The 72,089-nt window shown below is 36.7% G+C and overlaps 1 protein-coding gene and 2 non-coding genes across 3 annotated transcripts; 1 reads left to right on the top strand and 2 right to left on the bottom strand.

Moving 5' to 3' along the window:
• Positions 1–39,524: 39,524 nt before the first annotated feature.
• Positions 39,525–39,631, bottom strand: LOC145044468 (small nucleolar RNA R71). The gene has a single exon (XR_013681418.1). It is a non-coding gene; the product is annotated as a small nucleolar RNA R71 (small nucleolar RNA).
• Positions 39,632–48,620: 8,989 nt separating this feature from the next.
• LOC145040048 (uncharacterized) lies at positions 48,621–49,133 on the top strand. Its single transcript, XM_078988041.1, has one exon. It carries the CDS (start codon positions 48,621–48,623, stop codon positions 49,131–49,133), a length of 513 nt encoding a protein of 170 aa, XP_078844167.1.
• A 14,158-nt stretch (positions 49,134–63,291) lies between these two features.
• Positions 63,292–63,394, bottom strand: LOC145044378 (U6 spliceosomal RNA). The gene has a single exon (XR_013681333.1). It is a non-coding gene; the product is annotated as a U6 spliceosomal RNA (small nuclear RNA).
• Between the last annotated feature and the right edge of the window lie 8,695 nt (positions 63,395–72,089).

Raw genomic sequence — 72,089 nt, 5'->3', positions numbered from 1 at the left:
AACTCGCCGAGTTGGGTCGAACAGAGGTGAAGAAAAACGATTTCCAGCAAGCAAAACAGTTAAGCATCACATTCAATTGAAACCAATGATGGCTCTGATACCACTAATGGGTTTTGGACATAAGAACTTTCTCTATGTGTACATACAAGCCTATAGCTTAGATCTAGGTTTCTCTAATTGAATATGTAGTATATCCAAGACTTTCATGGCTAGATCTAATGTAGACTAACAATCTAAATCATATGAACACAGATCTAGAATAATACCTTGAGTTACTTGCTTGAAACCTTCTTCTTCTTGGAGCTTAGAGTCACAAATGTCACTCCTCTAATGTTTTACAAACACCAACTAGAAAGAAGGTGATTTGAGAAAGGTAAGGAAGAGAGAAATCGTCCCTAGGGTTACTCTAATCACAAAGGTCATGATTTGACCACCCCAAAGGGTCTATTTATACTGTGAGCTCCTAGGGTTTCACCCTAAAACCCTAATTGGATAACTTAGCCTCAAAGCAATCCAATATCCTTCCAAGATAAGCCTTGGATGATTTCTAGGTGATCCATATCCCAAAAATCATCCAACCCGTTATCCATAAGGATTCTTAGCTCAAAACACAACTATCACACATCTGGGAGTTTATACCCCTTTCTTCAATGAATCTCTTTAAGTCACCAAATTAATTTCTAATTAATTTATGACTTATATTAATCAAACTAATATTATTATTCCTTTAATATATTATTCTCATAATATATTAAAAATAATATTTCTTCTCTCTATATAAATCACCCTGTCAAGTTGCTATGGTGAAGGCAACCCAAAAGAACCATGCATAATCGGGTCAAGTACTTACCAAACATAGTTACAGCCTTAGACACTAATCCAACATCGCTGGCATGGTTTTTTCAGATAGTTTAAGATAGGACGGGGCAGCCACCCGGATGTGAGTGGGCTACAATATGATTGGATTTGGAAGGCGGTAGGCCATTGGAGACCAGGGGTGAAGTAAGATTACGGGTAAGTAGCATTCATTAGCAGCTTAGTTCATGGAGTGTGGGCGGGGGAGGGGGTATCTCCAAGTTAGCATGATAAGAATCATGAGAGTTTATCTAGCTGAGATTATTGGAGGTGTGGGCCTTTATATCCTTGGATAGGTGAGACTTCTGGGAGAGGCTGCACTGAAGTATAGATGGGTGAGACCCATGGGCGAGGCCCGAGTTCTTTTGGCAGCAAGTGAGACCATGTAGAGACCTTAGGGTATGGTAGGGGATCGGGGATCCTAGATCCTCTAGAGCCAGAGTGGTTGGGCTGGGGGAACAATTCAGGTAGTCGTTGTATCTTCTTAAGTCGATGAGAGCGACTGAGGGAATGTTCTTGCGTTGGATAACCGGAGGGGACCGGTATTTCGGGTAATGGTAGATCAGTTGGAACCAGGTCAGTCTCGGTTCATCTGGTAGGTGGAATGGAGTCAGCAGGACTTCAATCCAGAACGATGGTAAGGAATTTGGTGTAAGAAGCCGTGGGCTGATCGGGTGGTGTTGAGTTTCTCACTACGGAATCAAATGATCCCAGAGTAAATGAGTTGGCTCGGTGATGTTGTCATCGTCTGAGCCTTAAATGTAGTAGAGAGGGATATGCGACACAAAGGATTGTATGAATTTTCACGTCGGGTGGAGTTTTTAGTACTGGAGCATTGTATGTGTGCTTATTCCGTGAGTATTGGTATGATGGCCGACATTGGGAGTGGTCGGGATTTCGGTTTCAGCAGAGGATTGATCTTTGAAGGAATTTAGGAAGGTTTGTTGCTTGTGGAAAGTGCCTTAGCGGAGCCAGTGGCAGTGGAGGGTAAAAGGGTAAATCCTTTATGTGTCAAGGGTAAGTGTGAAAGGAGTATTAGTAAGGTTACCTGTTGAATAAAAGTGTGGTACTCAAATGTGGTAATGATCGGGTTATTCTGAAGATGACATCTTCTAGGTTTGGATCAGATAGGCGGGGTGTGTAGCTAGTGGTAAAGTGGTAACCGAATAGTAAGGCAGTTGACTGTGGCGGACTTCGAGGACGAAGTCTAGTTCAAGTGGGGGAGATTTGTAACACTCCCTGAATTCAGAGGATCTAGAAAGGAAATTAAACCTCAGGATGAGGAAGTGACTTGTCGAGTAAATGGGTGACTCGACGAGTAGGAGTGCGATTTGGTCGCGAGTTTATTGACCTACTTGACCAGTCAGAGGACTGACTCAACAAGTTGGCCAGGTTGGTTGAAAACCCTAAATGTGGGCCTTGCACCATATTTAAAGAACATTATAACCCTTCATCAGCTTCCTTGATGCTCTCTAACCTTCAGAACGAAACCCTAGTGCCTCCCACGAGTTTGTGAGTCTTTATGAGCATTCTTGAGTGTTGTGAAGATTAAAGAAGAAGGTGAAGCCTTGGGGATACAAGAAGAGACTAGTAGATCCAGAAAACCTCTTACATTCACCAATCAATCTACTAATTAGCATGGTACTCAAACCATGACATCACTTCTCAATCTGCCACCAATCATGGTACTCGAACCATGACATCACCTCCCAGCCTGTTACTTAGAATCTCCAGAATACTCCTTGCATCAAGTATGGTCCTCTGCTTTCAGTAGTACGGGCCCATACTACCTGCCACATCTACCCATACTTTCCACACAGACCATCCCAGATTTCCTAAGTAGCTACTCAACCTTCTCATTCGTCCATCCCTTAACATACGTTCGCCTCCCAGCGAAATGCTCTACCCTGTCAGCGCACTCATCTGACCACAGTCATCCCCTAGGCTCTTCCTAGGTGCTTACACTTCTCAGCTATCAGCTGATGAAGAACTCCTAATGATGCGAGCCATCTGTCTCTTGAATATCGTCATATTCACTTAGTAGATGAATCCCATCACTGAGAGTTCCACAAAGAACGAAGAAAGAAGCATTTGGGCATCAAATAATCTCAATCAACATGTATAACCACTCTAGGTTACAACTCTTCCTGTGATTTCCGTACTCAAAGATATCACCGAGCTCAAGCAACTCCACCCCTCGCGAGTATCTAACTACCTTCTCAGTGGGCTCTTCCAATACTCATCTAGGTATCCCTCCTAGATTACTCCTCTACTTAGACCCCCCTCTAAAGGGATTCCAGTTGGATACTCATACCCCGCACATACTAAAAAGCAAATCACAGATAGCAGTAACTCCTAGGCTAAGGCATCACAAATCCTGCCACTCTAGTCCTAAAATATGAAGTTCCTAGCCTACTCTCTTGCATGCATAATATACCACATAGCATTCATTACACACAACGTAAGGATATTTTGAGAAATCATCGTTCGGGCGCTAGCTGATTGTACACACTACTCTTTTCCGCTTTCTCTTAAAATATTTTACTCATTTCTCGAAAAATCGGTTCTTTTGAAAACTTTCCTCAAATCCTCAGTTTGATTCCAGACATACCCGAAGGTGTATCCGAATCCCTCAAACCAAGGCTCTGATACCAACTTGTACCACTGTAAATTTTCAAACCAATTTTTCATTTAATTTCATAGAACACATGTCATTTTAAATAAACACCATTTAATAGTCAACAAAGTTTTCAAAACATTATCAAAATCCAGGATCTCCATTCGTGACTCTTTTGTCTGGTGTGTACAATCGATCCGCCGCCTCCCCACCATCCTGATAAGAACCTAAAACACATAACACATAACACGGTAAGCACGAAGCTTAGTGAGTTCCCCAAAATACCACATACAACATATAAGCCACTCGAGGCTATAACTCGGTATGACCCTTTGGTCAATGTATCTCAGCGGGACCCTCCAGTCCCGTAGTTCGTTGGACCCTCTAGTCCGGTCTAGCTCGTTGGACCCTTCGGTGCGGTTTGAATCGTTGGGCCCACCGGTCTGGTCTGATCGAGGACCCTCTATCCTCATGAGTCGTTGAACCCTCTGGTCAGGTCTATATAACACATAGCATACATATAACACATTGCACATAAATCTCAATCATACACATACACATAAGACCCTCCGACTTGCACATAGATACCATTCTTGGTAATGTATAGTGAGAAGACTCACCTCGGATGATGAGCAACCCCTAAAAAATCTACTTCTACGCACCGGCCACTAACTCTGTGCCAAACCCACAATTATCTCAATTAGAACTAAGTCGAAACTCTCACTCATTGGGTCTAGAGGTTGATCAATAACCAGTCCATCAATGTCCTTAACCCATTGGGCCCACTAAGGCCCAATAATAAATGGGTCCTCTCAAGGCCCAAATCCTAAACTAAATGACAAGCCCAACCCGAGGGCCCAAAGCATAACCATATAATTTTCTAGTCCAAGACTCTATTACATCAAGCCCAAAAATTCAGGCCCATCACTCAAGGCCCAACACGACACTTAACCCGAAAGCCCAAAGAGAGGTTACGCGGGGCGTACCTCTATTGGTACGCTCAGCATACTCAAGCATGCACGAATCTGACCGGGGACCTCAACCCAGTATGTAGGAAATACTGGAATTACGCTAGGCGTACGCTCAGTTTTGTTTAGTCCAATTTCATAGTCATAACCCGTTAAGACCTTAGCTCATTTCTCAGATATGGGCTTCCTAGTAGCTCTTACTCCATAAAGTCTGGGACTTTAAGCCTTTGCATGGATGATGAGGTCATAATCAAGCAAAACACTTATTCCCCTTTCTCATTAAGCTCTTATCTCATGCATGATCTGATTCTAGAATCCAAGATCTCATTTTATGAAACTACTCCATCAAAAACACTCAAAAGGATAGATAATGGGCTCTGGAGTTTATCAACTCATAAAGCTTCAAGCTTTGGGACCACAAACCCTAAAAGGAACCATGCAACGCTCAACTCAAAAGGAATATGAAAGATTTGAGCTTTATACCTTCAGATGATGCTCCATCCCCATAAAAGTTCAGATCCAAAGCCTATACTCCAACTCCTTTCCTTTCAATGCTCCTTCTCCACTTCTAAGGACTCACATGGTTACTTCAAGGGCTCTCACACACTCACAAGCTCTTATGGACGAAGGTTTAGGGTTTTGGAGGGTTTGATCTCTGAGAAAAGTGGCCAGGAATGAGGCAATCTCATTCCTTATATAGCGTCTCTTAAAATATTAGGGTTTCCACATTGAGCCTAGTACTCCTAGCGTGTTAGGTGGCTCTTGCTTAATGATCATGCGCATTCTTACCGTAAGCGTACACATATGTACGCCAGCGTACTCCGCTGCCACATTTCTCACTTAGGGGCTTATCTTTCCAAGTCTCCAAACTTTCATAGCTTATTTGATACAACTCTGATTCCAAAGGTCCTCATACCTACAGAAAGGTGACGAGAAGCCCTATGCTTCCAGCAACTTGTCACAAACCCGAGGCTTCCTCCTGCCTGGTTTGCATCCTACGAACGCTGATCACAGACGATCTAAAACCGAATATTACAAGTACTATTATGGGTTGTTATGGCATAAAGGTGCAAGCTTTATGCCTTAGGAATCCCCATGCAAGCATATGAAGTGTTCTTTTGGCCTTTTTAGCTCAAAAGGCCATCAATGGGGGAAAAGAAGGTATCTTTGCATAGTTATGAGATGGTTGGGTCCAGATCTATGTGTTGGATGCTTTGAGACTCTCTGAAATTATCTTAATAGACTGAGACATAGAGAGAATCGATGAGTCAGTTGTGGGACTCGGCGAGTCAGGCCATTTCTTTCCCCAAAACCCGTCAGTTAAGAGTGTGAGTGAGCTTGGAAAAGGACTCAGTCGACCCGAGTCCATAATGGTCATGAAGTTCATTGTACTCGATGAGTTCAAAGAAGAACTCGGCGAGTCTAAGGCAATTTCCTTAGTTATGAAGATGGACTCAACAAGTTGTTCATACAACTCAGCGAGTCACAGACTTGACACATTCGTATGTGGATGATGAACTCGGCGAGTCAGATGAAGTTAGTCCCGATTGTGTGGTTGAAGGAAAACCCGTCGAGTTATTACCAAACCGGACGAGTTGAGTCGAGGGTTTTTTTGGGACTGGAGGACTATGGACTCAACGAGTTAGTAGACCAACTCAGTGAGTTAGGTCAACTGGATGTTGACTTTGACCATTGACTTTAACCAAGTTTGACCAGGGTTGACTTTTGGATTATTATGGTCTAAATGTTTTTGGGGTGTTGTCAGTACGGGAAGTCGAAGGGTCAGCAGTTCAGAATTGCCGGTTAGGAGTCAGAAGTGTTCGTTAAATCTTCGGCAGTGTGAGGTGAGTCTCCTCACTGTTTGTATGGGTCTACGACCACAATTCCAGCCCATTTCGTTTATTTTTGATAGGAAGACCTAGGGGTTAGCCCTAGGCGTTATGCATGAAAGACTAGGAGATGGCTCCTAGCATACAGTATGTTATTATGTATGGCAGGAAGACCCGGGGGTTAGCCCTAGGCAATATATATGAATGACCATGAGGTGGCTCCTAGCGTACTGTATTCTATTATGTATGAAAGACCAGGAGGTGGCTCCTGGCACACAATATGCTGAGTAGCCTAGTAGAGTAGTATGTATAGTTGTCTTTGTGATGCTTGCATGGAAGACTAGGGGGTGGTGCTTGGAACTTGTCTGTAAGACCCAGGGAGTGGCCCCAGGCTTGGCAAGGAAGACCACGTGCAGCCCATGGCATAACAGCAAGACTATGTTTGGCACATAGCATCTTACTTGATTATGGATATGATTGTTATTAATGGCTCATGGTTATGTATGGCGTGTATGGGTCCATTGATATGTATCATATGTGGTATCTGGGGAACTCACTAAGCTTCGTGCTTACAGTTTTCATTTATTTGTTTCAAGTACTAATGTTTTTCCAAGGAAGGAGCTTGGGGCAATCGCAGCGCATCACACCGTGTTATCCGCTCTAGATGATCTTTGGGATTTTAAAACTCTGATAAGTGTTATATCCAAAATGTTATTGATAGATTGAGCAAAATTTAGTAAATGGTTTTAATTAATCAAAATGAAATTATTAAAAAAACTGTCTAAGACAATCTAAGGTTTACATAAGATTAGTTGCTTGGGACAGTTGAAAGTATAGTAGTGGATGGACCATATTGATATAATTTTGAATAGATGGGATTCTATTTATAATGGATAGGTATATGGCAATTATGGATATGTTTCCATAATGGGAGTTGGATATTAAGAATCTATGTATACGTTAGAAACTTTTATGCAAGAAGGATGTTTAAGGAATCTACCTTGAACATGAGATTTCATCTCCATGGAATTGTTCTGTAACAAATCTCCAGTGGAATGTTTTGTAATATCATTGGCAAGGTCTTTGTGATTTTGGTGCCTTAACATTACAAAAGTAACAATGCATGTAAGTTTAGATCTAACAAGACTCTAGTAGTGGCAAGAATTTGGTATTCTTACACTTGTCATAAGGATTTGAAATTGTGAAATGAGCATCGTTTGAAATGTGTTCAATTGATCTATTTCACCATGAAAGGACCATAGATAAACATAGTATGCATGCTTGGATCATGGGATGAATATTATTTGAAATCAAGTATTAAGTTGATTGTTCAAAACATCTACAATGAACAAGGTCTAATTAATATGGTGATTATATAATAAGTGTTTTATTTATATTCAAAAGTTTTGAGACAATATTGAATTAGGTTATTCTTGTGTTTCACTTCGCATTTTTTACTTCTCGAATACTAGGATTATTATCCACATTAAATCATACTTTGGAAGTAAGTAATGAGGTAAGACTATCATGAATCAGACTTTAGATTGTCTAAGTGCTTGGACATAGCACAAGGTTGCTGCGGTGTTCATGAGTACTTCTGAAATAAGATTTGAGTATTGGATTAAAGCCACGCTCACTTGAATCCTTTCATGGATTGTATCACGAGTGATTGTGAGATGATAATATCTTATATTTTTGAAATGGAGACATATGGGTTGTCGTTTATGATTCGGTTGCACACTGATAATACATAAAAGCATCAGTAACTTGATGTTATAAAATGTATTGTTGCGTGTGATTTAATGAGTAAATAGTACAAGAATATAAGTCAAAGTTTATCCATTCTGTTTACCCAAAGTCGGAGAAAAGCGATATCTGTAGGCCCCTTGATGATTTAGTGATGACTCCGTAAGCGCTTGGCCAAGCGTGGACCGATTTGATTTGTTCAATTAGCCAGTCGTCATAAATCGGAAATTAGGAAACAACTATTGGACAGCGATTGATTATAATCCATGTCAACTGTCTATAGGATATCTTGTAGAATAGAGGAATATTTGATCCCTTATCTAAGGACACGTGACTAACTAGGTCAGAGTTCCACAGCAGGTTTTGGTAGCTAAAATTTGCTAGTCAATTTTTGAAGTTGTACTTGCGACTATAGTCATTAGACTTATCCAAGTGGGAGACTGTTGGAATAGGTGTCTAAGCCGATAACTATAATTAGTATGTATTTGAATTGATAGTAGAAATGTACTTTTGGGTTGCCTTCGAACCTGCAATTGAATAGGATAACTGTTGGAGAGAACAGAATGATTTATTAATTTATTACTTGGTTAATAAATTAATTTGAAATCAAGATAAATTATTTATTAATGTATTATGGATATAATATTAATTAGAAATCATATTGTGTACTTAATATTTAAAAAGAAATTAATTTGGAATTAATTTTGGGATTAAAGGAATTAATTGAAACAACAGGGACTAAAGGTGATAAAGCTCAAAAGTTGAGCACTGAGCATTCTAGAACCTCCCTTAGTAGTGGGGAACGAAATCTAAAGTGTCCTAAAGTTTCCTTGGGCTCTAAGGCTGCCTTGGAAGCCTTAGGGAGGAAGTTAAGGGATTAGGGTTATCTAAGATACACCTACCTTATCCTAAACATTCCTTATCACCTATATAAACCCCTATATGGTTGGATTTCATCCTATGCACTCCAAGAAAGGGTTATAGCCAAAATTTTCACTTCCCCTTCTCTCTCTCTCTCCATAGTAATCCTTGGTTGCTAGGTTTGTTTGTGAGCCATTATAGGTTCAACACTTGTGGCGCTTGCTACAAAGTTCAAGATCTTCAAGAATTTGTTTGTTATTACAATATAACAATAAAGGTATGTATCCTAACCCTTATTATATGTTAATTTTAAAAGTTGCATGCTCCTCCAAGGTTTTCAAATTTTTGTGTTCAATTCTTGTATGACTAATAGTGAAAACATAGGTCCTGAAAGTAGAGTTACATGCACATATAGGATTTTTTGCTATGTATAAAACCCATCAACATCTTAAATCAAGTTTTGCCATAATTCCTAAAAAAACTAGAGGCATCTCTTTAGTCCTTCTTAGGTAGTTAACTATGTTCTTTACAACCATCCAATGTTTTTCTCTAAGATTAGCTTGATATCTACTATGAAAACTAATAACATAAGTTACATCCGTCCTTGTACATGTCATATTATACACACTTAAACCTACTGGTGAAACATATGGTATGCCACTCATTCTTTTGATTTCATCATCCATACTATGGCAATCTGCCTTAGAAAGAATTATTTTGGGCAATATTGGTATAATTCCTTGTTTTGAGTTACTTATTGAAGTGCGTTTTAAGACTTTGTCAATGTATATACTCTGACTCAAACCAATGGTTATTTGGGCTCTATCTCTGTAGATCCTTTTGTCGAGTATTAATGAAACATCCCCTTGATATTTTGTTTGAAAGGATTTTCTAAGGTAAGCCTTAGTGTAACATCCCGATGTTTAGTTGCTTCTAAATTCATCCCTATAATTTTATTTCATGTCATTTTGGCCCTAAGTCCAAGAATTTATGCCTTGAAGCCCTGGTGACAATTTTGTAAATATGGCAGGAGGAGTACGCCATGCGTACATTTGTGTACGTTGAGCCTACCAGGGCGTACCCTAGTACACTAGGCGTAAACTTATGTACACGTGGCGTACTAGCTTCAGGAAGAAAACCATACTTTTTAGGGTTTGGGTGGTATTTAAGCAACATTATGCGTCATCCTCCCTCACATTTTCAGCCTCCATTTCCTTTGAGACGTTTTGCAAACCCTATCCCTATTAGTATGTGTTTTATGTTGAAGTGCGTGTTCTTCATGTGTTGAGGGATTAAGAAGTTGCATTGAAGAGCCTTGAATCGAAAGAAAGCTTGTGGATTTGGGATCATTTCCTTCTTAAGAAGTTCTAGAAGGTATAAAATCCATACCTTGATGTCTTGGTTGTTAGATCCCATTTTTGAGAGTTTTATGTAGCTTTTTGTAATGCCCTGTTAGGAATCGTAACTTATTTTGGGTTGGTGATGAGGGATTGGGTATTAGCATGCTTAACATCTTTGAAGAATTATGATTTGGGCTCATTCCAAGGTGGATGATGTATTTTGGATGATTCGGTTATTTGGTTTGTAGTATGGAATCAAAGAGTATTTTTGTAATATATCAGTTTGGACTTCTATTGAAATTAGATGTTTATCCCGGAAATGGTAAGGCAGGTACGATTCGATTAAAGTATAGAGTTTCTCTCTACCTTTTCATGGATCTATCGATTGTTGAAATTGGATTTATAACGAAAAAGTGATGGCCTTCAGAGTTTTTAAGGGTTTAAGAGGAAACCCTAGTATACGGGGCGTACCTAGGGAGTACGTGGGGTGTACTGATGTGAAGGGCATTATGCTGGGAGTAATGTGGTGTAAACATGGCGTACTGCAAGGGTTGCATCGGGGGTACGAGACCTTGTACTTTGGGCGTATGAGGAGTACGCAGGGTGTATGAGGGGATAAGTGAAAACCCTAATTTTTATTTTGTAACCTATATAAGCACATTAAGTATTTAGGTTTGGCCTCTTTACCAACCTCCAAGTCCCTAAAACCCTATTAACCGTTCATTAACTTCCATGGTGGCGTTTTTGAGCTCATTATCTGCATCTTGGTGTTTTTAGTTAATATTCAAGAAGATGGAGTTTCGTGCAAGGTAGTGGATTAGGGAAGAGCTTGTGAATCTTGATTAATTGCTTTCTTTACACATTGCTTGAGACTTTCTTTTGGATTCGATGTTTGAGTTGTTAATGGGTCATCTAAGTGTAAGTGTTTTGGGCTAAGAAAATTGGTTGGGCTTTAGGGTAAGTCCCATGTAAGGGGTTTGGGGCTAATTTAGAAAATTGGGTTGTATTTAGACCTTGGTGGATTATTTGGCTTTTGTACCTTTCAGATTGTGAGTTTGGGCCATAGCCTTGGACTAAGCTACGTTAGGGATCAAATGGACTTCATACCTCAAGTATGGATTTATTGTTAGTGAAACATCCCAAAAATACGGTCCAAAATTTCCGTTTTAATTCATTAATAAAGCCATAAATAACATCATCAAATAAATATCATAAAACATGTGTCTCAAAATCAACTTATCAACTGTCAAAATATCATAATGTCATCTCAAATATCAGAGTAAAATATCCCATACTATAAATATGTGGTGTGTGCCATGCTTTCATCCTGAGCCATTCCCTTTGCTAGCAGAAGTACCTAAAACCAAAACTAAAAAACTATAAACACGAAGCTTAGCGAGCTCCCCAAAACTATTACAAACCATAAACATAACATATAAAATATAACATAACTTTGTGACAACTCCTAGCTGCAACGGGACGAACCCTGCATCGGTTTACCGGGCATCGGACTCCTATCCGGCGTCAATCATACCCCAACATAAGACCACGTATGGCATCGAGCCCTACGTAGAATCGGTCATACCTACACATACATACTGCATAACATATACTATAAACACATAACACAAACATATAACGTACATCGGGCTTGCCGTGGCATCGGACCGATGCCCAGAAAACATAACACATAACATGCATGAATCACAAAGACATAAAGCATACATAACTACTTCTCGGGACCGCCCCGACATCGGACCGTAGTCCGGAACACATAGTCTACATCGGCCTAGCCCCGAAACATACTAACATACATAAAAGACCGGCAATGGTGCCTTCGAACCATTCCTACTAAAGGAAGAGTTACCTCTCAAACTGGATGCGGATCTTGTGCGTGAGGAAACTCTGTTGGCTGCTCCCATGACTCCCTGACTAACTCTATATAATAATACTTACTTAGAAAACTGAAAATACATATAAGGGTAAAACCACCATTTTACCCCTGGTTAAAGTCAACGCTCTGGTCAAAGTCAACATTATGGGTTGACCAAGTTGCCGAGTCAACCCTTCAACTCGCCGAGTACTATAACTCAGAAATTTTGGAATCGCGACCCACCTCTCTGAGTCGCCCTCCAACTCGTCAAGTCCTATCAAGTTGTTCATACTCGCGACATGGCAAATTAGCTCGGCGAGTTCCACCATAAACTAAAACGAGACAACACAACCCGACTCGTCGAGTTCCCTCATGGACTCGACGAGTCCTTCTATCTTAATTGGCCATCTTAACAAATTAAAACCATATTTTCTAGATTCCAGGTCCATAGCTCGTCTATTCCAACTTTACCCATTGATAGCTCTTCTTGAAGGGTTTAAACAAAACCCTAGCTCTTTTGGGACATAGCTCTTTTCCAAAAAGCCCTTGCATCTCAAAACAAAACACGCAAACTTAGATCTAAGGGGTAAATACTAGATAACCACATAAAGTCTAGAGATTTCTTCCATGCATGGGTCCTTTGGGACTTAAAAGTCCATAACAACATCCTTAGGGTTTGCATGATGCACAAATGGCATAAAGTTTGCACCTTTATGCCTTTACAGCTCTTAATAACTCCAGATCTAAAGGTATAATCCACTTGGGACATCCATGTCCCATAAATCATATTACTTGGAGAAAGACCCCCATAAAAGTGACAACAAAGGGATCTAATGAACTATAAGGCAAGATGAGTGCATGTTTACCAGAAAGTGAAGAGGATGGAATGAAATCCTTGGATCTTTAACCTTCTTCTTGAACCTTCAAGCTTCTTCTTCTTCTTCTGGGATTCAAAACACACAAAACCACTCAAAAATAGCTCTCATACTCAAAGAACACTCTAGGGTTTCGTGGATTAGGGTTTAGGATAAGGAGGCTGTAAATGAGGCTAGGGGGTAGGGATTAGGAGGCTTAAATAGGTTGCAAAACCCCAAAATTAGGGTTTTAACCTGGTCAGGCTACTCATCGAGTCGATAACTTAAACCTCGTGCAAAGACTTCCGTCTACTCGACAAGTTAGGGCTACCAACTCGTCAAGTCATTCTCTCAAAATAAATAAATAATTCAATTAAATGTGTACCATGAAACCAGGCATTACATTTCTACCCCACTTGTCTTATATTTTCTCCTCAATGTCTGAAACATCTGGAAACAACCCCGGGTAATGCTCCCTCATCTCCTCCTCGGGCTCCCATGTCCACTCCGAACCCTTACGGTGATCCTATTGCACCTTTACTAGCTCAACCCTCTTATTCCTCAGCTCATTTTTCTTGCAATCCATAATCACCACCTGTTTCTCAATGTAATTCAGGTTGTCATCAACCTGAATATCCTCTAAGGGCACCACTGTTGTGTCGTCCACCAAACACTTCCGTAGCTGGGAATCATGGAAAGTGTTGTGGATCTGGTTGAGCTCTGCCGGAAAATCCATTCGATACACTACCTTTCCCACCCGGGCGATGACTCTAAAGTGGCTGATATATATGGGGTCCAGCTTACCCCGCTTCCGGAATCGGATGACACCCTTCCAGGGTGACACCTTCAGGAGGATCATGTCATCCTCCTGAAACTCCAAATCTGAACGTTTGTGGCCGTAAATCTTCTTCCGACTCTGAGCAGTCTGTAGCCTGCTTCGGACCTGCTGGATCTGCTCTGTGGTCTTGAGTACTACCTCTGTACTCCCCATAACCCTATGACCAACCTCAACCCAACATATTGGGGTCCTGCACTTCCTCCGATAGAACATCTTGAAGGGAGGTGGGTCTATGCTGACATGGTAACTATTGTTATACGAAAATTATGCTAATGGAAGATATGTATCCTAACTCCCAAAAAAATGCAAAACAAATGCACCAAGCATGTCCACGAGAGTCTGACTCATGCTCTCGCTCTGTCCGTGTCACACCCCCTAACCAGACGTCGGAAACATTCGGGGGTTGGGTGACTTCATCTTGTAATATCATCACAGTGTATATAAATGAATCAAAGACAACATCATCATCATACATCAAATATGACAACCATCATTGTTTACATCAAGTATTGTATCACATATTGCATCCCAAAATATTAAGTGTATGATGGAAATGAAACAAAATACAACAAAAGTCCACATGTTCTTGATGACTGGCCTACTTAACGAGTCCCTGAGAATACAAGTTATTTTGTAACATTTGTAGCACCAGAAAATCTGATATTTTCCGTAAAAATAGTTTGAGAGTTTTGTTTCAAATCTTGTATTATAGCAAGCGTGTTCATATTTTTGAAAATGTATAAAGGGAGAGTTCCACAAAATCCTATATTTTCTATTGTAAGTAACATGTAATGTATAATGTATTTTCCCAGAAAATCCGATATTTTCTCCTTGTAAAAGTGTTGTAGTCTTAAAACCCTAAGACCGAAAAATGGTGTTTGTATGGTTTTGTATCAGCATTAAAATATATGTATTCAGTAAATTTTTACAGTGTTTGTTAATCTCTATATGAGTCATTATAACCATACTTGATATGAATGATCTTCCTGTCATGTCTTTTTTTAGGCGTCGATTTGTTTAAGGTAAGACATTTGTCACCCTAGACTGGCCTAGTCTAGCTGTAGGGAACAACTCAAGTCCAGGGCTGTCAACCCCGTATAGATCTATACACAAACTCTCGCTCTCTCTCTCCAGGATATTCTGGTTATAACTACACGACTTAAGGATTGTACACTAGGTAGGTACAAATGAGAGAATGTTTCACAAGAAACTTAACTAAATTTACGCAAACAGTGTATCATATTGTTTACCGTTTTAAATTAATGTTTCGAGTATGAATTTGATTACAAAACTTTGGTGATGAAAATAGCATTTGTTTTTATCAAGTGTCAAGTATTGTTTGTTATTGGCCCGATTAACATAAACCATGTCCTGAGGCCCAATAAGAAAATCAATGGAGCTATATGGCTCAAATAACATGTAATGATAACACAAGGCCCAATAAGCATGTAAATTGGTATTTATGGCCCAATAAGCATATAAATGGGTGTTTAAGGCCCAATAAGCATAAAATGAATATACAGGGCTCATCAAACGTGTAATTGGGTCGATAATGCCCAATAAACATGTAATAAGTATACAAGACTCAGTTAAAGTGAAAATGACGTATTTAGCCCGTTTGTTATTATAATGTTTGTGTTGGCTCAATTACCACCAAAGTGACATAAAAGGCCCACTTTCCTTAGAAATGATCTTTTTAGCCCATTAAAACCGAAAGTTTGTAAATAAGGCCCATTTTGATAAAAATGACATTTTAAGCCCATTAAAGCCAAAATTTTACACTTTAAGCCCATGTAACCATGAATTTCCACATAAGGTTCCTTTTTATGAAAAGCAGTTGCTTCATCCACCTCCTGAAGCTCTTTATCAAGGACATATTCCTTGTCCTCATAACAAGTGACCGTCTGAATGTTCCGAATTCAGTCACTGAAATTCGATCCATCGAAAACGACCCTCCCACACAAGTTCATAAAGGAGAAAGAACCATAAGGATTTGAGCTAGAAGCTGTGTTGGAAGACATCTAAAAATAAAGACAAAGTTTAGATTAGATAAGAATCCTTAACATAACACCCAAATGAAATGTTAAGGCTAGAACCTAACACAATATTTCACAATTCGGAAGAGAGATGTCGTAATCCAATTGCAAAATATTTGAAGGTGGGTAAATGACGATTTACCAATTTCCACCATGAAAAACAAAATTTAGGATTAAGTTTGAAATGAATTGAAACTCCTAGATTCTTTTACGATTCATTGAACTTTTCAATGGCACGTTTAAATCTCGATTATGCCTTTAAGTTTGTGATTGGGATGCCGAGGATCACAAACAAGGTGTGAATAACCATCCAAACATACTTGGTACTCTCGATGTTATTTATCACATAATCAATGTAATGGTTAACCATACATGCTCCATTGATCTATGACAATCATAAAACTACACTTTGCCACCCTTGTTAGTCAAAGTTAGTGTGTCGGTTAACCACACACGCTCCACTAATGACTTTGCAAGGTGCAATGTGCAATTTCATGGAATAACATCGATTTCACATTTTTCCTAAATTAACTAAGATTAGGAATTTATAAAACATTTATTTACTTTATAATTATCATCATACTTCCTAATGAGAATTAACATCCTATCCTACCCGTTTGGCTAACGACCCTCCACCAATCAAGGAATCGGTAAGTGATAGTGGACACCCATTCAACCATAATTTAATAGGCAGTTCCCTTATACCCCCTTATAGATCGGCTTAGTAAGTGAGGCCTACTAACAGTAAGACTGACTTGTCTTATATATATATATATATATATATATATATATATATATATATATATATATATATATATATATATATACAAGTATTAAACTTTTAATATTATAATGGTATAAGGGTTGAATTTTAAACTTTTAAAATTCTAGGGTTTGGAATTTTAATGTTTCATAAATGAGTCTTTTCAAATTCCAAAACTTGAGGGCAAGTTTTGAAACTCCTCAAAACCTATTGAATTCCATAACTTAAGAAGTCAATGTTTCATGAATGAGACTTTTCATATTCCAAAACTCGATGACAAGTTATGAAACTCTTCAAGAAACATTTAGATCAATTTTAACCAATAAAATTATCCTATAATTTATTATTTACCAAATTGACCTAATTTAACTCATAAAGCAAGATAATTTCAAATCAAAAATTACAAATAATTTGCTTATCATATAAATTAACAATTATCTTAAACTTTTGATAATTATCTATTAATTGGATGAGGATAATCATTACCATATCAAAAAAAAAGATTTTATGATACAAAAGAGTTTGTGGTAATGATCCTATTCCAATTCTGGACCAAAAACAAAACTCAAAAAACTATAACCAGGGGATCCTACTCATCGAGTTCATGGCATGGACTCTATAAGTCATGTCATATGATCCAATTTGTCGAGTTCCCATATGGGACTCGACAAGTCCAGCAGTCAGTGGCCAGAAATAACATTTTTTCAGCTTTGAAAAACAACCAGTTGCATCAATATAACAGAAAACAGCCTAAGCTCTGATACCACTGATGGGTTTTGAGCATTATAACATCCCTTTGGTGCAAATACAACCGTAATTCTTTGGATCTAAGTTTTCTCAAGTTGTACATGCAATATTATTTTTCCCAAAGCATGAAGCCTAACTAGCATACAAATTTGATATTTGAATCATAAAAACTAGTTTGATGATTACCTCTTATTGTAGCTTGTAGAAGTTGGCCTTTCAAGAGCTTAACGCCTAAATTGTGATGCCTCAAATGTTTCACGAAACACCACCAACAATTTTATGACAATTAGAGAGGTTTAGGAAGCACCAAAATCAGATATACTTTTTTTAGAATACCTTGTGTACTGATTTTAGGCTATCAAGGTTACATATATAGTGTAGAATTTCAAGTGTCACTTGTAAACCCTAATTCTTACACATAGGCTTATGATCCAATAATTGATTTGGACTAATACTTCATGGACTATCTAATAAGCTTAGTTCATCATAAATCAATCAGGGATCATTAGCCTAAACCATATGTATCACTGATTTACATAATCAGTCATCTTATTTTAATTAGTCTCTTTTGATCACTAAATTAATTCCAAATTAATTCTTGATCAATACTAATTAAATTATATGATTTCTCGGTTAATATATTGTACTTATAATATATTAATAAATCACAAATAACCTCTTTCTCAAATGTTAATCTTATCAAATTATTCTGGTGAATGCAACCCAAAATGGACCATGCTACTAAGGCTCAAGTATATACTCATTATAGTTATGGGCTTAGACACCTAATCCAACACTATGTTCCATTGAATGAATATCTAACTCTTGGACTTTTTGACTGCATGCAGTGCTCGATTTTGCAACTGCTCTTCGTATTATGTTGGACTTTCAATCGTGAACTTTGAGTTACAAGCTAAATCCTTTTTGGAGAATCCTGCTCCTTCTTAAACATACTTAACTTAAGATGAGTTCTTTACTTCGATTATTGTAACAAATTGATGGGTTATGTTCTAATGACCTCTCATCATATGATGTAGTGCTTAGACTCAGGTATTTTAAAGTCAAATTCCAGAATGGATGATACCTTCCTTCATGTCCTAATATTGTATAATCACATTCTTGCATATAGCACTTCTAGCTACAAGCTTCTTACTTTAACAATAATCGCAATACTTCTATTGATTTCTTCAATCTTTTAGCTTAATTTAGATTCTACATTGAACTTGGTTCCCTGAATAACGTAACGCACTCATCTTAGTCGGACTCGATTGGATATGACCATTAGGGTTAGAATAACAATCATCTTCTTAGTCATTTCCAATGCAATGGTAACGACAGACATGAATCAAAACAGAATTAATTACTAGTTCCTTGTTAACCTTGTGACTTTCCCTAATCCAAGTGCGAGACATGTGCTTCCAGTAGTATAGGCCTCTACTACCATTCACACATACTCATACTTATCCGAAGAATTTCCTCGTAGTCCCCATGTTCTTATTTCCTAAAATCAAAAAATGATTTAACACATTTGAATGTGTCCAAATAATCATAAAATATTCCCTATATCTACTAGTACTTCTTCCATGTGTATCTTCAACAACAATTCTGATTCAATTTGGTTGTTGGTTTTAACGCTAGATGATGGGATGACTTCAAAAATTACGCCAAAAGTTTTATCATCGATATATTTCGATAGGCATCATTCACTATTGTAAGCTTCCTTAACTCCTCCATTTGTCCAATCTATCATGGTTCACACCATTGCCTAAATTTCTTCCATTATGATAGGTTAACCTAGTGGCACAACTTCTGGTTCACTCTCGATTTTAAAACGAGGTTCAGGCTGTTGGTTTCCATTGTTCTTTCCTAATCCTCTTTGTGTCCTCACCATGTCATTCCATGCATTGATGCATGTGTTCAATGTATTGAAATGAGAATATTTAGAAAGTAAAGGCTTTATTTATGATAGACGTATAAATCTCCTTATCTTTTTGAAAAGTTAAATGCCAGTTCTAATACAGTAATTAAACATTTAGAAATCTGAACACATAAAGTTTCCAAATCCGGTCGGCAAATGACCATAGATCCGATCAAACGATAGCTTCATAAAGCACCACAAATCATTTAGGACATAAAATAAATTTAAGCATCTTCTCTAAATAAGCTAGTACTTATGTCTATTCAAGTGTACTGCCTAAAATATATTAGACACAGTCCTCACAATCACCACTTAGCATTCTATGTTTAAGTCTAGAAATTTTCTAGAAATTCCTAGTTCACTTAAACCTAATGCTTTGATACCAACAATGACACAGTCCTCACAATCACCACTTCGCATTATATGTTGTGAGTTCATTTTAAAGAAAAATATTGCGGATTTTTTTCCTAAAAAATCATGATAAATATATTATCAAAACATTTATGAATAAATGTATCTTTTTTATATAAAAACCTTTGGATGTCATCGTTAATATAGAAACATAAGAATAAATAGATCTTACATTCATTTACACTAGTGATTTACATCTCCTTTAATCCCTCAGTGTATTGTAACTTCATATCGACACATGTTATACAAATAACTGAGTGGGTCAGGTTGGGAAACCTGGTGTGTAGATAGGGATTTCAATCCCACAATTATAAATAATATATATATATATATATATATATATATATATATATATATATATATATATATATATGTTTTAGAACTCACAACATATACATTTTCACCTTGTATAAGCAACTTTACCCCATCTTGTCAATCCTAACAACGACAATATCTATACTCTCGGATCTAAAATTAACCTCTTTACCTAATCCATACTCTTGTATCATTTATGTCTAATCTAGGGATGAGCTTTAGAACCGGACCAGTTAGCAAACAGAACCGATTTTCCTACATTATAAGAACCGGGAACCGGACCACCGGTTCTGGTTCCAGTCGTGGTTTTTCAGTTATTTTTCAAACTATAACCGGTTCAAATATTATAGATGATATGTTATCTTCTGGAGTTTGTAAATGATTCAATATTTAACCAAATTATGACTTTTTACATTCTAAATTGAAGTAGAAACACTAAATTACATTATAAAAAAGAATCAAGTAATTCCAATTTCATATGTGTGAGTTATGTGCATTTTAAAAGAGAGATAGATTCCGAAAACATTCCTGAAACAAAAAATATGCAGCATTGATATGTTGTCTTCCGAGGTCTATAACTGGTTCAATATCTAACCAAAATATATGTTTGTAATCTAAAATGAAGTACAAACACCAAATCACATTCTAGAATGAAAATTAAGTAATTATCACGTCATATGAATGAGTTATGCACGTTTAAAAAACTAGAAAGATTCAAAAAAAACAAAAAAAATGTTGAAATAGAAAAAACGAAGCATCGATATTCTTTCTTTCGAGGCATGTGTTGTCAACCCTCAAACCATGATGACGGAAACTTCCAGGGGTGGGTGATTTTCATGTGTTGTATCAGAACAATTTAATATAAATTATCAAAGCAAACACAACTATCATAATTATAATTGACAACGTTACATCTTTTGTAAGCATTACATGTTTCAAAAATCAATTACATTATAATGATAAAAAGATTGTGTGACGCCATAATGTCCCATCCTCGGAAGCTAGTGGTTACCTGTTTTACTAGTTCCCTGAGAATACAAGTTGTTTTGAAAATGTTTTAACAATTAAGTTGGTGAGCTCATAAGAGTTTGTATGAATAATTGTAAGCCTTTCATTGTAAAGTAGTCGTGTTTGTTTCTAGAAAATCCAATATTTTCCATAAAATGATTTCTCGTCTTAAATGTTCCAAGACCGAAATGTACAAGTATTTTTCCACACTTAAAATAGTAATATGCAGTTTTATTCGTATATAAAACCATTTGAAGAAAAAAATTTTCATGTAAAATAAATGTATCTTTGTTTCCTCATTTGAGTTTTCATAATTGTAATAAAAATGAAGTGCCTACCACGACGTTCTTCAGGCATCGTGTTTATGACATTTGTCACCCATAACCTGCAGGTCTTACTATAGCTAATAGTTAGGATGGGGAATCATCAGTCCAATATAAATCTATACAAATATCATGCTCTCTTACAAGAGATTTCGGTTATAAAACAAGAATTTTGTGTATACCTCAGTTATGTACGATGGAGACAATGTCTCACAAATTTATTCATCGAGAGTATGTGTTTTTGCAATAAAAATGTTTGTATATGTAATTATCCCCCCTTTTCTAGGATAATATAGAAAATGCCGTAAATCAATTATATATGAACTTTATATAATTACACCCTTTGCTTAACGGTTTACAAAGGTGCTAAAATTTCATAAACTATAATTTATATAGTTTATTGTATTAAGAAATTTGTACCCAATATATATATATATATATATATATATATATATATATATATATATATATATATATATATATATATAATTTTTTCTAAGAATAATGCAAGGTGTTTCAAACTCGTTTTTTATATCTTTACGTTTTTATCAAAACTTTGCATGTAAAAGTATACAAGTTTGGTAGTAAAGCCGTTTCGTGTATTTATCACTTTTGATAAAAAATAGTAAATACACACATTTAAATGACTGCGTTTTAACGTAAATTTTCTTATGTGTAACTTATATCCCCCCCCCCCCCCCCCGACATAGAAAAAGTCTTGAAAAATGTAGGGGTATGAACTCACCTTATATGTGTTTACGGCTAGATAACGAGGTAAAAACGATGATCTTCGGGTTAGAGTACGTGATGGTGTTTGAATCCTATGAGTTTTAAACACATAGTGATGTGTGTAAAAACACTAGATATTATAGTAGATACTTACAACAAATCTCTTGGAATTAACTTGAATAACAACCTTGAAAGTCTTGAACTTGATCTTGAGAGAATAAGAACTTAGTCTTGAGAGAATTATGGGTTTGAGTTTTGAGAGAATAAGTGGTGAAATGATTCACTATGAAGATGTTTTACGAGTCCTAAATCTTGTTTATATAGGAAATAAAAGATAAGGTGAAGCGATGTTTACATTAGTGAATGTAATGATCTCATTAGGCAGCTAATCCAACAATAAATTTGTAACACTAGTGGACCAAGTGGGTGATTTCGGCCAAGGCACGACCGAAATCACCTTGATTTCGATTTAGTATCTCCCAAGAATGGGTGATTTCGGTCTTAATGTCACCCACAAATGAAAGTTTGGTCTTAGTCTTGAAATTTCGGTCCTAGGCTTTCTGATTTCGGTCCTAAGTAGATTTTGGCCATATCATGACATATTGGCCCTACAAAACCAAAAACCCCTGGTTTTTTATTCCAAAAACTGAAATCCCTCAAGTAATATATAAATTCATGCTTTTAGACTTATCTATTTGACTTATGTTGACTTATAGTAGTTCATTACAACATGGTTTTTAAATTATATATAATTGCTTATACGAATGATGCTAAGGTTAAGATGATTCATTACAACAAGGTTAAGATGTGGTTTCCCTTATACATAATACATTTTAGATTTTCCTTGACTCAAATATGCCAGTTGTCACATCATCCCCCGGTTAGAGGGAATTTCGTCCTGAAATTTGCATTCTAAGTGGGACTTCAAGTGTTGAGGAAAAGATGTGGGTACTTTTGTTTCATTTGATCTTCTCATTCCCAAGTGAATCCATGTCATCGCTTGGTGTTCAATCGGACCTTCACTATGGGTATGTGGCTTTGTTTTGTTCATTTGATCTCCCTGACCATGATTTCCATAGGTTCTTCTACGAAGTGTAGACTCTCACTTACTTCAATTTCATCAAGCGAGATTACAAGAGTCTCATCGGATAGACACTTCTTTATATTGGATACTTGTAAGGTGGGATGTACGTTACTAAGTTCTTGTGGTAGTCAAAGTTTATAACCAACTAGGTTGAATCTAGCAAGAATCACAAATGACCCAATGTACCTTGGATTTAGTTTTCCATGTTTTCCAAAATGTATCATTCCCTTCCAGGGTGATACCTTTAATAGCACGTGGTCCCCAACCTGGAATTCCAATGGTTCGCGTCGCTTATCTTCATAGCTCTTTTGTCGGTCTCGAGAATCTTTCATTCGTTCACGAATTTGAACGATCTTCTCTGTTGTTTCTTGTATGATCTTGGGGCTACTGATAGTGTTGCCAGGTGCTTGCCCCTTTTTATAGTTGCGTGTCACCAACTTTAGCCCAACATAGAGGTGATCTACACTTACGGTCATACAGAACTTCAAACGGAGCAGCTTTGATGCTAGTGTGATAAGTATTGTTGTATGAAAATTCGCTATGTGGTAAATGGGTATCCCAAGATTTACCAAAATCTATCACACAAGCTCTCAACATATTTTCCAATGTTTATATAGTTCTTTTGCTTTGTCCGTCAGTTTTTGGGTGGTAGGATGTACTCATGTCAAGCTTGGTTCCCAAGGATTTTTGTAACGTTTGCCAAAATCTTGAGGTAAACCTATTATATCTATCTGAGATAAGGGATATTGGTAAGCCATGTAATCGTACGATCTTTTTAATGTAGGTTCTGGTTAGCTTCTCCATCTTGTCGGTTTCTTTTATTGTCAGGAAGTGTGCGTACTTGGTTAACCTATCGACAATAACCCATATGGTGCCAAGTCCACCAGTTGTCTCGGGTAATTTAATTATGAAATCCATGGTTATCCTCTCCCACTTCCACTCAGGTATGTCCGGTTGCTGAAGAAAACCCGATGGATTTTGGTATTATACATTTATTTTGGCGCAAGTCAAGCACTTTCCCACATAAGTAGCAATTTCCGCCTTCATAATTGGCCGCCAATAGAGTTTCTTGAGAACAAAATACATCTTGTCTGAACTGGGATGAAGAGATTATTTGTACTTTTGAGCCTCATTCATAACAACATCTCTGTACCCACCGAATTTTGTTGTCCAGTTCCGATTCATGGGTAATATGCTCCGTTATCCTTAACTTCAAGATTCTTACCCATTCCTCGTAGGGCCTCTCCTGCGAAATTCTCAGGTTCCAAGGCTTCTAACTGAACCACCTTGATTTATGTGGATAGGTGTGAATGGATAGTCATGGTGAACAACTTTACTCGGTGGCCCGCGTATTGTTTACGACTTGGGGTGTCTCTACTACATTGTCTTTCCTGGATGATAGTGAATCTCGCATTCATAATCATTTAGTAGCTCTACCCATCTTCATTCCCTCATTTTGAGTTCCTTTGGTTGAGAATGTGCTAGAGACTCTTATGCTCCGTGAAAGTTGTGCACTTCATTCCATAAAGATAGTGTCTCCATATTTTCAAAGCAAACACCATTGCTCTTAATTCGAGGTCATGCATGGTGTAGTTAACTTCGTGAGTCTTAAGTTGTCTCGAGGCATAAGCAATGACCTTTCCCTGTTACATGAGCACAGACCTAAGACCCTGCTTTGATGCATTGCATTAGACCACAAAGTCCTCTGTTCCTTCTGGGAGAGACAAGATCGGGGCACTGCATAGGGCCTAACGATATGTCAAGGTAGTGAGTAGCCTAACGATCTTGTTGAAGTTCTGTATGAATCTTTTGTAGTAGCCAGCAAGTCCTAAGAACTGGCGAAGCTCTGTCGATGTTCTTGGTGCTTTCCATGTATTCCCTCTTTCCTAACCTTTGAACAAGATCGTGAAAAAGTCGTTCCATTGAGGATGAAGGCATGACTTCTTGAATTTCATCACGGTTGTAAGGATTTCGGTGTAACCCATGTTGTAAAACATGGAGAATAGTTGACCAACGGAGATCGAATCAGGGTTAACCCTCGATTCGTCATGTTTAAACCCTAGAAGCCAGCAAAATCGCTGCTTTGAGATGGAGGTTTTGTTGGCAAGAATGTTGAAGTAGATATGATCAACAGATTTGTTGTAGTGAGGGGTGGAGAAAATCTGAGAGAGACATTCCATAGGTACGATTTCAACCTTGGAGAGTGCAAGAATCAGTGCAGAGTATTTGAGACACTCCACTATGGGATACATGAAGGCATCATAGGATATTGGGTTGAGATCGATAACCAAGCTTTGCTGAGGTCTGATTGGGAGAATGGTAGATCGAGAAGATGTTTCATAAACTGAGGAGGAATCCGCCATTGTTGAATGCTTCGAAGAAGAAGATGAACAGTGGGAGAAAAATAGCCTTTGTTTACTCTTAGAAATTTGGGTTGCGATGAAGAGGGAAAACAATCGGGGTTTAACCCTTTATATCAGTTATGGAGGTGAGAGAAAAATTCGCTCCCAAATCTTATCGGAACGTGGAACGGTGCTTGAAGTGATTGAAATGTGACAGTTGGTGACCCTGATGATTACGCATGAGAGAGAAAACTATTTCCTTTAGCACGTGTGCCCATCATCTTATCTTTTAAATGAGCTATCATCAGTAAAGAAAAGAAACGGCTTATAAAAACCACAACGTTCCCTTGTTGAGTACATCATTAAGAACTGAAGCTACATAAGGGAAAGTAGCTGGTAGAGAACTGAACCAGACTTTTGGAAAATTAAAGATTTTCATGCATAGAGTGTCAAAGATAAGGAAATAAAGCTATATCTATGTGGTAATTTGTGATGTCAATATAGACACGAAACAGTGGATCCCGGGCACGAATCTCTTCCTTCAAATTCAAGAGAGACTGTAAAGTGTCTGTGTGGTTTCCCGTTGAATTACGATCAAGCACTTGTTAAGAAGTGTTGAAAGGCATCTTTTGATGAGCCTTAGAAGGGTAGCTTTCACTTCAGTTCAGAATTCCAGATCTTGACACAATACCGAAACCGAACAAAGTACCTGTGAGACCGATGTGGTCTGTTGAACAAGTAGGTTTGGACTATATTCAGTGACTTGTTGGAAATGTTTGATATGAAATCTCAAAAAAAAAAAAAATTAAAAACTAGATTCTAAGGGAAGAAATGTTATGGTATATAACAATTTCATAAGAATCACACAAAAAGAAAAGTAGAGATTTCATGGTATATCCACTTGGGTGGTTTCGTTAATTCATGGGTGAAAGCTAGAGCAAATTTAATTGTTCACCGTCAATGCATAGTGGGTATTGAATTTTGGGTTTCACTTAGCACGTAGTGACACGAAGCTAAGATCATAAACACAGAGATTGTGTAACCATAAACCTCAGTGGTTATATCTAAGAGTCTCAAGGGTTACATGTATGAACCGAAATATAATGGAGAAACATGTTTGAGGTGTTGTAAAGAAACCAAAGTACCACTGCAATAAAAAGAGTGACCAAGCAGAAAACTCTTAACTCATATGAGAAAAGAGTAAGGTAGCTCATGATTAGAATAAATTTAGCAGCCTAATTGGGAAGACGAGGTTTGTATATACCCAGTCAGTAAGGCTTTATTCAAAATCAAGTGAGGCTTTGGACAACATGCAACAGCATGATTCTAGGGACACTTAGCTAGTATAAAGTGTAAGAATGATACCTGCCCCATCAATATTCCAGAGACTGTTAACACAAAAAAAAAAAGTAGAGACAAAAGAAAGAAAATATTTTTGGAATTTTGATATTTTTGTAAAGAGAAAAACAAAAACAAACCAAACAAAAAAACAAATTGGAATTTTGATAATTTTGAAAAGAGAAATGGACCATACGAAGGATACATTTCGGATCCAAAAATTAATTTGGATTGTTGGAAAAGAATTGTACAAAAGTATACAACCAGAGACATCACCTTTTTAAGATAATCGAAAACAAGTTTAGTGGGACCGAACCCGAAATAGGCAGAGAGTTCGGTTCATTTTGGTTCCCGTGTGAAACACGCCCGAAATAGACCGAGCGTTTGGTTCATTTCGCTTTCAATTTTTAGTTTCGAGAAGGTGTTTTTGGTACCGACTCCGATTCCATCATACCTAGGCCTTGTAGGATTTTAATTAAACTTGCTTCAGGAAGGGCTTTGGTGAAGATGTCGGCCAGTTGATCAGTGGTTCGAAAAAAGTGAATTTCGATGTTTCCATCTTCCACATGATCCTTAATAAAGTGATACCTTAGTGCTATATGCTTGGTCTTGAAATGTTGCACTGGGTTATGACAGATCCTAATTGCACTTTTTGAATCGCAATATAGTGGGATCTTTTTAATATTGAGTCCATAATCCCGGAGTTTGCTTTGGATCCAAATCACTTGTGATGTGCAGGAGGCGGCTGCAATGTACTCTGCTTCGGCTGTAGATAGAGAAACACATGTTTGTTTCTTCGATTGCCAGCTAACCAACTTCCCGTCTAGGAATTGGCAGCCTCCTATGATGCTTTTTCGGTCTAGACCGCATCCTCCTAAGTCTGCATCTGAGTAGGCTTGAACAAAGAAGCCTGAGTTTGAGGGATACTAGAGACCGAGAGAGGTGGTTCGCTTCAAATACCGGAAGATATTCTTCACTGCCAGCATGTGTGGTTCACGAGGATTTGCTTGAAACCTGACACAATAGCATACTGAAAACATTATATCGCGCCTGCTAGCTGTGAGGTACATTAGGGAACCAATCATTTGGTGATGTAGCGTGATGTCGACTGCCGGTTTCTCCAAAGAAGGGGTGAGCTTGGTGACGAACGCCATAGGGACTTTGACCTTTGAGTCTCCCATCATGCCGAATTTAGCAAGGAGAGACTTTGTGTATGCTTCCTGGTTGATAAAGATTCCTTCGGGTCCCTGTCTAATATTTAAACCAAGGAAAAAGTTAATCGGAACCATTGAGCTCATTTCAAATTTAGTCTCCGTCAACTTCCTGAATTCAGCTGTTAGGCTGGGATTCGTGGAGCCGAAGATAATATCATCGACATAGATTTGAACAACCATAAGGTGGTTACCTTCCTTTTTACGAAAGAATGTTGGGTCAACCGAACCCTGTTTGAATTTAGACATCTTTATAAACTTAGTTAATGTTTCATACCACGCCCTAGGAGCTTGTTTCAGACCATAAACTGCCTTATCCAAGATGTAGCAATGATTTGGATGCTTTTCATTTACAAAACCAGGAGGTTGCTCCACGTACACGGTTTCTTCAAGTTCGTCATTCAAAAAGGCACACTTCACATCCATCTAGTAAACCTTAAAGTTCTTATGTGCGGCATAGGCAAGAAATATTTGAACTGATTCCAATCTTGCAACTAGAGAAAATGTCTCTTCGTAATTGATTCCTTCTTCCTGGCAATATCCTTTCACCACTAGCCGAGCCTTATTCCGGATCACATTTCCCTCCTTGTCCAGTTTGTTTCTGAATACCCATTTGAGACCGACAACCGAGGCATCTTTTGGTGTTGGAATAAGTCTCCAGACCTTATTTCTTTCGAACTCATTGAGTTCGTCTTGCATTGCCTGAACCCAATCAGAATGATCGAGAGCAGTATTGACGGTCTTCGGCTCTATTTTGGAGATGAATGAATTAAACATGCAGAATTCTACTTCGGAGAATAGAGCAGTTTGCTTTGCCTTTAGTTGTGATCAAGTTAGAACCTTTTCTGATGCATCACCCACTATTTGAGATGCAGGATGATCTCTGGTCCATTTGATGAGAGGAGGATAATTTGGATCATAAGAGGGATCCAATTCAGCATTTACCTCTTCTTCCAACTCTGATTGAAAATCATCATCATAAAGCATATTGGAATTCTCCCCCTCGACAGATGATGAAACATGTGGAAGTGAACCAAAAAATCCTTCTTCTACTGCGATTTCGGGCTGTTCCGGACTTTCGGTTGTTATAGAACTTTCTGTTTGTTCTGGACTTTCGGTTGCTACAGGACTTTCGGGTCGTTCCGGACTTTCGGTTTTTACTGGACTTTCAGGTTGTTCCGGACTTTCAGTTCTGTCAAAGATTCGATTCTCCCCCTGGATTTGTGAGTCCTGTTGATCTGAAGAGACTTGATTCTCCCCGTTGACTAAGGTATTGCTTTGAGGAGGTTCGTTTCTAACTGGGTCTTCTTCTACCATTTGTTTGGTTTCATCTTCGACAATCTTCTTAAGGTGATTCACTTTGTTGTCTGCTGCCCTAGCTTCAGAATGAGTAGCCTTCTCAGGTTCATCAAATAAATCCATGAACAGGTCAAAAAGATTGGCGATTGATGCTGTGACCTGACCGGTTTGAGAGAAAATCTCTCCAATTGTCCCTTTGGTAGACTTCAACTTCTTGACATAATGGTCATCAAACGTTACATAATATGTTTCTTCAATACGTTTTGAATGCTTATTCAGATGCCTGTATGCCTTTGAAGTAAGAGAGTATCCCAGAAAGATACCTTCATCGTCTTTGACATTGAATTTTTTGCGATGCTCTTTGGAGTTGAAGATGAAGCACCGAGCCGAACACATGGAAGAACTTGACATTCGACTTCCTGTTGTTAAGAATCTCATAGGGGGTGAGAGAGAAACGATTATTGAGTGTAGCAAGCTGCAGCAATGGCGTCTGCCTAGAAATATAGAGGAAGGGAGGCAAAACTCAGCATGGTTCGGGCCGCCTCACACAGGGATCGGTTTCTCCTTTAGATAATTCTGTTCTGTTGAGGTGTATAGGGGGCTGAGAAATTGTGACTGGTGCCTTTTTCTGCTAAGAAATCTTTGAATTCTTTGTTCTTGAATTCTAGCCCATTGTCGCTCCTGATGTTTCGAATGACTTTTCTCAGTTGCACTTCAACCTGCTTGATAAAGATCTTCAGCTTGGGAGTCGCCTCAGATTTGAGCTTTAGAAAGAATACCCAAGTAAATCGTGAGAACTCATCAACAATAACAAGGATGTACTTGTTACCGCCAATGCTCTCAATTGATGATGGACCACATAAGTCGATGTGAAGCAACTCAATTGGTTCAACAACTTTTGTATTTATGGTTGTCGGGTGACTTTGGCAACTTTGTTTCCCCATTTCACAAGCAGCACATAAATGTTCTCGATCGAACTTAAGCAGTGGAAGACCCCGAACATGATCACCGATGACTAGCTTGTTGATGTCTTTGAGGTTGAGGTGCGAGAGCCTTCGGTGCCACAACCAACTTTTGTCTGAATGGGCTTTAGACAATAGACATATGGTTGGATTCCCTTTGATTGGGTTGAGATTCAGAGGGAACATTTCACCTTTTCGTTTTGACCAGAGAATCACTTTGTTGGTCCTCTTCTTTATTATTTCTGATCCTTCGCCATCGAACGAAACTTTGAGACCTGTACCTCCCACCAGTTGAGACACACTGATGAGGTTATGTTGCAATCCCTCTACATAAGCTATCTTCCTAATTGTAAAATATCCATTGGTTATCATCCCATAACCCTTTATCGTTCCATAGGAGTTGTTACCAAACTTGATGTTACCACCGTTTTGAAGGGACCGAAACTCCCTTAGCTCTTCCTTTCTTCCTGTCATGTAACGTGAGTAGCCACTGTCTATGTACCATTCTTCATCGAACTGCTCATCACTTATAACCTGGAAAAATTAAGCAGATTTAGGAACCTAAGGTTTCTTGGGTCCTCGTGAGCCTTTCACAGAAACAGGAATAGCAAGAGAAGCATCAACAAGATAAGTTCGTTTTATTAATGTTTTTTTATCTTTCCTCTTAATTGTAAACACTTTGATTTTATTGTAGTTAGTTTCAAGTGTTTTGGATTTAGGTTCAGGAGTTTGCACTTTAGCATGCTTTCGGTCTTCATTTGCTGAGGAAATCTTACTTTTTCCTTTCAAATCCTTCATTGATTGTGAGCTTGGTGTAGGACGAGAATTAGACTTAGAAGAACAATGAGAACGAGAAGAATTAGAGGGATACAAATTAGAATGAGAATCTTTCCTGACTTGAGGTTTGAAATGATCTTTTCGGTTTTGATCATTTGAGGGACTGAAGCTGGACCTTCGGTTTCTATTTGTTGATTGGCCAAAACTGCCTTTTCGGTTGTTGTGAGTTGCTGAACCAAAACTGGATCTTCTACTATAAAAGCTTGAAGGACTGAACTCTGGTCTTTATCTGTTGTTTTTTGGTAGACTGAAACCGAGCTTTCGGTTGTTGTTGCTGTCAGGACCGAACCTATCCATTTGGTCTTGTTCTTTCCGTGGCCCGAAAGTCTTCTTTCAGTTCTTTTGATCCAACCCACCAAAGCTCCTTTTATCCTTATTCTCTTCTCCTTTTGTCTTGGAGTTTCTATTAGAGTGTAGTGAGGATTTTGGGAGCGCCAAAATTGTTTTCGCTCTGAGAGATTTTTCTTGTATCTCAGATTCCTCTGGTGCTTTTGATTGTTCACATGTTTTCGGTTGTTTGTGAATATTTGCCTTCTGTTTCAGCTTCTGAACAACAGGTTGACTTTTCATGGAAGAGGTTTCGCTTGTTGAGGAGACGTATTCCACTGGAACCTCTTTTGTGCCACTGGTACTGAGTACGTCAAAGTTGGTAGGTTTATTAAGTGGTTCTTTCACGTATCTACATTTTGCCTTCCATGATGTTCGCTCCGACAAACCAACTGTTTCATCTGCATTGTCTATCGGTGCAGACCGGAAAAACTCATCACAACCATCTGCATTATCTTCATTCACCAATGCAGTGAGTTCGGCTGTTTGATGTTCGGTTAGTCCTGTGACCTTATAAACCCGATTAGGAGTGGTTCGTACCTTTTGGTATACGACAACTTTTTCTATAAGGATTGGGGACTTATTTTTGGACAAACGAGCGAATTCCACAGAATTTTCAGAAATCAAGTTTTTGTGGTTTTCAAGTTCGCTCCTAATAAACTCTGAACAGTCAACATCATCCTCTACAGAGATTTCACTCATGCCATCGTCCTCATTAAGTTCAGATGCATTTTCAACATCAATTTTATTTTCTGAACTTAATTTGGTACTCAATGAGTCAAATTTTTGTATAGTTTCGGCTCTGATTTTCAACTTATCATTTTCGTCCAAAAGGTCTTTAAGCATGTCCTTATGGTATTTGGACTATATAAACGATTCAATTTTGTCTAGACCAAACATATAAGTGGTACTTACATCATCTGAAGATACAACACTTTCACAGTTGTATGCTTTGGCATCAATTTCATCCTCCTTTAGCTCAAGAAAGGGCAAAATCATGCGATGTATTTTCTGGCCTATTTCACAATCCAAATGCAGTTGTGTAATGTTAGTATAAAGTCTTTTTGCAATCAAACAAAAAACGTTTCTCTGTTTTAATAATTTAAGATTATCTCTTTGCAAATAGATATTTTCATCCCTAGACCTAACCATCTCCAACTCCTTCTGCTCAATCCACATTCTTCGCTCTTCACTCTTGGATGACACCCTGCTCATTTGGTCAGTTAGATTAGAATTCGTGACTCGTGTTTGAGTTAAACAACTATCTAGATTTGAAATTCTTGAATTCAAGTTATTTAATTCTTTTTCATACGATGTTTGTGGGATTTTAAACGAAACAAAAATGGATTGTACCTTCTTGATCAGTTCATCAAGTTCATTGATCTACACACTGAGAGGCTTCGCTGTAAAGCACACATCCTCTCGCTCCTTAGCCACTTCATTTCCACCATCGGTATTGTATCCCCTCATCTGGGATACATCTGTCACCATCAAACAACTTCCACTAGCGTCACCACTCTTTGCCACATAAGCCTTTCCATGAGAAGGCTTTCTCACTTCATCATCTTCTGAGTCGGTCGACCACACATGTACGCCACCGAACTCATCATCATCTACTGAACCCTGCACAATTAGAGCATTCATAGAGGGATTATTAGCAACTTTCTTCCTTTTAATCTCCTCCAGTCTTTTCAGGAGACTTGCTTCTTCATTCTTCTCATCATCTTTCTCCGCCATTTTCTTCAACACACAATCCTTTGCATAGTGATTTTTCCCTCCATAGTAAAAATAGTTGACACCAGAATCAGCTTCACCCTTCGCTTCTTTCTTTGGTTCTTCAACCTTCGGCTCCTCTTTCGCCTTTTCAAAGTTGTAGCTTCCTTGCCAATTTCAGTTCTTGTTGGTAGGAAACTTCTTCTTGATGAACCTCTTGGGATTTGACACCATCATTGCATAGTCTTCAGATGTCAGATCGTAGTCTCCCAGATTCAGATCTTCTTCTTCTTCTGCTGTGCTCTTACCTTTAGTAAGAAGGGCCAAGGACCCAAAGTTTGATACCACGCTCTTTTCTTGTAGCACAATCTTTTCCTGGGATTTCAGAATCCCCACAAGTTTCGCCAAAGAATATGATTTAAACTGCTCATGTGCTTTAACCGTCGACACAACCGCCCTCCATTCGGGTCTTAAGCCATTTAAGAAAGTGACCTACTGTTCGATGAGCTTTCTTTCTATGTCATGTTTGATCATCTTACTGAGAAGATGATTGAACCGATCGAACATTTGTGTAACAACCTCCTCAGGATTCTGCTTGAACTCTCCAAATTCTAAGAGGAGTAAGGTCCGAATCGAGTGCTCCAGATCTTCATCTGTGGAATACAGTTCTCGCAGCCGATCCCAGATTTCCTTTGTTGTACCACACGAACTTACTAATCGAAACGTGTCGGATTGAAGGGCGAATTGAATTAGTCTCAATGCCTTAATGTTGCATTGGAACTTTTCCTTTTTGTCATGAGCGATGTCCTTCACATCTTTTAAAAGATCATTGTACTCCTTCTGAGTTTTAATGATTCTTGAAGTTCTTGAATGAGCGAATGGGCCAACTGTTATTGCTTCCCATATCAGATACCCATTATCTTCCGATCCAATAACGTAATCTTCAAAATGGTGCGTCCACACTTCGTAGTCTTTAACGTAGAGGATTGGGATCTTGGTTGTTGATCTGATGCTGTTAGAGATGTTGATGGGATTGGATTGAGAATCGTCCATGCTTGATCGTTTAACCTGTTAAGATCAGACTTTGTAATACGTAATAGTAGGGCAAGATTAATAATTAATGAGATACGTCAATTAAGGAATGACGACTCAATAAATATCAATGAATGCGGAATGAACCCTAATCACTTCTTTGACAGAAGAGATGTGTATGAATTACACAACGTCCTGCTCTGATACCAATTGATGAGATGAAAATTCTCTTTGATCGTTTAGATCTTACATAGGTTAATCAGAATCATGCAAACAAAATAACAAACAAGAGAATGAATCAACAATGAGCTGAATGATTCAATAGATTCACGCCTCAGCAGAGCTCGATGAAGAACTTCTGCTGTAGAGGCTTTACGGTTACAATCGATAGAAACAATAATCGTTACGAATGATCGACTAAAACGCTACATACCAAGATGCATGCAAGCATCTATAAATACTTAAACCCTAATAATTAAATCACGGGTGGACAAGCCCAATCCGTGTACAAAACTGGGCCAAGGAATGAGCCCAAGACGCAACACATAAAAGACCCAACATGTTGAAAATTCTTTGTATGGTTTGTTGGTAAGTTTTAGACTTGTTATTCACTGCAACCATTCTTCGGCATATGTTAGTCACATCCTGGATTAATATAGTTGATCACGCTATATTCATCCCAGATCTGATTACATACCCGGAGGCCTACTCGTAGTGTTCAACATAACTTAACGCTTTTTGTTTTGTTACTGGTAGGACACTGAACTAGTAAGTATGATTGAACTTATACTTTTATAAAAATATCATGAAATTTTAAAGTATACTTGCACGAAAATGTTACGTCAGGATGGCGGAAACGTCCGGGGGTGGGTGACTTCCATGTATTGTATCACAACAATTGAATATAAATAACCAAAGCAAACACAACCATCATAATTATAATTAACAAAGTTACATCATAAGTAAGTGTTACATGTTTCAAAAATCAATTACATTATAATGGTAAAAAGATTGTGTGACGCCAAAACATCCCATCCTCAAAAGTTGGTGATTACATGTTTTACTGGTTCCCTGAGAATACAAGTTGTTTTGAAAAAGTATCAACAATTAAGTTGGTGAGTTCACAAGAGTTTGTATGAATAATTGTAAGCCTTTCCTTGTAAAGTAATCGTGTTTGTATCTAGAAAATATGATATTTTCCATTAAATGAGTTGTAGTCTTAAATGTTCTAAGACCGAAATGTACAAATATATTTCCATACTTAAAATAGTAATATGCAGTTTTATTGGTATATAAAATTGTTTTCGTTTCCCCATGTGAGTTTTCATAATCGTCCTAAATATGAATTGCCTGTCGCAACGTTCTTTAGGCGTTGAAGTATTTATGACATTTGTCATCCATAACCTGCCGGTCTAACTGTAGCTAACAGTTAGGGTGTGGGATCATCAGTCCCATATAGATCTATACACAACTATCATGCTCTCTTATGGGAGATTTTGGTTATAAAACAGGACTTTTGTGTATACCTCAGTTAGGTACAATAAAGACAATGTCTCACAAATTTATTCAACGAGAGTACGTGTTTTTGTAATGAAAATGTTTCTATATGTAATTATCCCCTTTTTCTAGGATAGTATAGAAAATACCGTAAAACAGTTATATATATATATATATATATATATATATATATATATATATATATATATATAATTACACCCTTTGCTCAATGGGTTTCAAAGGTGATAAAGTTTCATAAACTATACTTTATATAGTTTATTGTAGTAAGAAATTTATACCCAACATATATATATATATATATATATATATATATATATATATATATATATGTGTGTGTGTGTGTGTGTGTGTGTTTAGATATTTTCTGAGAATAATGCGGGGTGTTTCGAACTCGTTTTTTATATCTTTACGTTTTTATCAAAACTTTTCATGTAAAAGTATACGAGTTTGGTAGTAAACCTGTTTCACGTATTTATCACTTTTTATAAAAATAGTAAATAAAAACATTTAAATGATTGCGTTTTAACGTAGATTTTCTTGTGTGCTGCTTGTATTCCCCCCCCCCCCCCCCCCCCCCTCCTCCTAAAACATAGAAAAAGTCTTAAAAAATGTAGGGGTATGAACTCACTGTATGTTTGTTTGTGACTAGATAACGAGGTTTTTGAATTATATATAATTGCTTATACAAATGAGGCTAAGGTTATGATTATTCATTGCAAGAAGGTAAAGATGTGGTTTCCCTTATACATAATACATTTTAGATTTTTCTTGACTGAAATTTACCAGTTGTCACAAGTGTCTAATTTAATATCTAACCAAAACATATGTTTGTACAGTAAAAAATGAATAACAAACTCCAAATTACATGTTGAAAAAAAATCAAATAACTCCAACTTCATATGAGTGAATTATGCATATTCTAAATAACGGAAAAATTGTCAACCTGGTTCCGGTTTTTAGAACTGGGACCGGTTTTCATAAAAATGGAGAACCGGTAATTGGACCTTGTTACCAATTTTGGTTCTGGTTCCGGTTCCGGCGGTCCTAATGATCATCCCTAGTCTAATCCATACTCCCGGATCAATAACTATGTCAATTCCATACTATTGGACTAGGAGAATTGACTATATCTAATATATGCTCTCGGATTAATGACAATTAACTATGTCCTCTCCATACTCTTGGAATAAGGACAATGACTATGTCTAATCCATGCTCTCGGATCAATGACAAGTTTAATGCTCTACCCACTGTATATATCTCACTCGTACTCATCAGGAGATACTACCCAACATTCCTCATAATTAATTTAGGTTTACTCTGTATGCTAAATCATCATATATTATCATATATGCTTTTAACACGTATTGTAGGCAATATCAAATATTTCACACACAAACATACATTTAATACTTTAATCAATACGTGTATTAAAATCATGTTCATTAAAAGTACTATGCACTGATATTGCCATATTTATACATGTTTTTAGGTATTTTTTATTTATATTTTTATTACTATTTTGGTTATTAGCATAGAATAATGGTACTTATAAGCTTAATTTATATTCTTCATCAAAATAGAAGCATTTTCCAAGAAAGGGACTAAAATTGTCAAAACATAGAACTTTGGAGGCTTGGAGAATGAAAGAAGAAGAAACCCACGAAATCTACGATATTCACGTCGTGAGGTGTCTAGATTAACAACGTGATTTGGAGTATTCTAGAAGATAGGCACCAGAATGAAGAGTCCTTGTCGAACACGTATATCTCGTATTCATGTCGTGAGACTTATTGATTCACGACGTGAACTTGAAAAAAAAAATCAGAAAGTACATATATCCTTTTCCATTACGACTTGAGATACTTTTTGGCTATTTGAAAAGTTCCAAGAGACGATTTTCAGAAAGGCAAAAGGTCTGGAATAGGGTTTCAACACAAAACGTTAAGAGAGTTCATAATTAGTTCAATCGTTTGGTACTTTAATCATGTCTATTACTTTGACTTGTTTTAGTTTGATTTTAAGTATGACTAGCTAAAATTTTTTACTCTTCTTTAGCTAGATGAAACTTTGACTTATGGTTTAGTTAATTTATTATGGATTTGATTAGTTGGTAATGAGCTTGTGCTTGATTGTTAATACCTAGCATGCTAATATTTGATTCTTTGGTTACTTGAATTCATGTTCCGTGTAGCTTAGTGATAACTAAATTACATGAACTTGACACCTAGTGATTTAGTTAACATTAAATTGATAGAGCTAGGATCAACCAAATCTTAGGTAAGTAATTCAAGTAATTAAATTTAGTTGTGTTAGAAAGCATAAGTTATGACCATAATTATGTTTGCCTAATAAATCTTACATAGCTTATTCATAATCATAACTAGTTATGTGTTTGATTGTGTGTGACCATGCATAGTTTTACATGAATAAGTTAAATATTGGTAAATTTAGACTTAAATTACCAATATAATACAACATTATATAACCAACTTTGATAATCCATAATTGTTAGCTAACCAGAAAGAAAATGTGGATTCGAACTGAATGGGAGTATTTTTAGTAACTGATTGAATTTGTGTTAATGAGTTAAGTTCATCTAAACTTGCAAAATTAGATAAATTCTATTTCTTTGTTAATAATTAGGTTAATTTAGTAGTAGATAGATTAATTAGTCAAAAACATTCCCTGTGATCGACAACCGACTTACCCGACTATTCTATAATTTGACTAGGTACACTGCCTAGGTGCAATTTAGTTAGTTAAGTTAGTTAGGTTATAAATATAAAATTAGGTGTAGCTATTTGCACGCAACAAGTTTTTAGCGACGTTGCTAGGGAACGCCTTATTTGACTGCTTATTTATTTGCTTTAGATTGATTGATGCTTTTTGTGGTGTAAAACCTGAAAAAAGTTACTTTTCAGCTTAGGTTTTTGTTTCAATACCGGATTCATGACGTAAGCCTTAAGCTGACAACGTGAGTTCAGTAGTTTTTCGTCTTTCTTCATTTTCCTTTTATGTTAGTTTTTCTACGACAACACGAGGTGGTGACCTTTACCGTGTTGTGGTGGCCAGTCAGTAGGTAGTTTTTATTTAGTTTTTGTTCAGTTTTATGTTTTTATTTTATTTATTTTGCATATGTTCATGACCAGAGGCTCCAATACATCTTTGGTGCCACCACTTGGTGATCCAGAGTCAGACCTTCACAATAAAAAATATAAGAACACAGGAGTGAGCGAAACACCAAAAAATTCATCTTTCAAAGACCTCAAATCGGTATTTGGTTGGATTTCGGGAAAGAAAGTAGGAGAGTCGAGTACATCATCAAAGGACAAAAGCAAGATAGAAAGCTTTGAGCAAGATCCAAACCCAAAGGATACTGAATACGATACCGAGCCCAAATTTGAATTACATAGAAGCGAATATGAAGACGAGTCTGATAACAAAATGGCGGATATTTTGGATATGTCCATGGGAGCTTACAAAAAGCGAATTCGAGATGATGCTGGTCCTGGCCTAATACAACCTGCAATTCCTGCAACTGCCCATTCAAACTGAAAGGACACATCCTTATTGCACTTAGGGATGTACCATTTTTTGGAAAGGATCACGAGGATGCTTACAAGCATTTGAATGAAGTAAATGACATAGCAGATTATTTCAATATCCCAAATGTTCCAAGAGAGACAGTCTTGCTAAGGATGTTGCCAGTCACTTTTAAAGGAGTTGCTAAAGATTGGCTAAAGGCACTACCACCCGGTGCAATCACTACTTGGGCCCAAATGTGCAAACAGTTTTTAGATCATTTTTGCCCACCTTCCAAGATAGCTAAACTCAAAAAGGCCATAGCAAATATTGAGCAAAATCCGGGTGAGTCACTTTATGAGGCATGGGAGCGCTATAAGGGATTGTTGAGAAATTGTCCTCAAAATGACCTCAATATACAACAAGAATTGTCGATCTTCTATGATGGTGTTATGTCATGACAAGACAACTCCTTGATTCCCAAGGACCACTTACCAAGAAAAATCCAGGGGAAGTTAAGGAGCTAGTAGAAGAATTTGCATAGCATTCTCTTGAGTATCACAATCCAAGAAGTGAGGGAATAAAAGGAAAAGGGATTGAAAATTCTGTAGAAATGGTTGCTATAATAGCCATGCTTGATACAATGGACAGGACGATGGCAAAATGGATCAAGCAATACATGCTATAAGAGTTGGATGTGAAAGATGTAATGGTCCACACTTGACCAAGAATTGCAGCTTAGATGATAATGGGTATAAAAAGGCTCAAGTTTGTTATTTGAGTGGAGATAAGTATGATGAGGATTTGCGAAAACCAAAGAAGGAGTGGCTGTTAGATGATGAATACAAGAAGCAAAACGAAGAGAAATATAAGCAGACATGTCGAGGATTCTACTAAAAAGAGCAACCACCAGCCAAGAAGAAAGTAGACTTGGAAAACATTTTGACCCGATTTATGGAAGCTTTCGAGAAAATGCATGATGATACTGATGCAATGCTAAAGGAACACATGAAAATGATGAAAGAACAGCACAAAATGATGATTTACCAGCAAGCCTCAATAAAAATCATCAAGCATCGATCCATAATCTAGAAGTCCAAGTTGCTAAACTAACTACTTTGGTGAGCAACAAATTATCCTCACAATTTTCAGAAAATAACGCTCAATCCCATGTTATGATGATCGAGACTAAAGAAGAGGCAATCTATGAGTTTTTAGAAGCACTTGAGGAGGAGCCAAAGCCATCCAGACCAAAGCCAAAGAAGTTAAAGCTCGAAAATGAAGATGTTGTTGAAGTACCAGACTCACGATGTGAGCTCGATATGCTCACGTCGTGGGCTTAGTCTGGATAGAAAATTTATGTAACTATTCCGGCTTATCAACCACCTTTACCAGTCCTGTCTTGATATAATCTCAGTCCACGGGAAAGGGAACATCTGGAGTTTATCAAGCAAGTAAAGGGTATTCCTATTAATACTCCTTTTATTGAGTCATTATCCAAAATTCCCGAGTATGCAAAGCTCCTACAAGATTTAATGGAATCTCGTTAAGAATTGAAGAAAAATTCAAAGGTGGTTGTAAGTCAGAAAAGTTCAAGGGTAGTGTTGGGAGAGTTATCAAAGAAGATGGGATATCCTGGACGCCTCACTCTTCCATGTGAGTTTGGGAACAATCTAAAGACTTATGCTTTAGCTGATTCTAGGGCTAGCATAAATTTGATGCCATTCTCATTTTACAAGAAGCTTAATATTAAGAAGATAAAGGCTACCAAAATGACAATTCACATGGGAAACCGTTCAGTGACACAACCAAGGGGCATTGTAGAAGACATATTAGTAAAAATTGGGAGATTCGTTTTCGCAACTGATTTTGTGATTATGGATTTGAAAGAAGATCTCGATGTCCCCATTATTCTTGGTCGCCCATTACTTAATATCGTTGGTGCCTTGGTTGATATTCGCGAGTCCAAGCTCACTTTGAGGATAAGCGATGAAAAGGAAACTTTTGGGATAGAAGATGGTTTCCAAGGAAGAGATGTTCGGGGAGAGGTTTTCAATATAGATGAAGAGAATGAACTTGAAGAGTTAGAGAAGCTAATGGAGGAACAAATCAAAACAATTCAACAAGTCAAATGAACAAAACTGAGAGAATTTGTCGTATTTTTAGTTGAAGTGATTGCCTACACAAAACCAACAAATTTGGTGAGTGAGGATAGCGATGATTTGTCGAGTGATGAAGACAAGGCTACTTCCAAGGAGATGAGTCCAGTGGTGAAGGAAGAAAAGATTCCTATGGAACTTAATAAGAGTGATGAAAAATTAGAGAGTAAAAGGATCATACGCAAGCTCGATGTAGATGAAGTGAAAGCTAAAAAGGAGAATTCAAAGAAGGTGTACATTAGACGAGTTCAAGCGTACAAGAGGCGATGGAAAGAGCAGAAAATCCAGGTGGTAATGGACTCTTCTGAAAACTCAACGTAGGAGGCACGAAGTCCGGCTCACAACTCCATAAAAAAGAAGCGCTTATCGGGAGGCAACCCGAGTTTGGTTTGGACTTTCTTTTCTTTTTTCTTTTTAGCTTTTGCATTTTTAGTTTTTAGAAAAATCGATCATATAGTTAATAAAATGTAGGATTTATTAAAAAATTATATGTTCAGACAGTATTCACATCGTGAATCCTTTAGGATTCACGACGTGAGTCACGGAAGACTTACGAACTTCTGTTTGTTAGCCCAATACATTTCCAGCGCACTTATTACTTAATTGAATGGCCCAATTCTCAGCCCACAATAACTCATGACGTGAATCCTTACAATTCAAGACGTAAATTTTGAAAAGGTAACGGGACCACAAACAAAGAAACAGATTCCCTTTGACCCAACCACTTTGTTTACTCTCCACGAAGTGAAGCTGTTTTCTAGTCCTCCCCCCCCCCCCTCTTCCCAATTTTGGTCGAATCCAACATAAATTCTTCTTTTTGCTTACGTAATCTGCAATTTAAGAAATGGATCCAAGACGCGAGTTTCCAGCAGGGGTGGCTAACTTGCACCCGTTTTATGTTTTTCCAAAAAGCGTGTTACGAGATGTTTTTATGCGTTGGAACAACCGGTTAGGATGGTTGTACAATCGAGAGTATGTTGTTGCCCTTACAATTAATTGGTGAAGGTTAAGGGAGGTTGGGCTTGTTGATCGCCTGTCCCAGTATCTCACAAAGTTATTTTTGGGGAACGGATTTTCTTTTACATGCAAGGGGTGGCATAATATGTTTGCTATCTAGGAGAGGGTGTACAAGGAGCTTTCTGTGGAATTCTTATTGACTGTGGCATTCCATGAGAATGTCCAAGTTCCTACTTTCCAACAAGCCTTGGTTTTTCTTCTCGGGGGAGAATACCAAGAATGCAGTTTGGTGGAGTTTTCTTGGAGGATGGAGTTATATGAGGCCCACAAAGACATGACTCCAGAATTTGTGTTATTTTTAAGGGAGGCTGCCAAAGGGTACGAGAATAGGCATCAAGGCTCAAATTTTGGAGCAATATTACACCTGGGGTATTCAATTTCGGTGTGTGTCACCGAAAAGCAACATTAAATCACCAATTCAGCGCCTTATCCATCGCCTTATCACATTTTATATTCACTACAAACTCCATGGGGATAAGGTCACCAAGATAAATTTGTTCCTTTTATGGTTGATTTTACAGTTGGGAGTGTGTTGCAACATTCTGTACTTCTTGGCCCGCTACTTGGTGGAATATGTCGCGAGTTCCCACCCTGGGATCCCTATTTGTGGAGGCTACTTTATCACATGTTTGGCCTGGTCTTATGGTTTGAGCGTTCCTAACATCACCCGCTCTTTCACTTGTATGGAGGGGAACGAGTTTACTATGGGATATTTGGAGACGATGAGGGTAGTAAGGAATTAGGGAAAACATTGGGGGATTATGAATGATAATGATGATGATGGTGATGAGTAACCAAGCGACCAACCCGAGCAACATCCGCAACCGATGCCGAGAGGAAGGAGAAATGTGAGAGCCCGGGGAGACATGGAGAGAGTTTGTAGAGTGGAGCAACAATATGCGGGTGGAGTACCCACCGAGCCATTTCAAATTCAGGTTAGTTCTTATTTAGACAATCATTGCGGTGGGATAACTTACAACACTCAAATGCTTGAAACCATGTTCTCTCATATGAATGTGGTGCGACCACCCACCATGCCACCTTAGTGCCCGTATATCCTGACGTGGGAAGAACTGTGGATGCCAAGAGGCGATGGAGCGGGAACAAGTGGAGCACATAACGATGAAGAAGATGATTGATCATTTTTATTTTGATTATTTAGTTTTTAGTTCCTTCTGGGAGAGACAAGATCGGGGCACTGCATAGGGCTTGCTTTAGTGTGTGGAAGGCAACCTCTTGTTTATCTTACAAGTTGAAGGTTACTCCCTTTTGGGTCAAGGTAGTGAGTAGCCTAACGATTTTGGAGAAGTTCTGTATGAATCTTTTGTAGTAGCCAGAAAGGCCTAAGAACTGGCGAAGCTCTGTCGGTGTTCTTGGTGCTCTGACGTGGGAAGAACTGTGGATGCCAAGAGGCGATGGAGCGGGAACAAGTGGAGCACATAACGATGAAGAAGACGATTGATCGTTTTTATTTTGATTATTTAGTTTTTAGTTTAATTTGGTTTGTGTGTTTTTCGAACTTGTTTGGTTTGTTAAACTCTTGTTACGTTATTATGTTACTTCTATTTTTCCTTTTGGTTGTTAAATTTCAGATTTGCTAAGGGAGTCTCGGGAAGGAAATTCGAGTTAGAGCGTATACATCTAGGCAAGCATCGTTTAGAGTCTAGTGTAGAGAATCGAGACCCATAATTGGAAATAAGTTTGGGGTTAGTCAAGAGAAGAGTCATAAAATATTGCATTTAGAAGATTATTAATTCATTAAGACATTGATTGGAGTGCATAATTTTAGAAGAGGAGCTGCACTATTTTAGTTTTTGTTTGCCCAGTTCTCACGTCGTGAAGCTTTATGCCTCACATTGTGAGCTCGGTTACGAAGGGATTCAGAATTCATGATTTAACGACCTCACGTCGTGAACAATATCTCTCATGTCATGATTATTATATTCTCACAACAATGGAGCCTTTTTATTCGCCTTTTCTACATGCATCACCACCATTCTTTTTTAATTATCATGACGACATTTATTGCTTGTTTTCTCCACCATATAATGTGATGTATGCTTTGCCACATTATTCTTCTTGCTTGGAGATTTACACCACCTTTGTTGCAGATTGAAGTTTTCATTCGGTATTTTGTTGGCTCTTTATATATCTCGCAATGATCAAGATCCAAGTTCAAGTCCATATTCGAAATACACATTTTATCCGCACGAATGGAATTCGATCTCGCCACTACTATTCACAGGGGGAGTCTGTTTCTTTTTCTCCCTTTTATTGCTTTTAATTTATTTTATGCATACAATAAGGGCATTGTATGTAATAAGTGTGGGGTAGGGGGTCGAAAAAGTAAAAAATAAATTGCTAGAAAATTTGGTAAAATTTTAATAGGTTTGAAATATTAGTTAATCTAGTAATAATAATTTGAACTTAAATTGTTGCTATTATATGGGGTGATCCGATGAGAGCTCAAATGTTTAGTTGAGCCAATATACGTTATAGTGCATTTGTGGCCTCCTTTATTCTAGTGAAATCATGGGATAAAAATGCAACCTCGCTTTGTTTGGGGGATTCAATATGTTTAGCATCGTTTACCAAATATGTATCCAGGAAAGCTTAAGTAGTCATTGCACGAAGACTAATGCATTAACTAATAAGAGTTGAAGTTAAGCGCCCCTGCTTAAGCATGTAGGTTTTGAGTGAAAAAAAAAAGTGAGTACATGTAAAAAAGGAGAGAAATTACAAGAAAATTTGAAGAATTTTTGGAGCTATGAAGTATGAAGATCAAAGATCAAAAATTCTGAAAAATAAAAAGTTGAAGATACCAAAAAAATCACACAAAAACATGGTGAATTTGAAGAAATTGAAGATCAAATATCAAAGAGATGAAGAATTCAAGAGCTCCATATTGTGGTATCTTAAAGTTGTAATTCTCTATTTTATGTATGTTTGGGTAGCTTTACAAAAATACCTTGAGGTTAGAAAGTTTTATGTAGATGGATTCGGAGGGATGCATAAAATGAGTATTGTTCAAAAGAAGTGGGTGCGTGTTTATGAGGATTGTTAGTATTTATAATTGAGGGGGTCTTTAGGAAAATTTTAGGCACAAATGCATGTATTGAGTTCTTGGCATAATGGCTAAGTTTGAGTTGGATCGTTCTATGTGATGTTGGTGATGAATATTTGAATTAAAAATGGTTAAATTTGCTTGAGGGCGAGCAAAGTATAAGTGTGGGGTATTTTGATATTGTCATATTTATACATGTTTTTAGGCAATGTTTATTTATATTTTTATTAATATTTTGGTTATTATCATAGAATAATGGTACTTATAAGCTTAATTTATATTTTGCAGCAAAATAGAAACATTTTCGAAGAAAGGAACGAAAATTGTCAAAACATAGAACTTTGGAGGCTTGGAGAATGAAAGAAGAAGAAACCCACGAAATCTGCGATATTCACGTCGTGAGGTGTCTAGATTCACAACGTGAGTTGGAGTATTCTAGAAGATAGGCACCAGAATGAAGAGTCCTTGTCGAACACGTATATCTCGTATTCACGTCGCGAGACTTATTGATTCACGACGTGAACTTGAAAAAAATCAAAAAGTACATATATCCTTGTCCATTACGACTTGAGATACTTTTTGGCTGTTTGAAAAGTTCCAGGAGACGATTTTCAAAAAGGAAAAAGGTCTGGAATAGGGTTTCAACACAAAACGAGAAGAGTTCATAAGTAGTTCAAACGTTTGGTACTTTAATCATGTCTATTACTTTGACTTGTTTAAGTTTGATTTTGAGTATGGGTAGCTAAATTTAGTTACTCTTGTTTAGCTAGATGAAACTTCGACTTATGGTTTAGTTAATTTATTATGGATTTGTTTAGTTGGTAATGAGTTTGTGTTTGATTGTTAATACCTAGCATGCTAATATTTGATTCTTTAGTTACTTATATTCATGATCTGTGTAGCTTAGTGATAATTAAATTACATAAACTTGACACCTAGTGATTTAGTGAACATTAAATTGAAAGAGCTAGGATCGACCAAATATTAGGTAAGTAATTGAAGAAAGTAAATTTAGTTGTGTTAGAGAGCATAAGTAATGACCATAATTATGTTTGCCTAATATACATAGCTTATTCATAATCATAACTAGTTTTGTGTTTGATTGTGTGTGACCATGCATAGTTTTACATGATAAGTTAAATATTGTTAAATTTATACATAAATTATCAAGATAATACAAAATTAGATAACCAACTTTGATAATCCATAATTGTTAGCTAACCAGAAAGAAGAAGTGGATTCGAACTAACTGCGAGCATTTTTAGTAACTGATTGAATTTGTGTTAAAGAGTTAAGTTCATCTAAACTTCAAAAATTAGATAAATTCCATTTCTTTGTTAATAATTTGGTTAATTTAGTAGTAGATAGATTAATTAGTCAAAACCGTTCCCTGTGATCGACACTCGACTTACCCGACTATTCTATAATTTGACTTGGTACACTGCCTAGGTGCAATTCAGTTAGTTAAGTTAGTTACGTTATAAATATAAAATTAGGTGTAGCTATTTGCACACATCTTTCACTCACACATAAACTCATTAACATATATTTGACTCTTTAACAGATATTTAATACTTGTATTAAAATCATGTTCATGAAACACATATTTAATAGTGTTTAATATATATTTGACTCTTTAACAGATATTTAATACTTCCAAAAATTTTATTTTCCTTCGATGAAACCTAGTTTCATTACCACTAGATTTTAGTCTAATATTTATCGCAACTATTTACAAGCGATATTATTTTATAAGTGCTAAAAAATACTTTCAACTAGTATGTACAAACAAGGGCCAGACATGAAACACCGGAGGGTAGGACCATTTTGGCATTTAAGCACTTCCGAAACCCAACAACCCTATGCAGCTCTTCAAATCAAATTCCCTGTGCCGCGAGTAGCTAAATGATATTATAATAACACCTTGTATATTATATTTTATAATATATATATATATATATATATATATATATAATTTCATTATAGTGATATTGAACTTAAACTTAAGTTATACTTAAAGTAGGGTTAGCATAACTTAATTTTAACAGACTTAAATTGTTAAAATCCATTAAAAATTCATAACTTTTTCATCTGACATCCATTTCGACTGTCTTTATATCGTTGAACTCCTATTAATTAGATTTTAATTATCATTTAGGTTGTGCCGGATAAAAATCGATCGATCTAAAATTCAATTTTCGGGTTGTGTACTACTACGTTAAATCTTAGAAAAATCCTAACTTCCTCAAACAAAGTCATATTTGGACGTTCTCTTTATGTACGTTTTCAATTTAACATATACTACGACTTTCATTTAGATCCCTAAGGCTGAAAAGTAATTTATCGAAAATTCAGTTTTTAAGTTACGTAGTGACGTGCCGGTTTAGCCGTAGAACTCTGATAGGTCATAACTTCTTCGGTATAACTGGGATTTCAACGTTTATTATATGTACGGAACCCCTGTGATATATACTATAACTTGGTTAAGATTATTTAGTCTAAATAATCTTCTACCAAAAAGTCATTTTTAACGTTTATTGCCTTTAAATTGACTAGCCCGGATCTGCGGGCGTTACAATAAGGTATATGGTTCTATTTATGAACTTGATTCATAGGGTTTAAATTTTATTTCATAAGTATGCTGCTATTGATTGAGAAAATACGTAGATCCACTAGGTTGCATGTACCTTAAGAGTTAAGTGAAATTATGCACGTACATATTGATTGTAACCTAGTACATATTGATTGTAACCTAAAAATCCCAATATGATGATCACAATAATGTTGTTATAGTTTATGGGTAACATATTAACGAGGTAGGAGATGAGAGTGTGTTATGGAATAGGAGCATCAATGTTTAGGAGAAGCTTGAAAGTAGCTTCGTTCACTAAAATTAGTGAGTAATTGTTAGATGTATATCTGTATATATATCTTATATTTAGTTTGTATTTGGTTGCGCTGTCCAACATTGTATTTAGCCAATTATGTATTATTGTGGTATTAATATACGTGAGAGGCTCAATGCCAATTCATGGGAAAATATTCATGCTAACATGGTATCAGGCTATTCTACCCTCTAACCCTAGCCGATCCATACATGTGGTCGTATTTTTCTCACCTTTCACCTTTATTCTTCATCTTCTCTCTTCTTCTTCGTCACAATGACCGGAGAGTCTTCTAATCCCAAACCTAGTCCCAACGATAAAATCTACGGGATAACCAATATCAAGTATTATGTCCCCCTTCTTCTCGATCTCGACCGCTTGAATTATGATTCCTGGAAAGAGCTTTTTAAAAATCACTGCATTGGATACAAATTATATGGTCATCTTGATGGGTCTGCTAAAATTGAAGATGATTCAGAATGTGAAAAAGTGGACAATATTGTAAAACAGTGGCTATATGGAACACTTACTCAATCCGTTCTCCAATCTATTCTCAAACCCAACGCCATTACAACAGATGTTTGGAAGACTATTGAAGACCTATTTCATGAGAATAAAGAGCCTAAAGCCATGGAATTAGATGATGAACTTTGTTCTATCACCATTGGCGATTCTATATTTATGGAATATTATATACGTATAGAGTCCATCTCTGATCTTCTTGCTAATATTGGATCCCCGGTATCCAAAAGAAACCTCGTTATTTATGCCATCAATGGTTTATCTTAGAAATTTGCCCATGTCGTCCCCACCATTCGACATCAAAAACCATTTCCTACTTTCCTTGAGATGCGCTCCATGTTAACCCTTGAAGAACGGTCCATGGAAAAAGATCACTCCCGTCACATTCAAGCCTCACATCAAGACAATGCATCTTCACCAACCATTCTCACCACCGAGCACCAAAATCGCCCCTCTCATTCTCGATCAAATAACACCGGAGGTAGAGGTGGTGGTCGGAATCAACGTGGCGGCAGGGGAGGTTGGAACGGCGGGAGAGGTGGCGGTAGGCAGGGACGATCTGGAGGCGGAGGCTTCGCTCGCGGTCAAAATTGGGGGGAGGGGGATATTCTCCCTGGATGACGTCGTCGCAGATTCAAGGTCAACAGCAGCATCGTGGGCTATTACATTCTCCACCAATTCAACAATTCCCATGGCCCAATAATCATTACTCAAATTCTCAACACCAATGGCCCAATTCGAATTTAGCCCATCAGCAAGCTCTTTTCTCCATGTCTCAGCAGCCCAATAACCAGTCCAACAGCTGGCAATGGTTTTAATACCCGAATAATATGGATCAACCGACCACTTTACCGCAAACATTTAACACTATGACTCTTCAAGACCCAAGCAATGTAGATTGGTATATGGAGACCGGGGCAACCACTCATCTTCACGCCGATTCAGGTAATCTCAAGTCCTTTAAAAATAAATGCACTAATTCAAATATATCAGTTTTAGTCGGTAATGGATCTTGTATTCCTGTCACCAAAATTGCTCACTATACTCTTGCTTTAAACCCATTTCACACCCTTATTTTAAAAAATGTTTTTATCACTCCCCAAATTATTAAAAATCTTGTTTCTGTTTATCAATTTACTCGTGATAATAAATGTTCTATAGAATTTGACGAGTTTGGTTTTTCTGTGAAGGATTTTCTCACCAAACGCACCCTCCTTCGATGTGATAGCACCAGAGATCTTTACCCAGTCACCAAACCGAGTCCTCAAGTCTTTCTCAATCTCAGCTCATCATTATGGCATCAAAGACTCGGTCATCCTAGTCAACCTATTCTGAAACTATTAATTTCTATAAATTCCATTTCATGTAATAAAAATGATTCGTCATTTCTTTGTCATGCGTGTCAACTTGGCAAGCATACTCGTTTATCTTTCTCGTTATCTAAAACTCATGCTTTATTTCCTTTTCAAGTTATTCATTCGGATGTATGGACTTCACCCTTGCAAAGTCATAGTGGAATAAAATATTATGTTATTTTTATTGACCAATTTTCTCATTTTGTGTGGGTGTACCCTCTTAGACTGAAATCATATGTGTTCTCCAAATTTCTTCATTTCCGTGCATATGTCAAAAATCAATTCAACACTGATATTCAAACATTTCAATGTGATAACAGAAAAGAATATGACAACTCTCTCTTTCATCAACTTTGTGACACCAATAGCATACAGATTCGTTATACACTTCCCAACAAAATGGGAAATCTGAGCGGATGCTTCATACTTTAAATAATATGATCCGTACACTTCTTTTCCAAGCTCATCTTCCCCCCACTTATTGGGTGGAATCCCTCCATATGTCCGCTCATCTCTTAAATATCCTTCCATCCACATCTATCCATAATGACACGCCATTTCACAGACTCTTCAACAACCACCCATCCTACTCTAATCTTCGAGTGTTCGAGTGCCTGTGCTATCCGATGGGTTTTAGTCATAAGATATCCTATGTGCTCATACAAACCCTAATGCTTGGATTTAGGTTTCTCTATTGTACATGCTTTGAATCCAAGACTATAAACCCTAATTCTAGCATATGGAAATCGATATTAACATATAATTAGGTTTAAGATATTACCTTGATTGTTATGTAGCAATAACAATCCTAATTCCTCCTTGAATTGACTTTGGAAGGCTTAGAGTCACAAGTGTCACTCATCTAATGGCTTACAAACACCAAGAGCAAATGGAGAAGGTATAAAGAGAGAGGAGAGAGGTAGGAATTCATCCTAAGGACTTCTTGGGAAGGCTTAGACGAATTCATGAGCCTTAGGGGGTTTATATAGGTGTAAAGATTAGGGTTTTAGTCCTTATCCTTATCTATTCGCTTGCCCACCAAGTAACCATAAGATAAGTCTTAGAAACCCTTATCCTAGTCGAATTCTAAGGCATTATCTCCCTAAATTCGTTCACCATATATTTAAGATAATCCTTACCTTATTTTGTAACTATCACATAATTACAAATCAGCCCCTCTAGTTTAATTAATTACACTTGATCACAAAATTAATTCCTAATTAATTATTGACCAATATTAATTAAACAAATATGATTTCTCCTTTAATATATTATTCTTATAACATGTTAATAAATCATAATAACCTTTCTCTCTTTATTTATTTCTCCAATCAAGTTGCTTTGGTGAAGGCAACCCAAAAGGACCATGCACCATCGGGTCAAGTACATACCAAAATAGTTATGGACTTAGACACTAATCCAACAGTCTCCCACTTGGATAAGTCTAATAACTATTATGCGTATGACTTCAGATCCTGATCTACAATCGTAGCTTTCCAAAGCCGTTGTTAACTCTGATCCTATCAGATATGCGTGTCCTTAAGATAAGGGATCATATATTCTTCCATTCTAGATATCATATGAGATATGATTTCTAATCATTCTCTTTGTACTACTTCTCGATTTCTGATTTATGACGACAGACTAATTGAACAAATCAAATTAGCCCTAGCCCGGCCGAGCATTTACGTTTGTCATCACTAAACCATCAAGGGGCCCAAAAGATATCGCTTTTATCCTACCTTGGATAAAAGGAACGGATAAACTTTGATACAATGCTTGCTTGCACTCACTAACCAAATCACACACAACAATATGTTTTATAACACCAAGTTACTAGTGCGTTTACATATTATCAATGTGCAACCGATTAGCAAGATACAACTCACAGATCTCGGTTTCAAGAATATAAGATGTTATCGTCTCACCAATCACTCGTGATACAATTCATGGAGTGATCCAAGTGAACGTGGGTTTAATCCAATGCTCAAATTCATATTCATAAGCACTCATGAATGTTGCAGCAAACATTTGCTTATGTCTAATACTCTTTTAAACAATCCACACACCAATTCACGACAGTCTTCGTTCATATCTACTTCCAATATATGAACGACTGTGGCCCGTTTGAATAATTCGACTATTCTTAATAAACTCAATTATTCTGGAAGTCAAAACATGCAAAGTGAAACACAAGAATAATACTAATTCCATATGGCCTCAACCCTTTGAGTATGAATAAAACTCCTTTTATTTATCACCATATCGATTACTCATTATTTGTCGTTTCGGGTAATCAACTTCTTACTTGAATTACAACACTTATCCCATGCTCCTAGCATGCACACAATGTTCACCTATGGTTCTTACTTTGTGAAATAGATCACATTGAACACATTTTGAATCATTCTAATTTCACAACTCCGAATCCTTTTTCATAAGTGAAAGAATATCAAAATTCTTGCTACTTATAGAATATGCTAGATTCTAACATTCTATGCAATGATTCTTTCGTAATGTCACTGCACCAAAGTCACAAAGACTATTGCTAATGATGTTACAAAATCTTCTATCAGAGATTGTTACAAGACAATTCCTTAGATATGATGTCTCTCACTCAAAGTACATTCCTTTGAACATCCTTTTGCATAAAAGTTTCTAATCTAGACATAGATTTTCAATATTCAATTCCCAATATGGACACGCTTCCATATTTTCCATATGACAACTTATTCTTAATAGAATCTTATCTATTCATAATAATGTCGATATGGTCCATTCAATACCATGCTTCCAACTACTCACAAACAACCAATCCTCGTCGAACTTTGGATTGTCCTTTGATAGTTGTTTAATTATTTTAGTCAAAACCTATTCTAGTCCTTTTTCCCTCTAAATGCGCTAGACATTTTGAAAATATTAGAATGGTCAAACATTAAAGCATTTTCAATCGATCCTATACCCGAAGCGTATGGGACACGATGCATAATGTCTTATTTGCTATGTTCTCAAAATTCGAATTGTGAAAAGGAATTCCGTAATCATAATCGAAATTTTAAGAACACACTATGTACCTTTGACTAAATTTATCAACATTTCTCAACTTAATCCTTTAGATTTGAAATGAAGCATAATATTCTCTCCCTTAATTATAGCAAAACAACTATTCCATCCGTACAACTTTGCAAGGAATGACTCTTGTTTTCTATAATTAATATTGCCAACTTGCAATAATTTCCTTAATAATCATACAATCATAACTTTTATGCTCCCACTATCATCATGATTACTATAAAAAAAATAACACTTATGCTCCCACTAGCTTCGATATGTATTCAAAACATCTTAACTTCTAGAAAAACAATACATATTGAATTTCTTAAGTCCATGTTTCTAAAACTTAATGCTTTGATAATCTTTTATCAAGGCCTCTTGAAATTGTACACCTTTGCCTTCGATAGTTCATATGTGTGTCTAAACAATTAAGACTAATTTTCAAACCTCACAATTCAAATTATGGAAAGGGATACCGTAACCATGATCGAATTTGAGAATGCAATTTTACAATCACTATCTTCTTAAAATCTTTCTTAGTGAAAGCATTTCCTCACAATCATTTTCATGAAGAAGGAAATCTTATGACACTTAGATTTAAACGGTGTATATGTTTCTATCCATGTGAATTTGTTAAAACCAAAGTTTACGACAAATTCAAACTCATATGGAACGAACTTTCTTAATCTTGATTTCTTGCCTTATGGTAGCACAGCTGCCCACCACGTCTTCCAAGTAGTTAAGCATCTCACCTTTTTCCTATCAATGTACCTTTCATTGATCAAGGTGCCTTGCCTTTTATACATTCAAAATGAGAACTCATAGAACTCACATGCATAATTAACTCAATTGGAAACAGCACAGAAACAAAATAATGTTAACACGATAGGTTGTAAACCTCAACTCGTGTGCTAGTGATGATCGATAAGGTTTATTTGATTTGTTCTTGAAACCTTTCAAGACCATTAAGACTCCCACTGACTCCTTGACATATAAGATTCTCTTGTCAATAAACATTTGCTGACAACCAAATATTCAAGAGTTAGTGTAGCTTTTATCAAAACACTTATCCAAGACATCTTTCCACATTTGATGAATGTTATAAACCTTTAATACTTTTCACTCATTGTCACAATCTTAACTTTAAGACTTGTTATTGGAACGAATTATGATTGACTTTTGATTTAACCATTTCTTCAATTCTTGATTCCTCTTCTTAAACATACAATTGTACTAAGACTTACTTAGAGGATTAATTGAGATATGGTTCTTAATCATAAAGACTTATCATCAAGCATAAAAGGTACTCTCCTTTCTTCTTAGAATGGAGAAACTTTTATCTTTCTGCCTACTTGATTCTGATTCGTTTTGCTATTGATTTAAACCCTTTTAATCAATTCCGAATTATACTTAATCTTGTAAGTGTAATCATATTTACTAAGCCTTTAGTAAATCATGACAAATATCTTTGTTACTCTTATGGTGAACTTGATCAACACACAACTTTGTGTACTCGATCTCCTCGTCCTTCACTTGATACTTTGTCAACGAATTTGTCTAATTTCCAAATATGAAAATTCTCATTCATCATGCAACCAAGTTGCGTGATTCCAAATTTCAGTCCAATTGAAACTTTGGGCGATGAGAAACTCTCCCTATTTGGTAAATTCTCGACATTTCCATAAATAACATAACTAAGAATCATATCCATTCGTTGTAGAAATATGCAAACATCAATTTTCATAACGATTTCATTGCAAGGAAGTAAACAAATAAATAAGTCAAAATTTATTTTATTTATAAAAGCAGCGGAAAAACATTTGTCCTTACAATGCAAAATCTCTTGAAAACTATGTAAAAGGAAAATTTTTATCATAACTATCTAAGCTCAAAATCCAATCTTCAAGTCCATGCGATCGAGATCCATCTCTTGTGATTAGATTCATCTTGCTCTTTTATCAAGCTTCCTTTCTTTTCACTGATCCTGCAAAACATTCAAATGCAATCTTATCACATCATGTATTAAGAATCAATGAATAGGAACTTAACGGAGTTAGATAGTGGATTTTACCTGAAGCGTAGTCATACTTTTGACTCTCCCATCTCTTAGATCTCTTAGGTAAATAGGGCAACTTCGTCTCCAATGCCCCTTCTCTTGGCAATAAAAGCAAATTGACTCTTTAGGAACAACACATGAACTACTTCAACCATCGCCTTTCTCTTATGATCAAACTTTTCGATCATTGCATGTCTTTCATTGCCATTGTCTATATCCATAGAGGTCTTGAAGGCAGATTCACCAATCAACTTTGCTTTTCTATTGCGCCAAACCATTGCTGATTCAGTAGCAATAAGCATATAGGTGAGATCAATAAGGGTCACGTCGTGGTTCATCATATAGTACTCTCTTACGAACTCACTATACAAGTTAGGAAGTGACTGAAGAACCTAATCAAAAGCCATCTCTTCACTGACAACGGATCCCATCATTCTTAACTTATCAATGTGTGACTTCATCCCTAAGACGTCACACACCGACTTTCTTTCTTTATGTTTACTTGCCAAAAGGGCTTGAGTGATATTGAACCTTTCAATTTTACAATCTTGTGGGTTAGGGAGAATAATTGGAGGAGGAGGAAGTGAAGCATGATTTCTTGTTCCTCGATCGAATCGTGGAATATCATCTTCATGTGGAATGCTTGTTCCACGGGATTTGGGAAGACCATAGTTGTCGAACTTTGACATCTACAAAACGGGAGAAACAAATTCAAGTTAGTTGATTGATTGATTGATTGAGTCCTTAGTAAATCACCCAAATGAGATACTAAGGCTAGTACCCAACACAATATGCTACAACCTAGAAAAGGGATGTCGTAATCTAGTTGCAGAATATTTGAAGGTAAGTGAATGACGATTCACTAATTTCCACCATGAAAAACAAAAAAGAAATTTAAGTTTTAAATCTATGAAAACTCCTAGATCCTTTGAGATTCATTGAACATTTCAATGGCATGTTTAAATCTCGATATGCCCTCTCGTTTGTGACTGGGATGCCGAGGATCACAAAGCGGGTGTGAATAACCATGCAAAGTTACATGGTTCCCTCACATGTTACAGTCACATATTCGATGTGCCGGTAAACCACACACGCTCCACCGAACTATGACAAACATTGAGTCACCCTTTGCTACCTTTGCTTAGAACCATTTAGTGTGCCGGTAAACCACGCACGCTCCACTAATGTCTTCGCAAGGGCACAAAGTGTAATTTCATGGAATTGCATCAATTCACTTTGCCTAAGTAACTAAGATTGGGAATTTGTAAAAACATTTAGTTACTTTTGTATTTCATTATACTTATAATGGAAGGTTTTGTCCTATCCTACCCGTTCGGCTAACGACCCTCCACTAGTCAAAAGTGCGGTGGGTAAGAGTGGATACCCATTCGATCGTCATTTTATAGGCAATTTCCTTAAACACCCCTTATAGACCAGCTTCGTGAATGAGGCCTACTAACGGTAAGACTGACTTTTACTCATACATACATATATATATATATATATATATATATATATATATATATATATATATATATATAATGTTAGACTTTTAATGTTATATATAGTATAGGGTGCATTTTTACACTTTTAAAATATTAGGTGGTTAACTTTAACAATTACACTTTTAATTCAATTAAATGGTTAACCTTGACTTTTATGGATTTATTAAGTCTCTTTTAATTATACTCCTTAATTAATTAATAAAACCATAAGGGTGTATTTGAACTTTTCAAAACATTACTAGGGTTTTAGAATTTAACATTCCTAATTAACTTTTAATCAACTTTTAAATTCCAAAACTTGAGGGCAAGTTTTGAAACATTTCAAAAACATTAGGGTTTCAATTATTTAAATTTCAAAACAATAAAACCTTTGGGTTCAAATTTAAACTATAAAACCTAAAGGGTAAAATATGAAACTTTTCATAACAACAATGATCAAATAACAAATAATCTAAACTAACATTTAATTACATAATTATCCATATTTGATTTGTTTAATGATTTCTTGCAAAACAATTTATCAATTTACTCAAAATAATTAATCAATTATCTTATAAGGAAACAATTATCTTATTAATTGATAAATATCTTCAATTAGATAAAAAATATAGTCAAATATATCATATAATCGGATTAATATTGATCTAACATGATAAGGTAACTATCCATATGCAAAAACAGCAAAAAATCCCGAGATAAGCACTATCTGACGAGTTGACTCGTCGAGTCAAGCCTGGACTCGTCGAGTCACCCTGGACTCGGCAAGTTCAGCTATGGACTCGGCGAGTCCAGCCTCTAGAACACCAAAAAAAAACGAGTTTTTTTAGATATACAATGCATCAATACAATTGAAACCATCCTAGGCTCTGATACCACTGATGGGTTTTAGTCATAAGACATCCTATGTGCTCATACAAACCCTAATGCTGGGATCTAGGTTTCTCTGTTGTACATGCTTTGAATCCAAGACTATAAACCCTAATTCTAGCATATGGAAATCGATATTAACATATACTTAGGTTTAAGATATTACCTTGATTGTTATGTAGCAATAACAATCCTAATTCCTCCTTGAATTGACTTTGAAAGGCTTAGAGTCACAAGTGTCACTCCTCTAATGGCTTACAAACACCAAGAGCAAATGGAGAAGGTATAAAGAGAGAGGAGAGAGGTAGGAATTCATCCTTAGGACTTCTTGGGAAGGCTTAGACGAATTCATGAGCCTTAGGGGGTTTATATAGGTGTAAAGATTAGGGTTTTAGTCTTTATCCTTATCTAGTTGCTTGCCCACCAAGTAACCATAAGATAAGTCTTAGAAACCCTTATCCTAGTCGAATTCTAAGGCATTATCTCCCTAAATTCGTTCACCCTATATTTAAGATAATCCTTACCTTATTTTGTAACTATCACATAATTACAAATCAGCCCCTCTAGTTTAATTAATTACACTTGATCACAAAATTAATTCCTAATTAATTATTGACCAATATTAATTAAACAAATATGATTTCTCCTTTAATATATTATTCTTATAACATATGAATAAATCATAATAACCTTTCTCTCTTTTTTTATTTCTCCAATCAAGTTGCTTTGGTGAAGGCAACCCAAAAGGACCATGCACCATCGGGTCAAGTACATACCAAAATAGTTATGGACTTAGACACTAATCCAACACTATCCTCACCTCATTACAATCAATAAACTTGAGCATCGATCGGTCCCATGTATCTTTCTCGGGTATCCCTCTAATCACAAAGGTTTCCGTTGTCTCAATCTTCATTCTAAAAAAATAATCATCTCACGACATGTCACCTTTGATGAAACCATTTTTCCATTCGGCTCAATGACCCCGGACTATCCCCCCACTTATGATTTTCTTAATATATCTGACTCCCGCAATTTCTTTAATGATCCCACCATCACTTCCCATTCTCATTCATCTCCCCCTATTATGTCTCCTGTCTGTGACACCTTCACCGACAACATCATTGTCTCTGTCGACCAAAACATCCCTGTCGACGTTGCTGCTCCGACAGCTCCCCTTTCCTCCATTGCTGCAACTCCAACTGCCCCTTCGATTCCTTTAAATCATAACCGGTCCACCATGTCGGGTCCTTCTAGTACTCATCCTATGACCACTCGTGCTAGACTTGGTATTCATAAACCCATTGACCGTCTCAACCTTCATAGCGGCATAGTTTCTAATCCCTCCCCTCTTCCTAGAAACTATTCTGAAGCTTTCCAACACCCTAATTGGCGTAATGCCATGAAAGATGAATATGATGCACTTATTTCTAATGGGACTTGGGTACTTGTACCTCGGCCTCAAAATGCTAATGTTGTTAATTGTATTTGGCTGTTTAAAAAGAAACTTAATGCAGATGGCTCTCTTGCTCGATATAAAGCACGGTTGTTTGCTAATGGACGTAGCCAACGTCCAGGCATTGATTGTGATGAAACTTTTAGTCCGGTTGTTAAACCTGCTACTATTCGGACAGTTCTTAGTATTGCCATCTCTCATTGTTGGCCAGTTCATCAGTTGGACGTTAAGAACGCTTTTCTTCATGGCCATTTACAGGAAACAGTTTATATGCATCAGCCACCGGGTTTTCGTGATCCCTCTGCTCCAGATCATGTATACTTATTACAACGATCTCTTTATGGTCTCAAGCAGGCTCCTCGTGCATGGTAACACAGATTTTCTCAATATATCACTCAGTTCGGCTTAACTAACAAAAAATCTGATTCTTCTTTATTCATCTACAACAAAGGGGGTCACATTTCCTATCTTTTACTTTATATTGATGACATTGTGTTGACTGCTTCATCCACAGGTCTCTTACAACAGATTATCACCACCTTACGTGCCGAATTCTCCATGACTGATTTGGGTGCTCTCAATTATTTTCTTGGTATATCTGTCGTTCGAGATCGTCATGGTCTGTTTCTCTCTCAACAGAAATATGCCACAGAAATTTTGGACTGTGCTAAAATGTCTAATTGCAAAACTACTCGAACTCCAGTCGAAATGTTTGCCAAATTTGATGGCTCAGGCCCTCCTGTTGTTGATCCTACCTTATATCGTAGTCTTGCGGGTGCACTTCAATACTTGACTTTCACTCAGCTGGATATATCTTATGCAGTTCAATAGGTGTGTCTATATATGCATGACCCTCGAGAACCTCACTTTACTGCTCTCAAACGGATCCTTCGATATGTTCGTGGCACTCTTGATCATGGATTACAACTCTATGCTTCTCCTGCTCATGGTTTAGTTGCTTACTCTGATGCTGATTGGGCAGGCTGCCCTACCTCTCGTCGATCCACATCTGGCTATTGTGTCTTCCTTGGACAGAATCTTCTCTCTTGGTCTTCCAAACGACAGGGTACCATTTCCAGGTCTAGTGCTGAAACAGAGTATCGTGGTGTTGCGAATGTCGTTGCCGAGACTAGTTGGCTTCGTAACTTACTCCGAGAGCTCTTTTACCCTCCTCTGACTGCTACTCTTGTTTACTGTGACAATGTTAGTGTCGTTTATCTATCTACCAATCCTGTTGAGCATCAACGCACCAAATACATCAAGATCAACATCCATTTTGTGCGTGATAAAGTGGCCTTGGGCCGGATTCGTGTTCTTCATGTTCCATCTTCATCTCAATACGCTGATATCTTTACCAAGGGGCAACCGTCTACTCTGTTTCTTGACTTTCGGTCCAGTCTGAACGTTCGTCCGTGACCTCTCGTTCGGACTGCGGGGGGATGTTAGATGTATATCTGTATATATCTTATATTTAGTTTGTATTTGGTTGGGCTGTCCAACATTGTATTTAGCCCATTATGTATTAGAGTGGTATTAATATACGTGAGGGCTCAATGCCAATTCATGGGAAAATATTCACGCTAACAGTAATGATTGATGTTACTAGCATCTTAGTTTTCCCGAAAGAGAGCTTCAGGACTAGTCCAAACAGATAGATGGGTAGTACTTTTGATCAGGATCATATAAAAGGAGTTTATGTGTGATTATGCTACAAATACTTATTTTGACCAATAAATCCAACTTGAACCATTTGACAACATCAATTTCAGTAGGGTTGGATGTGTTGTTAAGGTGGTCAATGATATCATACTCGATGCAATGTGTTTCAAAAAAATTATCGCTACACATCCTAATTGAGTTCATAGAGATCACAGATGAGGGAACATGTGCTTATTGTTTCTGATGTCGCAGGGTTTGGTGCTTAATGAGGGGTTGTCGGCCACCATTACATAAGATAATAAGGAGAAAGTCAAAATAAAGAGAAGAAGAAGAGGAGGTGAGGGACATCGATGAAGGTGTTGACGGCTAGGGTAGAGCTGAAAGGTAAGGAATAGGAAGAAAAAGGGTTCTCTCATACCATGTAATTTAAAATAATTCCCGATAAAAATTACATTACATTTAAATCAATGTAATTTCAATTGGGATAACAATATACATACTATGTATCAGACTTATGCATAAGGGAGGAAGGAACCATTCCTTCCCAACCCACTCAACCTACTGTCACATCAGTTTTTCTCTTTCATTTTTCTTCATCTTTCTCAATCCACAACACACGGAAACCTATCATTTTCAACCCACTCAACTCATTCAATTAAAAAAAATACAAAACAATCAAGGTAAAATCTTAATTAGCAATAGAGTTACTGTCGGTACCACTCCCTCTTCAATGGGTTGTTTAATTGGATTCACTAACCAACTTCATCCTCTCTCTCTATATTCTTTCTCTCATTTTCTCTTGTACTATGTGTTTTAAGACTTGTACCTTAATTGTTTTGTATTTTTTGTACTTGAATGTGTTGAGTTGATTGAGAAAGATAAAATTTCGCGTGTTGTGGGTTAGGAAAGATGAAGAAAAAAGAAAGACAAAAACTGATATGACAGTAGTTCAGTGGGTTGGAAGAGAATGACTTCCTCCTCCCTAATAACAATGTACAACACAGTTATGCAATAATACCCAACAATTGCAAGCGTCGTAAAAAAAATGATGTAAACTACGGACCAATTTATTATAAGGTGAGTATTGTGGACTTCGATTGCAAAAATAAATAAATAAATAAATAAAAATATGTTAGAGCTTGTACCTAATTGTGACATCTTATCCTTGAATGTCCATGCCCCCACCACAATTCACATACAAATCGACAAACAACACAAAAACACAACTTAAATTATTTGATGATCATAAGTAACCGTTTAATTCAGTATATGTAACCTACAGATATTTACGGAAAATAGGAGGGAAAAAATTATGAAAAAAAATGTATCAATTATGTTTTAAAATGGTAATAGAAGATTATATACATCACAACTATCATCTCCGGTCCTCCTAAAGAATCTAACTTGTAAAGCCATCCAAAGACATTTATGGGGCCGTCACTAGATTTACATGTCTCCTTCACATTATATTTATTATTTGTTTTGGTTTTCTTCACTCTTCTTAATGTATATCGTCATGTCACAACTATTGAATATCTACTTTCAGTAAATTAGTATTATAAAAGGGATAATGACTTGAGAGGGTAATAAGGTTTCCAGTTTGTCCGTATTAGATCACTAAGGTTTTTTTTGTGCGTATTAGATCAATATGGTTGTTATTACCGTTTAGAAATAGTCTTTTTACCGGTTTTAACGGGTAAAAAGGATTATTTCTAAACGGTAATAACAACCATATTGGTCTAATACGCACAAAAAAAAACCTTAGTGACCTAATACGGACAAACTGGAAACCTTATTACCCTCCTAAGTCATTAACCCTAATTATTTAGAAAACATGCTTACTAATCAATGTAACTGATTTGTTTGACTGAAAATAGTTGCTTCCATTTAAACTTATCTCACAACCCTTCCAGAACTTCTAAGTCCATAAACTCTTATGATTGATGGTCTTCATTACATAAATATGCAACATTTTTATCAATAACTTCTTTTTTGTCATTTAAATGTTTACATGAACACATCCATATGTACAAAAACAAAATCTCACTTTGATACCTCCCATCAATGTCTACATTTGATAACGAATGGAAATGTAAAACCAACAGGGACTTGCAGATGATGTCTATTATCAATTATTTTATAAAAAGCAAAACCACAACATGAACTAAGAAACTGAAGTTGCAAAATTAATCAAAATCAACACATAAACAAACATATACAGACTATATACAACACATAAACGGAAGTTTATAAAGCATGAAACTTAATGACAGGAAAAGTAAAAAACTTAAAGGAGACTTTATAGAAAGAAAGATCCCTTTTACTTGCCACAAATGGTTGAAGACATCAACAAGAAGATCAATCTGACCATAGAATCCACATGTTGTCTGATTATGACTTCAGTAGATGAACTACTGAAACGTAAGAATTACAACTGAACTCTATTAGCATTTGAAAAGGGAATTAGTGTTAAAAAAATTTGGACCATTTCTTGATTTGTGTGTGTCATCCTTGCGCAGGGGCCATGCTAATCTTCTCTGTATCGTTCCAATTTTATCGGATGTCCCTAAAGGGACGACTATAGATGAAGAGCTTTGCCATATAGAGGAGTAGCAGGTTATATGGGACGACGCGAGTTCTAAACGAAGTAGTTTACTGTTGATGGTCATATATTCTCAATGTCTTTAAAATTAGGGTTAATGACTTAGGAGGGTAATAAGGTTTTCGGTTTGTCCGTATTAGGTCACTAAGGTTTTTTTGTGCGTATTAGACTAATATGGTTGTTATTACCGTTTAGAAATAGTCCTTTTTTACCCGTTAAAACCGGTAAAATGACTATTTCTAAATGGTAATAACAACCATATTGGTCTAATACGCACAAAAAAAACCTTAGTGATTTAATACGGACAAGCTGAAAACCTTATTACCCTTTCAAGTCATTATCCCATTATAAAATGAGTAGTCCAAATCCGAGAATAGCTTTGGTTCCGATTAAAGTGACTAGTTGGGAAACAGGTGGGTCCGATCAAAGCCTAAATACCCATAGGGGCTTATGCGTCACCTTTTCTATTGATATGAGATTATTATGAATATATATTAATGCATAATGTACAAACGGCTTGATAAATTTTTGAAAAGTATCAAAATATGATAAAGAGAAATTCTTTAAAAAAAATAAACATAGGATCTAAAGTTGAATACAAAAAAATGGGGGACCATGACGGTACAAGTTGTGCTTTAATCATTAACAACGAACTTTATACGCACATTACGTGTATATATACACACAAAAATACTTATATATATATATATATATATATATATATATATATATATATATATATATATATATATATATATATATATATATATGACACGGTGACAAACTTGTAAATATGATATAATAGCATTCAATCACAAATACGTAAGTTTAAAGAATTAAATAATAATTGAAATTCATTCTAATCGATCGTTTATCATCCAGATTTCTCTTCCAACCTTCAACAATCATCCAGAGTTCTTCAATTAAATTCTCGATCAACGTCATCATGTGTTAATCAATTATCGATATTCGTCAATAACACGTGTTGACAAAAAAATTCGTTTTTTGCTCTTCAATCCAACCTTCAATTCTGCTTGAATACGAACTATTATTCATAAGTAAATATACGATCTAATATTTAAAAATGAATATACTATATACTATTCTCATGTGATATACCATTTAATATTATATAATATTCACATATGAAAATATCATCTAATATTCATAAGTCAATATATCATCTAACATTCATAAGTGAATATACTATGTAATATTCACAAGTGAACACATCGTCTAATATTTAAATATGAATATATTATGTTTATTATATGCTATATTCACATATCAATGATATTAAACTGTAAAAAAATAATCATATTTTTTATTCATAAGTGAATAACGATGTACTGTAGTAAAAAACTGATTCGTTTTTATTCACTTATGAATAACGAAAGCTGAAACTATAAAAAAAATTAAAAATTCTATTTTATCTTAAAACTATATCAATATAGATGTCTATTTATAGAGAATAAAAAATTATGAATTTTGATATATTTAAAATTATTTTTTGATAAAAATAATTCCTTACAAAATAAAAAAAAAATAATAAATAAATAAAAACTATGTTTTTGTACATATTAAAGTAATGATTATTATAGTTTAAGGAAACATGTTTTGTTGGAAAACACATACGCATTCCTTTCTCATTTTCGTCGGTATGTTGGAAGCTTTTGCGGCAAAAATAAATGATTGGCTGAAAATGATTCTCAAATTCTCAACATTTTTTTTCTCAATTCAACCCTCCTCCATATATATATATATATATATATATATATATATATATATATATATATATATATATATATATATATATATATATATATATATATATATATATATATATATATATATATATATATATATATATATATATATATATATATATATATATATATATATATATCAGGACCGATGCATTTGATTTTAAAGGTTATGAACCAAAAATAATAATAAACCTTTAAAAATATTTTTTATATATATAAGCAACAATCATTAAAATTATAACAAATTGATTTTTAATCTAAAAATAATCAGAGAAACAAAATAATTAATCAAGAAAAAAACATGAATAAGGAATAAAAAAGGATTAAAAAAAGTAAAAGTTGGTAGTTACAAGAATCTTACGGTCAATTTAAAAGATAGAACCCTGGTCAATTCAAAAGATAATGGCACTCTTAGCCGACTATACTATCATTAAATTTTCAACCATTTTTTTGTAAAATTTTACTCTCTCCATCCTAATATTATTGTCAACACATAAAAAAACATACAGATTTAAAAAATCATTAATTACCAATAATTTTGTATAATAAAATGACAGTTTCGTCCTTACTTTGCATTTAATGTACAATTAAATACTTAGTTGGTTAAATAATAATGAAGGGTATTTTGATAAAAATGTTATTTATTTTTAGAAGTGGACTATTATTTTGGGACAAACGAAAAATTTTACACAAGAAGCAAAAACAAATTATTTAGTTATAATTTGAAATTTATAAACAACTAGTAAGAAGGTATATTATAGTTTAATATTTTATAAATATTTTTTTTTTGAGAGGAAATGCATATTTATGTTTGTAATTAGGTGAAATTTTTTTAAGCTATTTGAAAAATAAATTATAAAATTAATAAATAATTATAGATATAATAAAAGTAAATAAACGATGATTTATTATTCAATTTTTTTTTGTCTATTTTGTTCTTATTTTATAACTTAAAACCAATTCGAAATCCAAAATATTTATTCGGTTCTCTTGAAAACTAATCCAAAATTATGAATATCCAACCAAGTAGACCAATCCAAATTATCAAATTAAACAATTCCGATTAACTGAATAGTAAACAACCCTATCTAGTATCTAAGAAACAATGAAAGACACTTGATAAGACCAGGTGATGTGGATTTAATTATTGAAAGATTTATACGAAAGAGGCTCTATATTATGACAACTTGATTAAATAGAAAAAGATAAACCAAGAACCTTGGTCAAATAGAAGAAGGAGAAAATCAAGAGCTGAATTATAAGTTTTTTTAAAACAATTTCGTAAAATGGTATATATATATATATATATATATATATATATATATATATATATATATATATATATATATATATATATATATATATATATATATATATATATATATATATATATACACACTATAATTTTGTAAAAATTGAGTCTTATTTTTTTATTCAGGGCTCTGTATGGTTGCACTTCCCGAACCTCTTTAGAACCAGATGTTAGATTAACACTTTTTTCTCGGTGTTTTTTCTATAAAAAGCCAACTATCTCCCTATAAATTGCATGTTTTTCCTTATATTTGTAGAATGTCGGTGCTACTCTCTTTTGTTATGATTTTCAGGTCAAATTGGACCACATTGACACATATGACATCTCGGGATGCGTTTTAGGAAGCATTAGAGCTTGGTTGGAGATGAAACTAAGGAACAATATTGATGAATGATCATGAATAGTTTGAAAGGAAGAATTGTGACCTAAACCAAGCAGAATGGAAGAAATGCGATCACAATTACCATACATGCGATCATAAAAAATGGTCACATAATTACTTTGAAGTTTCTACATGCTAAATTACAAGCTAACAGAAAAAAATCAATTAACATAATCGCAGATCCATATATCACAATTTTTTTGCAACGTCCTGAAAAGTTCCAAAACGACATCATATTTCATTAAATCACTTCGGGGCATGTTTTATCGAAAAATGCAATCGTATTTATCATATATGTGATCACAGATACCTCTGCTTTTTGACTGGACGTATAAAGAGGCTTCTAAAAACATCCCAGTGACCCAATTTGTGATTCCAGATGACAGGGAGGCGATTTTCAAAGGTTTTCGAGTGTCAAACACAGATCTGAAGAACACGGTTGGATTTTCATTTTCCTTTAGTAAGATTTGTCAATTAGATATTGTTTCTACTACTTGTAATTCGTTTTTAGCCATGTTAGGTTAAAAAACATAGATTTTTAGTTTCAGAAATGACTCGACTTTTTCGTTCAAGTAATCATTAGGCATGATTTTTATTGTGTTTACTGTTTAGTTTGGTCAGTTTTATGCTTAATTTAATGTTTGATTTTGCTTCAACTTTTGTTAGCCACTTTAATTCTTAATGAATCGTTCTAGTTATCCGATTTGTTTAGATTCGTAATTGTCTTTATTAATCAGTAAATGTAACGAATATTAGATTAATTCTATGTTTAGGGTTAAGTATAAGATAAACTGATCAAACAAGTCTTTACGTTTTGAGCTTATGAGAAGTATTGGACTTTACTGGGAACGTTACACTATATCTAATGCTACTTTTCTAAATTAATTAAGAGCTTATTTGATTAATTTAGTAAAAAATAATGCTTAGTTCAAAGAGCTTGTTTTCCTTAAACATTTTAGTAAAAGAAATTTGTTAGAGCTTATTAATATTTTTCAGAACCAATTTAAACAGTACATAATTCAATAATCATGTTGAAGGTTCTTTGTATGATTAGAGGAATAAACACGAAACTGAAATTGCTTTACTTTCTGAATTTTATTCTAGTATTTAAATTGTATTATTTTTCTTTTATAAATTTATGTCCAAGTTAGTTTTAGCAATCAACAAATCCACCCCCCCCCCCTGCCTGTGACATCTCGAAATTTATGTCAAAGGCTGTGGATGGTCAATTCGTAGTAAACCTCTTTGTAATTTCACTGATTGAGTTTTAGTGTATCTGTAACACCCAAAGTTTCGAAGACCAAGAAGGGAAAGAAAAGCCCCAATTTAAGGGCCGACTCGGCGAGTCCGAGCGGATCCGGGTCGAGGTGTAAGCGACCGACTCGGCGAGTCGGTCAAGGTGACTCGGTGAGTCTGGTCTGTGCGTGGAAAACCCTAAATTCGGGACTTGGGGCCTATATAAATGTCTTAATCTTCTTCCTAGGGTTCCTTACTGCCTCTTTAGCCCTGGATATCAAACCCTAGCCGTCATATCTCCTAGTTGAGCCTTGGAAGGTGCTTTAAAGCTTGGAAAAGGAAGAAGGAACTTGGAGGAGCAAGAAGGAGCTATAGATCTGGGATTGTGAGTTCATTTTGAGCACTTGGAGGTAATAAACTAGTTCTTGGACCCTTTTTGCACCTAGATCTATGTGTGGTTGTTGGGGCTCTTTTGCCATAATGTTATTATTTTGGGTTAGAAGCCGGATCTGGAGTTGCTACTTCAGATTCAAGTGTTTTAGGGCCTGGAGAAGCATAAAGTATCAGCCATTGTGTCGATTTTGAAGTCCCTTGGCCTTACACCCTAGTTAATGGCGTACCTTGCCTAGATCTCCTTCTCTACACGTAAAGTTTGCAACTTTACGTGTGGAATAGGCTTGGGAAGGGTGGATCTATAGTTTGGAGTCCATGCATGACTCAAAAATCCTCTGCATGTAAGGAGATCTGAAGGGACTCGACGAGTCCTTTGAGTGGACTCGGCGAGTAGCATGAAGTTTTGGAGAAACTCGACGAGTGGGATGAACAACTCGTCGAGTCGTATGAAGATTGCCTTGGACTCGGTGAGTCTGTTCTTGGACTCGGCGAGTCAGGTCGCGAAACCCCAACCCTTCGAGTTGTGACTCGAATCAGTGAGTCGGGTGGAGACTCAGTGAGTTGAACAGGTCTGGACTCAGAAATCGGTAGACTCGGCGAGTCATGGACTGACTCGGCGAGTCGAGTCGTGAATGAAAGGAATCTGATCATTTTGAACTCGGCGAGTCAGTAGGGTGACTCGGCGAGTAGGGTTGACCTGGAAGGTTGACTTTGACCAGGACTTTGACTTTGGACCAGGGTGGACTTGATTGCCTTTCGGGGGTCAGTTAGACTCAGTGTTGCATTGATATTGGTAGTTCGGGGAGCAAGGGGAGCAGGAGTTCCGTGAGTTGTCGGGAAGCAGCTAGTGAGATCACCAGCAAGTTCAGCCAGTTCAGGTGAGTTTCCTTCCAGTAGTAACGGGTCTAAGGCACCAAGGCCGACCCGTATAGATGAGACGTTAGTATTATAGTGTGGGCCGAGCCCGTATCTATTAGTTGAGTTGATTGTGTTATATACCAGCATGATAGAATTGTTTACACTTGTTGTCTGTGTGATACTTGTATGATATGAGTTGGCGGTTGAGTGTGGGCGGGGCCCGTATCTCTCCGAGAATGGAGTGTGGGCTAGGCCCGTATCTCCCAGGTAGCGAAGTGTGGGCGGGGCCCGTATCTCTCAGAAAGTGAGGTGTGGGTGGGGCCCGTATCTTCACGAGTGTGGGCGAGGCCCATATCTCCTAATTGCATGTTATATGTTAAATGCTTGTATGGTATGGGGTATTATGGGGGAGCTCACTAAGCTTTGTGCTTGCGGTTTCAGTTTTGGTTTCAGGTACCTCCTCAGCTAGGGGAAAGGAGCCGGCACGGTAGCAGCATGTCACACACACACTCTTCGATTTCCGCATTTACGAGATTCACTGGGATTGTACTCTGATATTTCATGGGATGTATGGTTTGACTTTTAAAACATGGTTTGCGATGTGTTATGGTGTGATCAAATAATGTTTTTATTTATTAATGTTTTCTAAAGTAATATTTTAAAATGAAATTTTTGGACATGAAAATTGGGTCGTTACAAGTTGGTATCAGAGCCCTGGTTTGAGGGATTCAGACACGCCTTCGGGAGTGTCTGAACTCAAATCGAGGGATTGAAAGATTTTCCAAAAGAAAATGTTCTCTAAAACTCGGAAAAGAGTCATAAGAAAGAGCGAAGTGTGTGACGTGCGCAACCGGCCGAGCTCAAGTAAGTACTCCCAATTTACCCATACAAGTTATGTTATTATTTTCAATATCAGTTTCAGTATCAGTTTCAGTTCAGTTTCAATTCCAGCTTCAGTAGAACAGCATGCTAGAATAGGACTAAGAATCTAGGATGATGCCTTATGTGCCTGCTTTATGTGTTCCAGCTTGATGAGAATTGCATGCTAGTAATGAGTAGACAGTAGTAGGATAGCATGTGTAGGCTATGCCTGAAAGTATGAGCTTAGCACTATATGCTAGTGCAGTTTCTTGTTATGAGAATTGTTTTGCCTGAGTATGTTTCCCTTATCCGAATACTGCTTGCTTTGTGCTTTGTGGGACTTTGAGTGATGAGAGTTAGCCATTAGGTGAATACGTTTCATCACATGTGATTAGGGTTGAATAATCTCAGAGTGCTGGATTTGGCCCTACTGCGCAGCTCTCGTTTGAGTCCAACCGTTGTAGGGACGAGTCCTTTACTTGAAGGATTATCTGAGCCTCGTCACATGTGATGGTATTCAGGTGGTGACTAATTGGCATTACTAGGAGGCCTTCAACAGCTGAGGACTGTGTGGGTAGAGTCAGAGGTCCCCTAGGGCAAGCCTAGGATGAGAGTAGCAGAGATCAGTAGAAGAGTAAAGGGGACTGGGTGGAGTTGAGGTAACTCTCGAGGAAAGTACGGATAGATGTGGAAGGTAGTAGGGGCCCATACTACTGAAAGCAGAGGATCCGTACTCGATTCAAGAGGGGCCAAGACGAAACAAGAAATGGTGTAGTGAGTGAGAAATCCCTCAGCAATAGTGTGTTAATTGATCAGGATTTTGTTATGTTTTCAGCATGTTGACATTGCGCGAGCCACCAGTTAGCAATTCAGGCGTCGAGGAGGGATCTAGCTCGGGTTTTGGAGCCGGGCAGCTTGATGATCAGATGAGGGATTTCATTTCCGCAGAGATTATGCACAACATCATTGATCAGACTCCAGTGATTTTCGGTTCAGTTAGAGAGGCCATTGTGGAGCTCATGGACAGTCATCTTAAGGCCTTAGGGGCCGGGGCAGTTTCAGGACAGTTTGAGGCTCATATAGAGCCCGATTCTCATGGATCCCAGGGATCCATCAGGAAGGGGAGTCCCATTTTTAGCACTGGTCATCCGGGGTCGGGAGTGAGTGGTCCACCTTACCCCCAAGAGGGTTCCCTGCAGGATTGGATTGCTGCAGAGGTTTCACGGGCTCTCCAGGAAGAGTTACCAAACACCATTGGGCGTATCACCGATAGTGTGGTCGACGGGATTGAAAGGCGGACCTCAGCTGTCCAGGCAATGGGTGAAATGGTCACTATGACCCATGAGCGGGAGATTGGCTCGGATAGTCAGCTTGGGAAGAGGAAGCGGTCTTCCGGTCTAGTTCGGCAAGATGAGCAGTCGGACACTGTCGAAGTGGGTGTCAGAAGCCCGCAAGGTCGAGATAGTTGCTCGAGGGAGAAGGGAGCACGAGCTGGCGTGCGCAGCAAGTCTAAGTGCGGTAGATGCGGATGGAAGGGTCACAAACGTCAGGAATGCACAGTAGAAGTAGAGTTATGCCATCGTTGTCATCAGCCTGGCCATGTTAGGGTGAACTGCCCCGTTCAGCGGTTGGGACAGCCTCATTGTCATAGTAGAGTTCGAAAATCAGAGAGATTTGAGGATCCTTCAGATCAGGTTGCAGGTATGATTCTTTTCCCTCTATTTTACTATTCACAACATTATTGCTATGTTGCTGCATTGATGTCAATAAACTTATGTGTGGTGTTAGTGTGGCTTGTTTGTGATTATGATATATGCCATTTGCATACCTCGGAGAATTGGTTGGTAGATAGGAGATGTGC

Source organism: Lactuca saligna, chromosome 4, assembly GCF_052625555.1.
Source record: "Lactuca saligna cultivar CGN05327 chromosome 4, ASM5262555v1, whole genome shotgun sequence".
Lineage (NCBI taxonomy): Eukaryota > Viridiplantae > Streptophyta > Magnoliopsida > Asterales > Asteraceae > Lactuca > Lactuca saligna.
Note: the sequence above shows the minus strand (reverse complement) of the source record. Positions and strands in the feature narration are given on the sequence as shown.

Coding starts and splice junctions, on each gene's coding strand:
- LOC145040048 (XM_078988041.1), top strand. CDS start 48,621: ATGACCGGAGAGTCTTCTAATCCCAAACCTAGTCCCAACGATAAAATC.